At 35.9% G+C, this 68498-nt stretch overlaps 2 protein-coding genes across 8 annotated transcripts; both read right to left on the minus strand.

Annotated features, from left to right (window-relative positions):
• Positions 1–6571: 6571 nt before the first annotated feature.
• Positions 6572–33815, minus strand: LOC149081186 (RNA-binding protein lark-like). Of its 7 annotated transcripts, none has more exons than XM_089237978.1 (10): positions 33675–33815; positions 31416–31449; positions 29273–29392; positions 27343–27426; positions 24466–24530; positions 23662–24033; positions 19974–20006; positions 16291–16353; positions 12358–12466; positions 6572–6754 (listed from the first exon to the last, which is right to left on the minus strand). In XM_089237978.1, the coding sequence occupies exons 2-8, from the start codon at positions 31425–31427 to the stop codon at positions 16350–16352; spliced, it is 690 nt and encodes a 229-aa protein (XP_089094104.1). In that variant the 5' UTR covers positions 31428–31449; positions 33675–33815; the 3' UTR covers positions 6572–6754; positions 12358–12466; positions 16291–16349. The 7 variants fall into 7 exon arrangements, with proteins under 7 accessions (XP_089094104.1, XP_089094105.1, XP_089094106.1 ...); XM_089237979.1 differs by having other exon boundaries at positions 12354–12466; XM_089237980.1 differs by lacking the exon at positions 12358–12466.
• Positions 33816–49782: 15967 nt separating this feature from the next.
• YME1L (ATP-dependent zinc metalloprotease YME1L) lies at positions 49783–52232 on the minus strand. The gene has a single exon (XM_089237981.1). It carries the CDS (start codon positions 52035–52037, stop codon positions 49836–49838), a length of 2202 nt encoding a protein of 733 aa, XP_089094107.1. The 5' UTR covers positions 52038–52232; the 3' UTR covers positions 49783–49835.
• Between the last annotated feature and the right edge of the window lie 16266 nt (positions 52233–68498).

A 68498-nucleotide genomic window follows, 5' to 3' on the forward strand; every position in this document is an offset into this window, starting at 1 on the left:
GTCACCCCGAAATATCCTGTCCTTAACACTCTTTTATTTTGCAATGTAGCAGTTATAATGCGGATCAGGAAAATTTTAGAAATCACTTAAAGACATAACATGAATCGTCACCCTTTAGTACCAGATTTTTCATTGTGGAATGTCATCTTTGTTATGTCATTGTAATAAATAATTAATATATTTCTTTCATCTATATCAACATCAGGTGATAGTAGACGGAGATATGCTTCAAAATATAATAAAAGTTTTCATCAATCATTTAAATTCGTATTGAAAAAATAATAATTTAGGCGAGGTTGTCCACTCTGTTACGTCTGAAGTAAAGTTTTCGTAGTTAAGCAGTTTTGAAGTTTTAAGTTAAATTTAATAAGTTATCTGTTAATTTCGAACCCTTTAACACATGTGCTATTTCGAAAAAATCATGAAAAATCATCAAAACAAATTTGACCTGCTTTTTTTCCCAGCATTATTTCATTTCATTAAAGTCCTAAAACCCAAAAAATTAAAATATTGCAAAATTAAAAAGTGAAAAATATTTGTGAAATATTAAACTTCTAGTCATTGGCTGTTATTCGAGATCAGTTTCATTTTGAAAATTCAACTTTGAATTTCTCATTTCAAAAAAGTAATGTACGCTATTTTTTGCGGGGGGGGGGGGGAAGGCATGCCCCTTCCACTTGAAAAATATCCAGAATCGGTCCTGCACAAGGAATTATTATTATGGTCAGATATTTCTTGAACAAACCTCGTATAAAAAAAAGGTTTATTTTGATTATTTTTTTTTTTGTAAACTTTGTGCGTGTGCCAGTAAAAAATAATTCAGAATCATCGCTATGGTTCATTCGATTACTAGTCATTTTATGTGTTTTACATTTGCGTAATTTATTGCTTTAAATCTACACACAGACAATATTTTTATGAATTTTAATTGCACTTTTTCACGATGCTTTGAAAGTTGGTTTTCACATTCCTCAAGTATGTATACATTTGTCACTCAGGAAGTTTTGGGATTAAAATAAACAAAGTTATTTAAAGTGCAGCTTACTAAGCAATAGTAGATCAACTCCAATGAATCTTCCCCCTCCTCCAATACAGACATTTATCGATTAAAATAGAAGGATATATGCACTCCAGTCGTTCCTTTTACCAGTCCATAACCAAAGCAGCATCTCCTGGGTACAGGTACAAAAGTCCCTGTCTTTCAATCAATAACAAAATGTGAAGTGGTAAGGGGCCAACTTTGAATTGTACGGGTGGTTCAACATCGCCTGAACCTCACACTCCTGTAGAAATTTGATTGGTTTTAATGCAGAGGCGAGCTGTTCTCGTTGCTATGATAAAGGAGAATGTCTGTTGTCTTTGTATGCCTCTTGAGGTGTGTTTGCATCTGCATGCTGTGTTGTCCTTGAAGGTTTTACTGAAATTTCCTGTCTATGTGTACAAATGTCACAAAATATTTCATTGTGAGCCAAGCAACAAACTTCTCAAGGTGTGTGTACATTTGAGTGCTATGTGTTGAAGAAAATAGCTAGGGCCTTCCAACCCAAATCAAAGGAGCTGGTTTCCTTCCAATCCTTTTGGCCATGTATTGGTCGACAACAGTTAGACAGTCGCAGAATAATCAAGCTAGAATAATAAAGCAGCTACCAGATAACCCCCAAGGTGTTTATCTGGTAGCAGATATCCACGTAGGAACATTGGACCAGTATGTAGCCAGCGAGCGCCCGAGTGGCATGGTGGTAAGATGCTCGTCTACCACCGTGAAGGTTGCTGTCATGATCACAGGTTTGAACCCAAGGGAGGATATAGATAAGATATTTTCCCTAAAGCTGGCTAAGGTGACCATCGATAGACAGTGCCTTCACTTTCAACCCATATCATTAATGGCAGTAAAATGAAATATAGCGATATAGCCAGAGTTGGTGTAGTAATATGTAGCCAGTCTATATCACTGGTGCTTCGTTGCAGCATAGGGGAAGCAGATATTTGCCAATGACCATCGGACCAGGCTGAACAGGAGTGCGACTCTGGCTTCAGGTGGTCCCTTTACCATAGCAAAGTCATTTCGGGAGGTCGCAGCTGTGGGAGATGGCATCACTTGATTGCTTTCTGAGGTTTTTTTGCGAAAAGATTTCTGAAATTCTGTCATGCCACCCACAGAAACATTTGTTCATGATGAATATAGCAATGCAGACTGTAAAGATCAGGATGATTTCGACAAATTTATATCCAAAATTACAAAACATTTTAACACTTTTATGTGATGTACAAAAATGTGCAGACTCAAATAAATGACAGTACGATGCTATAATACGAGCCCAATAGAACAAAATTTGTTAATTTTGTGTTCCTGAAAAAGTTTGTTTTTGCATCCCAAAACTTTTAGAGCAACCTACGACGTACCAAGTTTGACTCTTTCTTACTGTAAGAATTTCCAATTCGACTCAGATCTCTCCACATCTAATGGAACAAAGGTTTTTATTTTCTTATGCATGTACAATTTGTATTTTTTTACTTTGTTTCAGATTTTTTTAAATGATCATTCCATTCTCGTTTAAGAAATACTTTAAATGTGAAAAACATTGTAATTACAGGCTTATTTCGCACAAATCAGGAAAATTTTACCTTTTAAATGTATTCTTATTTTATATGTCTTGTTTTTTTCATTATGTATGTATGAATGTGCATGGATGTAATTTCACTCGCATCGATTTATGATATTCTATCTATTTTTTACTCTGCAGTCGAACTGACTGAAATGTCGAAATTGATGCGTGATTGTATCTAAAGATGCATTGTTTAGTTTTTTTCTCTCAAATTTTGATTGCCCGAGAAGTTTTATCGTAATTATTTCCTTCTGATATTGGCTGTTGTTTTGTTTAAGAAAAATAAACAATTTCATTATCAATTTTTTTGTTTGTTCTATCTAATTACGCTGCTTGACGAAAAAAAAAAAGGGCACAATGTAAATTTAAGCATCCACATAGCAAAAAGAAAATGACTGGCTAAGCTAAGGTTACCAGACATCCTCCTTTTTGATGTCATTTCACGCATTCTTCTTACCTTTCAGAAAATTCACCTTTTTGTCCTTTTCAGGTTTCCAGTTTTTTTTCCTGGGGAAATTTTTTTTCACTGAAATCGTTTCACTCTATCGTGTCTCCATCAACGCAAGTTTTTGTGTTCCCCCCACATGTTTAAAAGCTTTTACTGATCGCCAAAATTCTCGGAATACACGAACCCAAGTTGCCACCTTTCATGGCAGATACCCCAAAGCAGAATGTTTTGCATTGTTCTGCAATGAGCCCTCTGCTAATTGGAAATTTGTTCTGCAGTAAAAGTTCCTATAATAGTGTATGTATGTGTTTTCTATTATTTTCAAAAAATTCTTTCAGATTGTTCTGCAATGATTGTCGCAGATTTCGATGTATTCTGCTTTGGGGGCAGATATTCTAAATCGCCCAGCTTGCCCCAGGATTTAAAAAGCAGCTCTGGGAGAAGAAAACTGAAACATCCATTTTACGAATACCATTGTTTGCTCACCAACAATAAGCTAACAACATCACCGAAGTGGGCAGCTTGATACCTCTTCCATTCAGAAATAAATAAAATGGAATACAAACAGTGCCGGTTCCAATGGCTATTTATAATTCGCTTCTAGCAAAAAAACCATTGCCCCCCTGAAAGAAAAAAAACCTACCTGAGGATATAGAGCTTAAACGTGTGGCCATATGAAAGCTTTCAGAAATGACAATTAATATAACAAAAAAGAAAACGTTCTTGGCTGAAGAAAACCTCTCCCCTTGTGTTAGTGGAAACAATTCATTATAAGTAAAAGGATTTGTAATAATAAATACAAATAATAATCCAAAGGAGATGGATTATTATTTGTTCTTTTTTAATGGGCCTTTCAGTTGGGAAAAATTATTGGGGGACAGGTTTTTTTCAGTCATCTGTGTTGTGAAAATGATGTGCAGGTGTGCGTCTCCCATTCTCAGTTTTCAAATTTGGTAACCCAAGCTAAACATTTTGGGAATTTACATTGTCTTGCACACAATGCAACCAATCATTTCTTTCAAGACTCTTCTGCAATATTTCTCTACATAATGTTATATGGCTCCTGTTGAAGTACTGAAGATATTCTGAAGGCAGCTACGCACATAACTGCAATCATGCGCAATATCAGTATGCTTCACAAGCGCCAGTTAATACTCTTCCTAACCAGGTCACAACCCACAGCTGTCTTAATGTAGAGATACAAGCTGGTGGTCGAAGAAGACCTGGGCATTTAATACACTTAAGCAATCACAGAAAATTCAACAAACATTTTGGCAAACGTGAATGAGCAAATCAGTGAACAATTGAGAAAGTAAGTGGGCGATAAAGTTAACCAGTCATCTGGCTACGACGGCATATGATGCCGTGCTGATTTTTGGTGATTATTTCAATTTTTGAATACTAATTAATTATTTTAATCATAATTTTTTTTCATCGTTGATGATTCAGAAACAGTTAAGAACATGTGAAGTCAGTTTCAATGTATTCATTAATATTTCAATCAGCAAAATATATTTTATCAACTTTTAAAAAATGAGAAATTAATTGGCCGGATGATTGGTTAAAGCAGTCCTTTGATATGCCTTTTCCACCAGTAGTTAATTCGGACCATAGCTGTGTTGCAGCCCGAGTCTCATCCCATCGGAAAAGGGAGGATTGACAATGAGATCTGGTGCTTTGTTTTTTTTAGTATCTAAATATACAGCCTCCAGAAAATCACTATTGCTGGGAGAGCAGTTTATAATGTTAAGACGACCTCTAGCATAAAAGACCCACAAAGAAAAAAAACACTTAAATTTAATCATAGACTTTTGCATAATATAGTGCCCAGGCTCCTTATAAAAATATGTACATCGACTGTATGAATTTAGATACGTGATGTGTGTGTACAATGAACATAAGATGGAGGGCATTCTTAAAGAGACTAATGGAAAATTTAAGCACTACAGTAGATGCTTGATAATCCAGCTTGTCCATCAATCCAACGTTTTCTTGCCAGTTCTTTTGTTCTTGCCGGACAACTTTTTTACAGCGTAAACATGCTCCACAAATACACAAAACAAGAAAGAGGAAGACTAATTTAAAAAAAATAACATATGCTGTGTGTGTGTGTGGGCATCCTCAAGGGACTACTATATTACTAAACCACACATGCACCTCGTTCATATTCCTCTGCGGCACTTCTCATGAATTGGTACATGTAGGAATGTGGGTATCTGTGTTGTGAACCTAACATGAAGTTTGTGTTTAATGTTTGTTATAGGGAAGATATATAGGCTCGCATTCACGCCTCAAAATTCGAAACCACAAACCAACTTCAGCTAACCAGGATGGTGGGGTACTTAAGGGCACATATACTCCTTATAAATATCTTATCTCTGCACCATGGGTGGAGATGCACCCCCCCCCCAGCGTCAAAGGTGGAGTCGACTGATCTAATGTATATATGAGCTGACATCATCGTGCCCCCCCCCAGACTTTCAAGTCAATCTCAGCCTATGCTCTGCACGCATCCTGCTTACAGAAAAACAATATTCTGTATTGTAACCCACTTATCACGTGTATACAATTCTGTCTTTGTTTCAATTTCATTCTCAGTCCCCATTTGTGATAAGGGGTCATTCAAGCATCGCGGGGGGGGGGGGGGGGGTTGAAGGTTGCTTACGTCTCATCAACCACCCCCTTTTGAAGATATGAAATATTCTAAGCTGCTGACGAAATTAATAGAGGTTCCACCAAACGCGTCCCCCCCCCGCCCCCCGTTAATATTCCTGAGGAGGAACTTCTAACATATAGGGAATGTGCTGGAGATTGCAATACACCAAAGTTTGCAATCTGACCACTGTTTATAACATTTTGAGCTACACCCACAGCCAGCCCTAGCATGATAGTGTCACTACTGTAGCTGCTTCTTTGCGAAGGGAAAAAGAAACCCTGTGAGATAATGCACCACTACATTTAGATGTGTGATGAAATCCTTATTAATGAATTCACTAAAGATAGAGCATCAGAATTTAGCCAAAGGTTAGAAAATGTGGCAAGAATGAGAAATTTTGGCTTTTGAATAAGATACTTCATATGAAAAATATATTCTGGTCACTTTTATGAGACTTTTTAAAAAAAACCAGTTATAAAATCTTATGTCATTTAAAGATATACCATCAGAATGTACCCCAAGGATATAAAATGTGGTAAAAATGAAGCATTTTGGCTAATAATGAACCAATATGATATTTAGGCCACTTTTATTTGATTTTTTGAAAAAAACCACTTGGTTTAAACCAAACAACCCTGGCTGTCAGTACTGGCATAATTACCCTTGACAACTCATATCGATACACTTGCATATGTTTAGATATATCACATTATATTGTATTGTGTTTTTGAATGAATTTGACTGAATAAAGTTTGTGACTGAAAAAAAAAGACATCTGCATTTGAAATGCAAGTGCCCACCTATAAATTTAACATTAAAACTGCAAGAAAAATACTACTAGACAGAATCGAGGAAAAACTATTACAATTTGAAACAGTGAGTCTTTTATTTTTCTTTCTACAAGTTGGTGTTGATTTACAGTCGACAGATATCTATAGAAATAATCATCCTTGGAAGAGACTCCACTCAACAACAGAATATTCCAAGGATCTACCATAAAGAGGTCACCTAGCTTTGATGTCAGAGCGAATACGCCTGCACATGCTATAGCAAAATAAAATGAAAATAAGACTATAAATTGATCACAACAAATCACAAGCTACAATTTTTAGGGTTATATTATGTACAGGGTGTCCCAGAAAGGACTCTGCAGCCAAAATGAGCAGGGTTGGGCAAAATACTTTCATGAAAAAAAATTGACTCAACGTTTATTATATGTAACTGAGACTTGAGAAATTACAACAATCAACTTTGTACTGTTACATTATGAAGTAATTTGGTAAAAAAAAAATACACTTACAAATTAATAGAGATACAGTCAATGCTCGTTATAATGGCCCATGTTATAGCGATCATTCCATTACAACCTGTAGGGAAAATCTGTTACGTTTCCCTACAGATGAGGAGTCATTATAACAATGTACAATTCTTTCGCATCAATTATTTTTTTTTAATGATACTAGAAAGATTAATGTGGGAAGTATCGGTTTGTTTTATGCTTGACAAAAACTTATTGCTAGGACGTTTTTTACTATAGTTTTTTCTAGCTATGGTGAAAACTTACACACCCTCAACATTACAGTCGAATCTTGTTTTAACGAATACAGTTACAGCAAAAATCTCATTTTAACGAACACTTTTCTAATCCCTTAAATAAGTTTACATAGGAACAATGCAAACAACCTGAAATTCCTTTATAATGAAATTTCGTTATAACGAAGTGATTTCTCTGGTCTCTTGGAGTTCGTTATAACGAAGTGATTTCTCTGGTCTCTTGGAGTTCGTTATAACGGGATTCGAGTGTATTGATGATTAAACCAAACTTTTGAGTTCAAAACTATGTCATTTGCATAATAAATGGAAAACTAAATGCATAACAATACCTTACATGCATAGATAGATGGGAAAACGAATATATTTTCATCTACCCGGGACAGGTTTTACCGTGGTTTTTCCACCTATGGCTGATTTATTATATCATTCATACCTGCCAACTTTGGATAAGATTTTGGGAGGTTTTCGTGCGCATCCAAATTCAGCACAAAAAAAAGTATGTATATAAAAAGGATTTTTTTTTTTCAAAAAACAATAAAGGGATTTTTCATTAAAAATAGTAAAATTGTAGTTATTTTCTGGCTTTGTAGAAACGTGACATCGTGCAAACCATCGCCAAATAGCACCAAGTCATCAATCATGGCCAACTAGTAGGTTAAATTACCTGTCATTACAACTCTTAAATCAAATCTTGCGAACGAAAAAAAAAAAAAACGGCATCCGGCCCCACTCAATGGGGGAAATATAGTCAAAGCAGACATAAATCATCTCGCTAATTTCAGGTGGAGAGACCGCATTAATATATGCTGGTTGTTTGACAAATTTTGTCCATCTCCTCCCCCCTTCCAAATAGGAAGTTTTTTTTTTGTAATTTAACGAGTCATAATTTACATTACATTTGCAATATAATTTGGGGCATAAAGAAAATCAACTGTCTTTTTTCTGGGTAACTTCCTTATGAATATTCCCTCCCCCAAATGTAAGGACTTTTTACAATCACTTGAAATTCGGGAGATATAAGAATTTTTCGGGTGACGAATAGAGCTTCGGGAGCTGTGTTCTATATAAAGTATCATTGTGTAGTGAGTTTTCATTGTGCAGTAATACCCCAGACTTACACTACCCTAAGTTATGCGGTTTCAGTTACATGATCTTCTGTGAAAAATGCAAATTTCTGAAACTTGAGCATTTGTAATGCTGAATTATTATTGCTGAGATAGTGGAGATCATTAAATAATAATCAAGTAAAAAATTGTTTTATTTGTCACTACCTATAATACCTGGCGCTGCCTGGGTTTTCTTCAATGAGGTTTTTTGGATCATGTGATATCTCCCGTTAGTTTCACCGTTGGAAATTTTTCTTTTCTGGCATTTTAATGATAACTTTTCATTTTTTAAATTCCTTGACAACGGAAAAGATTACGTGAATATCGATTGCAAAAGAAGTTTTTTGACTTCCTAAACATAGGCATGCATACAGATATTTTTCAGGAGAGAGTTAATTTTTTGTTTTTTACCAGAAGAAAACCTATTCTCTCTTCCTCCCAGTATGCCAGTCATGGTCCCCACATCTAGCAACAGGGCCCTCACCAGATTCTTCATGGGACTTTCAATATGAATTTCTTGTGAAAAACAAAAATTGATAAGATTCGTCTCGGGTCCCCAAGTCGGAGATTTGTCAGCTTCACCCTTGAAGCTCCATAATGCCAGTGTTCCTAACCGATTCATGAATTATAAATCGTGTATAAGACAAATTGTTATTTTTGATGAAATATGAATGAGAGGAAAAAAAACTTGAGAAAAAATTTACATATGATTTTGATGTCAAAACTTTTGACATATCGAACATAAACTTTTAAGAACAACAATATCCAGGCTTTGGTGATAACATAGTAAACTATTTTCGACACTAACAATAATGAATGTAAGTAGTTTTTCCGCTGTTGAACGAGAATAGCTCAAATAATGGTCACAAATTTGATCCAGCACCTTGCAAATCATTAATTTTAATTTGATCATTTTACCTTTTCGGGGGCTCATGAGTCAGCTGTTAGCCATTCTTGCCATAAAGTATAAAGGGGGGGGGGAAGAGATCTCGAATTCATCTTATTTTCCAGTCACCTCTGGAAAGGGTTTAGTTGAATAAGCAATGAAGCTAATATAAATTTTTTATTCGTTAATTAATAATATTTATAACTAGCTGTAATACCCGGCGTTGCCCAGGCTTTCTTCAATGAGGCTTTTTGGATCTCTCTCTCAGGTGATATCTGCCTCTTTCTTTGACGGACATACAAACCGTGTACAAGTTACCCAATAAGGCAACTTCCTGTGAGGCTCATGAAATAAACAAATCTTGATTTAAAGAAACGTAGAAATGAAAATATTTTTTCTCCCCTTTTTCAAGGGGTGCTCAGGTATTTCGATTCCCTCCTAAGTTATCCATATGCCTGTTTCTGCTTCAAAAAAATGCTTAATTAAAGCTGTGGAATTTCTGATATACTTTACACGAGCCCATAATTAATTTTAAAACATCCTAAACTATATGAATTTATGCAGTTGAATATCAAAAGACAATACGGAGACATTAATTTTGATGCTTGAGAAGATATAAATAAAAAGTAGAAATCGATGCTATTGCAAGAATATTCACCTTAAAAGTAGGTCCAGCTAATTACTTCACACTTAATTTTCTGGGCCTAATTTTCGTATCTCCAAGCAAACTCAATATTTCAAAAATTGAGAATTCAACACAGTTTTCAAAATTATGGATGTGACAGAAAACCCCACTAAATTTCCGCATTTCTACAGTAAAATCGACAATTTTAACACTTATTTCTATGAGGAATTTCTACCCTCAAAGCAATGCTGATGATTATGACGTCTATTCGAAAAGCTTCAATACTGGGAGTATTGAAAAAGTGACAAACTATTTAAAGGCATAAACTATTATACATATTGTACAATGACCGAGTTAAAGTGACAAACCATTGTAAAGGCATAAACACATCTGAAACGCATTGCTAGGGAACCACGATAACCAAAGTAAACGTTTCGAAAGTGGTTGTTGAGGATCAAAAACCATTGTTGCCGACAGTTTTTTGCCCATTTGGGGCATTTGCCTTGCTCTGACGAAAAAAATCTTAAAGTATCCTATCGTTGAAGTCGGGTCCCATTTGGTATATATGCAAAATTTGACGATCGATCTAAAATTGTAGATTTGTATAGAGAACATACACACAGAAAATCAATTTTATATATAGATTAATAATTAATCTGTTGGATGGATTTGGAAAATTGAAAATCACTTCAGATCACAAAATGGATGCATTCCAACAATAGGGTTGGTACCTTTGGTTTTTTAGCCTTTGGAAAAACCAAATATAGGCCTAGTATAATTATTGTATAACTATAAAAAATATTTTAAGTTGTCCTTAAGCAAACAAAAAAACATGTGGTGAATATTTTCATCTTTTTTCTTAACTACTCACTGTTGTTGAATGATTCCCTCAATATTTTGTAGTTTGAATTTTCAAAATAAAATTGATAAATATTTTATTTTTAATCAATAAATCAGTTATCTTCTATCGCTCATAATCTAGTTACTACTACACCCGCTGAATCTTTAACCAAAAAGAAAAATTCTTTTCAGGGAATTTTCTACTTTTCACAGCCAGTTTGCATAAAGCGGAGACACACTGCAGAGATGGGGCATTCCTCCTTTACAATTGGTTCAATCGCCGGAATCGGAAAAACCAAAAAATTTATCAAATTGGTCGTTCAAAACCTGAAAACTAAAAAAAAATTCTGGTTTTCAACAACTCGATTTCACACGTTGCCGATTTCGCAGAATTAAGTTTGCCAATAAATAGATATTTTTGATAGAGGTGGCGACACCTGGTAAGATTTTTTCAGCAAGTTACAGATTTTGTCTATAATTAGATTTTGCACTCTTCCAATCTTTTAGCACTTACAGCTAGCCATTAAATTCAGATATTCTCATAGCTGCCAACTTTGGAGAATGAGAATTCTGGAGGTTTTCGTGCAGATTCAAATTCTGTGCAAAAATAATGTAAAAGGGATCTTTTATAACATATTAAGGATTCATCATTAGTAAAAGAGAAATTTTAGATATATTTTCCTATTGCAAAAATTGTGACACTGTACAACCAATAGGTGAAATTAACCCTCAATCAAATCTCACGAACAAAAACATATCCATTGGACCCAAAAACGAGACACATGAATAAAGCAGATACACATGATCGTGCCAATTTTGGATTTCGAAAGGCTGGATTGACGCTTGCTGATTGGCTAATTTTGTGTTTTTCCCCCAAAGTGGGGTTTTTTTTTGCGATTTGACAAAATGGCGACAATTTACAAAATGCTTATAAAGTAGCTGGTTTTTGGTTAAATTCTTGGGAATTGTTTTCCCAAATGAAGGGATCTTTTACAATCACTTGATGAAATTCGGGAGATAGTTTTTCAGGAGTCTGGGAGATAGAGTAGAAATTTGGGAGCCTTCTAAAAAATCCGGAAGACTTGGCAGCTATACATTCGGAAAAACGGTGTCTTCTAGAAACTCCACAAATTTGGGGGTTTTGCCACACTTGACTTTCTTTTAATAACCCATTATCTACCATAACTCTAAAACAGTAAGAGATAAAACACCATATTGTCACCACTTGTCTTATGTTCCACTATGGCTTATCCATCACCCCCCCCCCCCCATCTGTTTGGCAGATTAGGTGAAATTCATCCTGCATGCGTTGTCCCAAACATATTTATATTGTCAGAGTTATGTCTGTTTTGTGCTGTGTGCCACCTCTGTCAGACCAGACACGACCCAGGCTCTGCCCCATCCAGGATGTAAGCCTTTTACCCATATGGAGCTGTATGCCACCTGACTACCATATTTTAAAGTGTATGAAGATAGTTTATTTTCACCTCAAAATATTTGAAACTTTACTGTAGAGCACCCACAAGACTGCACCAGTGTTAGAGATTACTCTGAATAAAAAATATATAAATCACTGAATACTATTTCATTCATTTTTACAGTGAATTATGGTATCAGCATATGAAAACTTACATACCAACGGCATGCATGCTGATACCATCTTTGCTCTGATCAGACGAGGCTGTGCTGCAACTGAAACATTCTGCCGATCAACATCTTTATGCACATCTCAGAAGCGTGTTTCTCTGCAAGACAAATTCAAAGAATAGACACTAACCTACATTTCTAGTAAAACAAAAATTTTATGTTTACTCTCCTGGTGTTCCTAAGAAATGTCACACACACAAATGAGTAAATATCACTGGGGCTGAGCATAAAATAATGTTGCTTTTGAGAGCCCGAAACAAAACATTTAGTGGATATTAATAGTGCGCTTTTGATTTCTAAAAGAAAAAAAAAGCGGTGCCTTAAATTGCCAACAATTAGAATTTTGGCTCAGTTTATAGAATATTTGTACACTAATTTGTATATTCACACTCTATAAAGTACCCCAGTAACATTTTTAATGAATACTGCCAGGGATATGCTATAGAGATTACTATATCTTTGCTCAAATTGTGAAATTTGAGCAAAGATGTCTTGATCCAACCACATTATCACAGGTTGTTTCCGCCTTGAGCCGTGGCAAATAATTGTCAAAGATGTCATGTTAGTCAACAAATATATACCGAAATTTTGGAAGGCCCAATATATATTTTACCTTAGGCAAATGCCCAACTTGCCCGTGGAGAAATCAGACTGAGTCTGATGTAACTGAGTCACTATGTAAATAGATTTTCCAAAAAGTAATACAGCAATTTTGGCAATCAGACATAACCCTGGTCTGATATATGCGAGTCTACTGTAATTTTATCTTTAAAATATATTCTGAAAGCACAAAATTTGTGATTGCTCATCACCACAGAAATAGGGAATTCATTTTCAGTTTTTATTCACATTTTGTGAGGAAGAAACCTTTCTTGTCCGTATGACTTACTATGAGTAACACTTTCCTGAACAAAAGAAATATAATTCCAAATCTCTTTTACACTTGAAAATATTTTTTACCTAAACATTTATATGCATTGCACACCAATTGATGCGATCACAACCAGACTCCAGGTTTCTGATACTAACCAATCAATAACTATACCCGGAAAAGTCTTAGTGAGATGACCATATATCCTGTTTGGTTAAACAAGAGGCATGGAAATAGTATACCATTTTTCTTTCTAACATAACTGGTTGCAAAATGATGTTCTTTTTTCAATTGCTCCCGATCTCTCCCCCCCCCCCCCCAGCTAGAAGTCTTTTTATTCAGCCAGAACAGTGAGGAGTTTGAATGGAACTGTCTAATACAGTGTTTCTCAACAGCCAGGCCCTAACACTAGTCACACCGGGCCACCACTCACGGTTTCATTTTCCCATTAATTTCTTGTTAGTTGTGAGCATCACTGAGCATTTCACTTACACAAAGGAGATTTACCGGACTGCGAGCTTCCAAAATTTGAGTACCACTGGTCTAATGTGTAGTACAAATTACAAAAAAATTTGAATGGGAAAAAATGAATCTGGATTAACCTTAGCTTCACAATATTCAAAAAAGAAAAACTTTCAGACGAAAAAAAAAAAATTGATAACATTAACCAGTCCTGATAACTAAGGAAAACTTTCTACATGTTATTGGTACATTCCATACTTAGAGATAAGAGTACCCAAATAATAACAGTATACATGATTCTAATACGCAGCATGTTCCCATGCCAAATACTTCTCATTTTATTTGACAATTTTTAATTTCCCAGACTTCCAAGGTCGATGCACAAATTTTCTGGAAGAGATTTTCGGAAATATTTGTCCCTCCTAATTGAAATATGACAATATAAGTTTGCACTTGGTATTACTGCATGTAAAAAATCCACAACACAGCATTTAGATGGAAATTCCATGAGATAAGTTTTCAATTCTTGGTTTTCATCAGTGCGTGTTTTTCAACCTTTTCACCTCAAGACCAGTGAAAATTAGAAAAATTTCACTGACCAGCAGAAATAGGGCAAATATTATTCAGACCTGCTGATGGTTAAGGCAAATAAAAAAAACCAATGCTAAAGTTAAGTCACAGCTACATGAATTGGATGAAACGTTTCACTAAACTGGGCAGTTGAAGAACACTGCCCACTTTTACATCTTGAAAAAACTCCCGACTGTCTCTCAAAGCTTTTTAAAACTTTGAAAAGTGGTGAAAATTCAGTTAAAATGTGTGAAATTAATTTTCAATAAACTCAACAATATGCTACTGGATAATTTTTCCCCCGACATGAAACCAAGAGGGCAGGACAAAACTAGAGGCAACATTTAGGCGAGAACAAAAAAAGTCATAAAATCAAATTTTATAGTGCTGGGGAAGAAAATGTTTTGCCTCCCCCAACGAAAATCCTTGTTACCGCCCTGAAGGAAGAGGGCACAAATTTTTTACTAGTAAAATATTTTTAATTATGGTGAGGGGAAGAAACCAATTTCCTATTCCCATTATTACTTCACATGATCATAAGGAAGGGTAGGGGACATTTCCAATCTGGTTGGAGGAACATGAATATTGTACAATCAAACTCATACAATACAGCTATTTTTGGGAATTTAGTAGACCTATAAATATCATTTTTTCACTGACAAATTGTTTCAGTTCACCTCTTATCCAACAACAGCATCCATCTGAAACAGGTTTAACTTGCCATGTAAAAAAAGAATTTTTCAATAATTCCCGAGTGTAAAAAAAATCAGGAATTCACTGTGTATAGGGAAAAATCAGGTAAAAAAAAAAACCCAGATTATACTGCACAGTGTTGATTTCCTCACAAAAATACAGTAAACCCATCTTAATAGTCACCCCATCAAATATAATTCCAGATTATATTTACATTATATTTATAAACTGAAGAGCCAAAAAAACTGGTACAGGCATGCGTATGCAAATAAAGGAATAGGGAACCAATCAGAGTATGGCGCTGCGGTCGGCAACGCCTATATAACACAAGTTTCTGGCATAGTTGTTAGATCGGTTACTGCTGCTACAATGGCAGGTTATCAAGATTTAAGTGAGCTTGAACGTGGTGTTATAGTCGGCGCACAAGAGATGGGACATAGCATCTCCGTGGTAGTGATGAAATTTGACGAGTGTACCACGAATATCGGGAATCCGGTAAAAAATTAAATCTACGACATCGCTGCGGCCAGAAAAAGATCATGCAAGAACGGGACCAACGACAACTGACGAGAATCATTAAACGTGACAGACGTGCAACCCTTCCACAAATTGCTGCAGATTTCAATGCTGGGCCATCAACAAGTGTCAGCGTGCGAACCATTCAACGAAACATCATCGATATGGGCTTTTGGAGCCGAAGGCCCACTCGTGTACCCTTGATGACTACACGACACAAAGCTTTACGCCTCGCCTGGGCCCGACAACACCAACATTGGACTGTTGAAGAATGGAAACATGTTGCCTGGTCTGACGAGTCTCGGTTCCAATTGCTTCGAGCTGATGGACGTGTACGGGTATGGAGACAACCTCATGAATCCATGGACCCTACATGTCAACAGGGGACTGTTCAAGCTGGTGGAGGATCTGTGATGGTATGGGGTGTGTGCAGTTGCCATGATATGGGACCCCTGATACGACTCTGACAGGTACGTAAGCATCCTGTCTGATCACCTGCACCCATTCATGTCCATTGTGCATTCCGACGGACTTCTGCGTGCTCGGGGGGGGGGGGGGGCTACACGATATTAGACAGGTGGACGAGTTTTTTTGGCTCTTCAGTGTATTAAGTATACATTCCTAACCCCCTGCTTAACAGTTATCCTCTCTTTTACAATTTTTTTTGTTTTCCCAACGTCCGCAAAAGAGGGGTTTCACTGCATAGCATTGTGGGTAAAAAAAATTATTTAATTCATGAATGTTATTATAAACTCTCATTTGCTTCATATAGTAATTCAATTGATTTGAAAAAAAAACTACAAAACTTACCATCTGATTATATTTTCAAATTCAGTTTGGTCCTGCCATTGTTTTATACTGGTAAGACGTTAGCTGCAATTAATAGAAGGCTGGTTGCAATGACAATACTGTATAATGATAACTATACTTATACCAGTGTTCTCCTCAGAAATTGTTTTGTAACTAATACAGTGTTATCCAGAAAAATCATTTTAAAGAGTAATTTTAACTCCTCTCCAAAATTTCAAAGGGTGGTTTTGTAAAAAAAGGTTTTTTTTAAATGAAAAACAAAAACTATTTAAAAAAAAAAAAAAAAGAGAGACCTATAATTTACAGTTGTATTCTCACTTCTCAATGAAATTTAAGGTAAAATTGAATTTGATGCATAAGTCACACATTTGCTATGTATTAGAGAACAGTGCCCATGTGGTAAGGAAACTTTTGGGATGCAAGCTGCGTACAAAGCAGAGCTCGACAAATGAAAACATTTGGTTGCCAGCATAATTTCTTAGGAGAGCGAAGCATTTATTTTATCTAAAAATGCTTCTCAACATTGTGTGAAATTTTGTCTTATCCTTGGACTGTGATCACACGTAGAGAACTTTGGTGACTAACAAGCCCTGGTGAAAATACATACAAATCGTAATTTATCTATTTAATGAAGAAATCCCAGTGGCCCATCGGATAAAATGTTCTGAGGAGAACACTGCTTATACACACGGAGGTCAGTAAAGCTCCAAGGAAAATTTAGGATTTACTTAATTATAAAATGTGTTTTTCAGAAACTGCATCATAAATCCCCATTAGTTAAACAAAATATAGTTTAGAAAACGTTTCGTTGCAAATAAATGCTTTTGTAACTCTATAAATCTAACATACAGTGAAACTTCGATCTAACAATACTCTACGGATCATCGAGTATTGTTGTAGCAGTGAGGTATTACTGTATAATGTAATACACCTGAAAAAAAATTCCTTGATGATACAGCCAGACTCGCTCATAACGAACACTGATATGACTTTTCACATATAACAGCTATTCCATAGGCTACAAATTTCACCTCGCTTATCTATATTATATTCATTGCAAGAAAGTATGCCTATAACGCAGGGGTTCTTGATCAAAACACAAATTTACGTATCATAGGGGCTTTCGAGATGGGTCATACAAATCCAGTCATGTAATAAATACACGGATTGATTTAAACAGTCCTACGGGCAACAAAACTGATTGTGTTGATTTCTGGTCGTGGCTGAAGAACCAGTTATATGGTTTTCAAACATCAATCTCTTGGCATGATTCCCCCATATCTTGCGGAAGAGCCTGTTATAATGAATTTGTAAAATAGGGGGAAAAAAAGTCAGAATTACCTCGGAGGGGGGGGGAGAAAGCAGGCATGGAACTGTCATTCAACCCTTGTGGGAGCCAATAAGTGCCCATAATCATAGCTAAATATTCACAATTTTTTTTAAAATTTGTTACTCATGATTATAAAGAACAAAGAGAAAGATTTTGGATGATGAACTCAAAATTTTCAAGGAGAATATAAAGAAAAAGAATGAAATGATTTGGAAGCAGCTCTTTCCAAACGGAAGTAAAACAGAAAAAAATGGTTTCATTGACTCAGCAGTTGATGAAAGAGACATTAAATTTTTACATGCTTATTAGGTGAAAATGCTTTCAACAGGAAAAAAAAGGAAAACAAACCACTAATATTCTAACTAATACCACACAGATTCTAATTAAATTTTAAACCCTGTGATTTTCTTCTGTGTATTGTGCATGCACAAATCATGTTTCATTTTACTAAAGCACGCCAGTTTTAAGGCGGATATAATAGCGTATTATATAATGAAGTGTTTCACTGTTTTTTTCCAGACTTCGTTATGAGAGAGTCCATTTGCATCAACCAACACCAGTGAGATAATCTCAATTAAAGAGATCGCATAGTCCACATTGCTTCATGTTCATTAGATACAACTGAATTTATGCTTTGCACAAATCACAAAAATGTACTGAAAATTAAAGTGTGTGGTGATCGAGAAGCAAAAACTATTCACGCGGCACATGCACTAACCGTATAAAAAACTTTTACAAAACGCAGCGAACTCATAGTATCTTGCATTTCTAATTAATATTGAAATCGACAACTTAAAATATATTCAATTAAAATTGATTTTTTAAATAAAATCGGAAACGCATTTTACTGAGACACGTTTTATTGTTTACGTCAAAACACGGTGATGAGAAACAGACAAAACTTATTTATTGTGATGAGAAAACAGACAAATGCTTATCATGAGTTAACGTCAGTGAAAAGATAAAACTTAGCTAGAATTACGAGTTCTCCTATTTACTTCTCGACTGCACGGCATCCACAATTACGTACATATTAAAACGGAATAATTACACAGAGGCACATACTATACTGTGACAGAATACATGACGGTTTTAAATGTAATGTTCTAAAAGACGAATCGAATAAGTCACTGTCTTTTTTCCTAAACAGCGATCTTTACGTTCAAAAAAGCAAACTTTCAGCGGATGAATGAGTGAACGGTAAACACTCCTGGGAGCGCGATTCGGCATAACGATGTATTCAGTAATATGCGGGTCGGCGTGTAGCGGTCAGCGGCATCGAATGGGCACTGCTGTAGGAAATAAAAAAAAGACGTGTGAGTAAGCGTGCCTATCATTTCCCCCGACTCGCAACAACTAACACTGGGGTTTTTTCTCATGGCATAAAATACACACTTCATGCAAGTACGTTCACTGTATAACAGCAATATTCTTCCCTTCGTCTATTATACATATATTAAAATCTTAACACACACACAAAAAAATACTGAAAGCATAACAATGCACAGAAAGAAAAAAAACCATTTAGAGGAAATATAATAATGACTGGGTGCCAGGAAAGCATCCAGACTGATGATCAATACCACAATCATATAGAAGTATTTGAAAACGATACACAGATCATTCGTATTATTTATTGAATGCGTAAATATACTCAAACGGAAAACAACCAAATTCCAAAGAATTATTTCAGCAAAAATACGTTAATTTCACAAGAAATTTCATATATTATGTGGTCCTAATCTAATTGAAAGAAATGAAATTATGACCCCCCCCCCCTCTTTAGTTACTCAAGGATGGATGTTGGTCAATAACTAAACACCACTTGTATCCTTTCCATTGCTCCTAAATGTAAAAAATATTTCAATTTTGGAGACTTTATACCAGGACCTAAGCTATACATCATCCATATTTGCTGCCAAAACTTCATCAGTGAAATAGTTTAGAGCGAAGAATCAAATTTAGAGTCATTTGTTGTGGGAAAAAATCTTGTGAGAATGGCATGAATGAGAGACAAATTTGACAGTTAAAAACCCAAGAATGGGCTAAGAATGTAATAAGACAATTGAAAACAGACTAAAACTAAAACACGACCGCAATAGATAAATTAAAAGTTGATTCAAAACATTCAAGGACTTGGATGGGAAGACTAATTGAAAATATTTAGGTTACCTCACATAAAATTTGACAATCACAAAACATTACAAGCTCATGCCTTTATAATCCAAGCAACTGAGTTATTGTCCTCAGCCATGTAAACTGTTATAAAAACTTTATAGGAAGATTAATAGCGTTATCACGAGACTGTGCTGAGGAATATTACAGAAATAAATATACAAAAATCGTAACTTACCTCTCCATGTAACTATCCCCATACCAGTAAGCCCTTGAAAAAATACATTCAGACATGAACATGTGCTCAAATAATTTAAAAATCATATTGAAGAACAATACTGGTTTGATACACATCAATTTTTTATAGAAATGTAGAAAAGCCTTGAAAAAAAAGTTAAAATTCAGCTGTAAGAGCTCCTAATTCCCCATACAGATTTTTGGCAACAAATCTGGATGATGTGCAGTTTGCATTCCAACAAAAAGCCTCTGAAACTGGAATCTTTGTTCATAAGTAATAAAGGAAAAGATGAAAAATCTAGAAAATAGATTCACTCATCTTTTTTATCGCCCAAACACCCATTTCCATCATTTTTATATCAGCACTTGTGTTATGAACCAATTATTTTTTGTACTCTCATCATTAGAGAGAAAAAAACAATCACTACAATAACAGACATTTTTTCCACCACCTTCCAACTCATTTGTCAGGAAAACATTACAAAATAAATCACTGTATCCGCATGCTTAAGGTAAAGGACACCATGTAACAAAAGGGAAATTTAAAAGCCATTTCAAGATTTTTTTAAATGACTTTCTATGGAACTAGCTTGTTTTGTTTTACAAAATGAATATTTCAAATATTTGCATGTCAGAACTGCTGTGGTCCTCTACCAATTTGCTGCAGCTTCAACCTATTTATTGAAATAGGACTGTCCTATGTAATGAAGTACTGCAAATTAATAACATCATGTCAACACTGATGAAAATGGACTATACTTCTGGCATATAGCTATTATCACTTGGTCATTTTTGTTGTACCACAATCGTTTTGATGCACCCGAGGAATAATTTGATCCATTAAAATTTTTAGCTGATTTTCAATGCCTATTTTTCCCCCCGCATCTCCAGTCCCGAGGTTAGTCCATTATCTACTAAATGTATATAGGTTTTCACTGTTACTCTGGCATCATCCATCTTTCACGTCTTTGAATAAAAGTTATACATCTTAGCAAAAAAACCATTTCACAAGGATCTTGTGTTTAATATTTGCATTGTAATATCAATTATTGTCACTGTTCGTGCAAAACTTTATTTATTTAAATATCACAAAACATCTTCACATGCATTTCGGTATTCTGTAAAAATATATTGGTCAGAAACCAGGGTTGGTAAAAAAAGTTTTTTGGTTTAATTGGTTGAAACCGGTTATTCATTTTAATAACATTTACATTAAGAACAATAAAATTTCTGAAAAATCAACCAAACTTCTAATGATTAATTAAAATAAAATGTTTATTAATGTGATTAACACAATTCCCATATTAATCTATAAACTTTCTTACATTTTAATAAAAACTAACTTTCGCAATTTAATTATTTTATAGCTTAACTGAAAAAATTATTTTGTGTTTGAGAAATAATCCTATTATCAACCATATAATAAAGATGATTTCTCCAGTTACTTTCAATACTATTAATTAAAGCATTTTAAAGGGGGTTTTTTCGCCAAAGAAAATTCCATTGCTTCATGCAATGCAAATTTTCAAGCCATTCTGACCAGCAGTTCTTATTCATGTTTTGGAATCAGAATTACAATCACCCCGTATATAGCTGATTATTATTCATAAATCACTTACACCATTTGGTACATCCTAACCAAATGGTGACCCAGTCCATATTCCAAGGAATTTCAAACCGAAAATTTTTTTGGACAAGGATCAGACTACTTAACGAACTGGCCAATTTCGGGCATTTACTACTGTACAGAAGAACCTTGATTAACTAGGGGTAATGTTGAAAATATGTAAAAATAATTATAATTCAATATTAAGCCTGGTGGCAATATACAGTACAAGATGTGCTGCTTCCTATGGAAAGAAAATGAAAATGCCTGAGGTAATATAACTACTTGTATACTGGTCTGTCCCCTTAAGAAGCAGCTGGTCTGATTTTGGATTATAAGACCGCCTGCCTTTAGCATGCCAGTGAAGTCACTACTATTGTTGGTTCTTTGTGAAGGGGAAAAAACCTGTGAGGTAATACGCCACCACGTGTGATGGCGTATCATCATTCATGAATTCACCCAAGATGGAGCATCAGAATGTAGCTTGAAATTAGACAATGCAGTAAGAGAACAAATTTCAATACTCAAGTATCTTCAGTAACTAAGATACTTAATATGAAAGAAAATTCAGGCCACTTTTATGATTTTTTGAAAAACTACTTTATATCATCTTACACCATTTAAAGATATACTATCAGAATGCATCCCAAGGATAGAAAATGCGGTAAGAATTATTAATCATTTTGGCTAATAACAAACCAATATGATATTTTTCAGGAGAAAAATTATACTTAGGCCACATTTGTGATTTCTTTGAAAAAAGACACTGGTTTTTAAAAGAAAACTGCTTAGTTAAAACCAAACAACCCTGTCAGAAACATGATACTTTTACATAACACGGAAACACGAAGTGGTTTTTTCACTGACATTAAAAAGAATTGAAAATTTTGAAGCATGACATTTTGCACGAATAAAAGCGCAGTGTTTTTATACAGTGCAAATGAGTCATAAAATACATTTATCCTTACTTAATTCTGCATGTCAGAGGTAAAGGGCACTATGCTGATTTTTTTTGATACTGGAGTAACACTATGAATCTTTTATGGGCTAAATTAAAATTTGAATTGATTTTTTAATTTTTTTTGTTACTTCCTGTCCTGATTATTTAGTTTAGAGATAAGTAATAAAATACATGAATTTTTTTTTTTCTTCCTGTATGTTTTCTGGACTTGCCCATGTCCATAGAAACATTAAAAAAAAATATATATATATATATATATATAATTCTTCCTTAAAAATAAGTGATTTAAAAAATTAAACTTATGGCATAAGTGCCAAAATTAATGAAATTTTTGTTTTATAAATTAAGTTCGGAATCTCATGCATTCAGGAAAAAAATCAAGTGCTTTCATGTAAAAAAAATATTTTTTGCAATTAATAAAACCAATGTTCCTAATTGGGAACATTGGCCATTAAAAGGTTAATTTGCTGGACTTATGTTACACTACATAGAGGTATAGGACAATAAATCTTTTTTTATTTCAATAACAGATATTCACTTTAACAAGCAAGCTGTATAGAAAGAAACAAAAAAAATTTCTAAACTGCCATCCTTTAAAATTTCCCTTTTGTGACATGGTTACTTTGCCTCCAACATACAGAATATGTATTAATATGTTATACAAATTAATACAGAACTTGAAATAGCTTTAAAATTAAATGAAAACACCGAAATCTATTTTGAGATACCATTGAATAACATAGAATGAGAATTTTGCCAGGATCTGAATTCCATATAAAAACAAATAAAAGATTGATAATCTTTTGATAAAGATTGATAAAAAGTGATTTTTTTATCTCTGAAAGTAAACTTTTTTTAGGGATTTTTTTCCCTTATTTGGAAAAATATGAAATTGTACTGGTCATTGCCAATTAGCACAAAGTTGTGAATCATCCCAATAGCAGGATGAATTTACCTGTCATTACTGCACTAAAATCAAATCCAGGGTTCCCAGCAAAATTGGCTTGTTAATTTTTCCCAACAAAAACTAAAAGATTTCAATATAAAAAAAAACAAATGCTCTAAGAGACATGAATATTTTAAACAAATATAGCAAAAACTGATTTTAAAATTTTTTTATACCGTGACATAGAGGCTTGAGGCGGTGATCGCCTGGAGTACAAATAATCTGCCCTATCAGAAGCCATAGGACGACGTTCATACAAATCATCCCTGGTGGTCAAAGTTGGGATTGGCCTGCCATAGGGGTCACTGGTACCAGGTGGAGGAGGCAACGAACGACGCATGTATTCCTCCCTGACTGGAACCATCACAGGACTTCGTCTGTCATAAGGAGACGGGTAAGGACGTGCTCTGTCTCGAGCAAATGAATACGACCGGTCATAATATCCATTACCAGAAAATGGTGTTGGATAACCATTTGGATAGCCTCTGTAAGAAGGTCCAGGGCCACGTCCACCCATTTCATATCCATTCCTTGGTCCACCACCTCGCCTGGAAAAATTTGTAAAATATACATAATTTTGGATATTTGACATGCTACAACAAATCAGCAACTTAACTCATAGATTTCAAGGCATTCATTAACATACAAATTACACTTGATGGCCACACAGAAAACATCACATTAATCTAAAGAGTGATAACTATCCATAATCGCACAAAAATTATGGGACAATCTCTGTTCCTCGCGAATTACTATAGTACTGTGAAGCCCCAGATCCATACACGAAAAACTGGTTTAGTGACTAACAGCGCAAGCTATTTCATTAGTTGATTTTACATAGCCATCCCTAAAAAAGTTTAAGGCAGCTCAGATCATGTAGCAGAGCCAGTGTGAACCTGGCTTTAGCCATTCCTTTATTGCTTTATTTGTCAGGGTTTCTCATTAATACAAATCATGTCTTTTGAAGACATTTTGCTCACCTCATCATATTGGTTTTGGCACGACCCGGAGCACCTGGTTCAGGATGGAGCTTGCTCTTTGATGGCTAAAAGGCGAAAACCATATGAATAAATTATTCATAATCATACTGGAAATTTAAATTTTATAGCAAAAAACATGACATGCATAATTAACATGTTTGAGACAGTAAGAACTTGATGATTCATTTAACTGACACCAACCCCAGACAGGGTTCCTAGCAAAATCTGCTTGATCATTTCCCTGACCAAAAATCATTTCCCATTGTCATGCGCATATATAATTCTAAATCATCCCATATCACTCTAAATTATAGTTGTCCCGCCCCCCTCCCTGTACTCATGGGGGTTAAATTCTGGAAGTGGGGAAAATACAAGAAATCTGTGAATAAATCAGAACCATTTTTTTTTGTTTTGTCTCGTTTACTGAACACCATGAGAACAGCAAAATGACGGAAAAGTATAAGGGAATGTAAAAGAGGATGCAGTGATTGATTGTTAGTGATGTTTTCCGAAAGAACATTGTAATTTCTGTTAGCCGTTTCTTCTTCATATCATGTTGGAGTATGTTGACAAGACTTTCTCTACCAATTTTTCCACACGTGAAGAACATACCATGTAGAGGGATCTATATCATGAAAATAATCTATTGCTGATTTGAACTTGTGAAGCCCTCCCGTTACTCCCAATGTACTTGTCTTTTACTTCTTTTTGATCTTTGTCTGGTACCGCTTGTTTCATGAGCAATCAGCTGCATTAATTCCTCCTCGGTCAACGCCTCTGAATTGCTATTAATTAGCTGTTCGACTTCTCTTCTATATCATTGAACCCTCCACCCACATGTTTTGCTAACGTAACAATGTTGCTTTAAACATGTTGGGGTAAATCGAAAAGCTATCCATATTTAAAATAAGACAACCATAATCACATTATGGGCATTGTCCTAGAGCGCAAATTGTGGCCAGAGGTCAATCCAACCCGAGTTGACTGTTTCTCTCTTAAGAGCTGCCATGGCTCTAGTGATGACAGTAATGCAAGGCTCCCACTCAAAAAATGAGAAAAAATAGGAAAATGCAGGACTAAAAAGTAGGATGGGGGAGGGTAACCCCCTTAGACAACATAATCATAGCATAATGGAAAAAATCCCCCAAAAAAAAAGTTTTTAAATAATTAAAAAAAAAATTAATTTTGAATTAATTTTTTTTTAATAGCACTATTTCAGTATCCTATATGATTAACTCAAGCCAAAGCAAAAGGACAAATGACTTGGTTACAAAACCAATTTTTGGCCAAAACAGTGTATTTAGCAACACCACAGGCAATTCTTTTTCTGTCTCTCTGCAGAGTCTGTCAACTCTTTTCGACAATGCACAGCAAATTTTGAAGACTTATGTTTTTTAACAATGATGCTCTTTCGAAACCACTTTCAAAAGCACAGTGCAAAATGTGTAAATTACAAGATCCGATGTAAATAAGGCAAGGTGAACCAGACAGTTTTACTGTCCATCCTTTTTTAAAGGGATTGGTTCACATTTTACTATTCAATGCCAGTGTAATCATTTTAGACAAATGAAGCACTTCTATTTCTAGCTCTTTGCTGAGCATTATAAATATTGTTTATGCCTCTTCATGCCTTAAAAACACAGAAGACAACTGAATGCTATTGGGTAACATCAGAATCACCAAACCTAGAATAGGCCTATGTATCCAACTGCTTTGTAACGCAAACTGTTGTTTCATCAATTTACACCATAATTTTGAATGATGAATGTTACTGTCCAAGACCATGAAGTAATAAATACAGAATTATTTTTTCTATCCAGACAGAAGTTTTTAATGACTGCTACACTTGTTGAACCCTTGACTTTTGACAAATATTTCATATTTTCCCTGACCATTTTCCGATTCCCTAATTCTCCCTGAATTTCCATGTTGCCGGGAACCTGCCAGAGAATCGATAGTCTTATTTTCAGAGAAATCGAACCATAATTATAAATGTGCTTCACAGAGCAAGAAAAAATATTGTAGGAGGATTGCTATATATATATAGAAGCAGCATTATAAGGCATCAAATTCATGGTGTATTTGAATCAATTGCTTTTATATCAGCATTGTTAGTGCACTATCATATGATACTTCCAAGTATTCATTTAAAAAAAATTCTAATTGAATTATAAATATGACACCATTGAAAAAAAACCCACCAAGTTGAATAAAAAAATGAAGGCAATTCCATGCAAGATATAAAAAAATATTGTAAAGGAGGGATTTATCTTAACCCTTCAGGTTCCTGTGTTTCAAGAACAATTTTGAGATCGGATGATTCTTTCTTAATCACCCTGTATACAAAAATCAAGGACCATACAACTCGCTATCTTTCTATCTTGCATCAAGGACCCTAAATACATTTAAAAAAAGTATTTATAGGATATAAAAAAAACTGAATATCTTTGGAAGTTAATATCACTTAATTAAAATTGAAAAAAGCATTCAGAAAAGTGCTTTCGGGAAATCACATTAATTGGCCAAAAATCGGAATGTCCTGGAAAACTCAAAAGGCAGGCGCGCTTCAAAAAGTTCACGCACCACTGATCTAGGGAGTGGAAAGTACCAATGAAGTACCGGAAAAACCTCTGGACAGCAAAGGGTTAATGTTGGGTATCATAATGGGTATTGTTGTATCAAAAGGAGTTCAACATAAGAAAAAAAATGTTGCAAAGGAATTTATTATCAAGTATCACTGCAGCAAGGTTTGACTGTAGTCATATGATCACGAGCGTAATGTATATAATAAATCAAAAACCTAAAATACTTCATACTATGTGAAGATCTGAATAAACTTAGTTAGCAGGATAATGACTGAAAATTTCATATACTCACTTCCACACTGATGGAGGAGCCATTCAAATTGAAATTGTTCAGGTTTTTTATGGCCTCATCAGCTTCCTCTGGTGTACTCATATGCTAAGAAATAGACATAAGAAAAGTCAAAATACTAACACAAAATAAAACCCCATGAGAAAATTTCAGTCACTCATGTTGAGGGTTGACAAATTAGCAGTTTTTCCAGGAAAAAAAATCAACTGATTGAGTTTTTTTCAGGATTTTTTTTTTATTTCGCAGTATGAAGAAAGCAAGTTATATACACCAATATAAATATAATTGAGTAATTTATGACAATTATGTATTTATATCAGTGGCGGCTTGTTATAGAAAATTCTGGGAGGAGGCTGACAACGCTTTGCATTTTACTATGATAAGGGAAGGGCCCAGATTTACCCATGGTCAAGTATTGCATTTGTCTAAGGCCTCATGATTTTTGGGGCACTAAAATTTAAACAATATATGCTCACTGACCAACATCTTTGACCTGTTGCAAATGCTTTGCATCAAAAATACCCATGTCCTGTAAAGGTATTGGAAATATTAGAAAACTCCAATCCTATATAGAGACACCAATAGTTCCAGGTGTGGTTCAAATTATGCTCACTAGATGGCAGCACGAGTTATAGTATTTTGATCTACTTTCCAATATATTTTTAGCTTAAGTTCATTAATGTTTGGCAACTGTCAGTTTTTTGTTTATGCATGAACAGTAAAATCTGTTTTGCATTTTTTCCTTGGGATTTAATGGGAATTCATCTATATTCGTGAATTTATTTATAAAAATAAGTTGTGGGAAATGTTAACACATAGGGCTTTCACAGATAAAAAAACAATTGTCATCACCTAAAATTCTTAAGGAACCAAGACTTTAATGAGAAATGTGATCCAAAATAATTTTTCTTCCAAACAGTTCAGAATAGAGATGGAATGAATATTCTGCCACTATTTGGTATTTGGCCTATTCAGTCAAATATTCGGTTCGGCAGAATATCTGTAAATCTAAGCACAACATACTAATTTTACAAAATATTAATTGGGATTTCTTCCATAAATAAAAAATGTATATACTGATTATATTTTATTGAGTGGTGTATATCGATTTGTGAAAGAGGTTATGTCAGGGAGAATTTCTAGGATAAGGAAGCATGAAATTAAAAATATAATCCCCTTCAATAAAGTAGAAGTGTTGTTATAATAATAGTGTTGTTATACATCTAAATAATCTTTTCCTGGGGAACTGCAAAACTGCAGTATTTTAATACTAAAAAAAAAAAAACGTGAGCATGAATTACACAAGTTCACTAACTCAAGAATGTACCCAAACAAAATATGTAGAGTTACTGAAAGGAACAAAGAGCATCTAAAGGGGAAAAATAAGAAAATAAATTGTAAATTTTATGTCGGACTAGTTAAGAGAGAATATTGGTTAACATTCTTCTAATTAGATGTATAACTGGTAAAAAGCGTTGACAAGAATTGATTCTGTAAGTAATATTAAAATACAATATATGGTTAAATTTTATTGTCAGTATCATGACAATGAAAGCCTTTCAATTGTCATATTTTTATATTTATTTAAATAATAAATTGCATAATTACAATTCAATCATTTAAAGTTAGCAATGATTTTATTTTTAATTATAAAAATATCAGTTTTATTCATACTTGCGATGAATTTTAAGGAAATTGATATTTGGCCGTCGAATATTTGGTATTCTGCCAAATCACTATTCATCCCATCCCTAGTTCAGAGATTTGAGATAACCTCCCTATATAGACACCATCATAATTTTTTAATCAAGACAATCAGCAATTTACACAGATGAAATTTTTAGCACCGATACAATTTTTTTAGTCACCATGGCAACCAGGAAAGCAGACAACAATCTATATTAGATATTGATTACAAATCATAAATGCGTACCACAAATCCATATTTGTTTATAACATCACATTCTTTGACAGTGCCATACTTTTCAAACAAAGCTTGCAAGTCTTCATTCTTACAACCATCAGGAAGATGTCCAACAAATATCTTGGTTCTCTGAAATAGGAAAAACAGATAAGCTATTACCTACCGCACTGGAACAGACCACTCATTCAAAGAAATTTAAAAAAAAAAAATCCTACCATCATTAGTGATATCTCTAGTAAGAGTTAGATTAATTATAATATGCATAATCAAATGGAAGATTAAAGATGTTATATAACCGCATTTAGCCACATAATCAATGTTAGTATTTTTGAGAATATATAATTTGGTAATTTTGGATAAAATTACAGATGATTTGTATAATTTTCATGCTAGAATTCATGAGGGGAAAAAAAAATGATTTGAAGGCAAAAGGTAAAATGAAAAGAAAAAATATCAGAACTATCATGATATAGAAGAGAGGGATGAAGAAAAGTGCAAAACCAATGATATAAGAAGGGAAGTTGGATAGAAAATACAAAAGATTTAAAAAAAAAAAAAAAATTGATGATACAGTGAGTTTGCCAAACATGGATCCTGCGTGTGATGGCAGAGTGCGTAAGAAAATAGTGTTGTTATAAATCTAAATAAGCTTTTCCTGGGGAACTGCAAAACTGTAGTATTTCAATACTAAAAAAAAAAAAATGTTATACCCAAAGCCCTTTAATCGACCACGCCAATAGTGGTCACAATGATGGAGATGTAGACCATTTATTAAAAAATGGGTCTGGCGCTCTGTTTAACTGCTTCACGCTCAGTGATATCTCTACAAACGCAACATTTTGCCACCATTTGGTGAAATAGCCACTGATAGCATGAATGCTGGTTATCAAAACTATCCTGAAACTGTGACTTTCAAAATGTGACCCACAATATGCTCATGGTTGTCGAACTGAGTTCCTATGTCTTCATTAGTAGGAATTTCAGACCACATGTAAAACTGTTCAGGGTATCATGCATATAAGTTACCATCACAGCAATTTAACAAGATGGCCAGGACAATAAAATTACAAGTAAATGACCTCTAGAAGGTAAAACTGAGGGTGCTTGACCATTGGTGTACTAAAAATATTGAAAAAAAATATCACAACTAACGTTATGCATGTGATGCCATTTTGGGAAAAAAAACCATAGGGAATTGACCTTTTCTTAGACTTTTTCATAGGGAATTGAGAATTTTTTTAATTACAGTAAAAATTCAGGAAATTTGCAAATTTTTCAGGAGTTCAAGAGACAGTTGGAATTCAGTATATATATATATATTCAAGCCACTTTTATGAGGTTTTTGAAAAAAAACCACCTGTACCAGCTTATACCACCTATAGATATGCCATCAGAATGTACCTAACGTTGGAAAATGTAATAAGAATGACAAATTTTGGCTAATAATGAACTAGTATATTTTCAAAACGGAAAAAATCATATTGCAAACATATACATAGTGCAAGCAGATTTTTGCAATTCCAACAGTCAGCACACCATGTACGTGCAGGAGGTGTACCCAGTACATGGTACATACACTAAGAAAATTTTCAGAAGCATTGATTTTCACACTCTGACCCTCACCGACTGTCAGACAGCCATGGATTCAGGGTAATGTGTTGGGATGGACGAACTGTTTTGCATAGGTTCATTGAATTGTCACATATTTCATGGACAAGGCAGATTTCCCCCCATATTATTCAGCTTTTAGAATGGGCAATTGCACCCTTCCGGATCTGCACTCATTGTTAGAATCAGAAAACTTGCTAGCGCTTTCAAAACGACCCATACCACAAACTGGAATTGGCACAAATGAGCAGGGATTCAATGCAACTTGTAGCAAGTTAACAGTTTCAGTGCAGCCTTGCATCCCTGCTATAGATACTCTTCTGTTATTAGCATAGCATGAATTTTTGACACTAAATTGGTTCATTTTGGCAAGTTTTTCCCCTGCAAAAAAAATATTATGAACACTTAAGAAAACATTTAAAAATAAACAGGAGGCCTAAATTTGAAAAAAATTCACCATGACAGAGAGGTGCTAAGTGGTATAGTTATAATGGAAGAGTATCTCACTACAATATAAACATATACATTAATAAAATGAACTTACTGGAGTTGCCATATTTAAATTTTTTGCTGAGAATCTATTCCAAAGGGAGAAACAAAAAATTAAAAATTAATAAAACTCATTTGAATCAATAATCAAGGACAATTACAAAACATAACAGATTGTACCAACAAAACTCAATTGTTTTCCTTGGGCTACATTAATAAAAAAAAGTTTTCTTTGTTTCTTGAAGTTCGTTTCTTCTCTCGTCCTCTTTTTACAACCATAAAATTTCTGGAATAGCTATAGTATAATCTCCCCCCCCCCCCTTTTGGAACAAATGCAGTATGGTCCGCCACGACTTTGGTGACTTCTTCCTTGCAATAAGTCGCCAAGACCATCATAATGCTTCTCTGGGTTGCCGTATTTTTTAACACCTTTCTGGTGTGATTCAAAAATTCTAAGCAGCCGTTGTTCCATTTCCAGCGCATCTCTATTTCTTTGATTATTATTCCTCCCTGCTGTAGCTTACGTCATTACGGATTTATTATACAGTTTTATTATTTCATTGTATTTATTAGTTATTCATCCATTGCCATGCCTTCCGTTTTATTATTTAAAATGAACCTACAGAATTTTTCATGTCCGGATCCATTTATTAAAAAAAAGGGTCCCGATTTTAGTTTTACTGCATAGAATATTTATTTATTCAACATGCCCGGATCCGTTTATTAACCCTCTGACTGCTCAATTTTTGGACCGAAATTGCTTCAAAAATTGTCTAATTTTTTTCACTCAAAAAGTGAAGTTTGAGCGGTAATACCACGTGCCTTCAAATGCCGCAATTTAGTGGACAACTAACGATATCTGTTGGCTAAAACATAAATGAAACGTCTAATACTGTATATAATTTATTTCAGTGGTTAAGCGGGGAAAAAACGGGATGCGCTCCTCAATAAAGGAAGAAAAACACATGCCCGCGGAAATCGCGGGATGAGCAGATTTTGCTACATTTGAGTTGCCCGTGGAAATCGCGGGATGAGCAGCCAGAGGGTTAAAAAAAAGATCCGGGTCAGGTTTTAGTTTTAATACATAGAATATTTATGCCCGGAATTCCTTATGGCCCGCTCTTTTTATTATTAAAAAAATAGGCCAGCTGTAGTTTTTTTACTGATATTTTTTTCGATTTTTATGCTTGGTGGATTCTATTATGGTTTGCACGCTGATGTTTTTTTTCCGGCATCCGTAGTGTCTGACGGCCTTGGCGACTCTTCGTCCGGCCATCAGGACGATTATATAATAATTTAATGTGATACTTTGCTATATATTGTTGAGGTTATGAACGAAAATCTAAAGTCTATCACATATATTTTTTGAATTAGTGTTTTATAGACAAAGTGTAGGATGAAATTTCAAAAAATTCACACGCACTTAAACATATTTTGGTGTAACTTATGAACATATCATGCAATCCTTTAAATTTTGGTTCATAACCTGCAACATTACTAGCTAAAAATACACTGTGAAAATCACAAGGCATTTCTTTAATAACATTTTTTGCAATCGTGTTAACGAATATCACAAGAATTTTGTCTAAAATTTGACAAAAACGTATTTTTCAAAGAAAATATAAGACAGACCAAAATTTGTCACAGTTCACTCAGAATAATTTTAAAGAAAAGTGACAAGAAAGGTAGTCGGATACCTTAAACAATTTAGCTGCAAAAGTTAGCTTTGCAATTAAATTGCTTAATACATTAGATCAATTTTCCACCAAAAAACAGGTTTCAACTAAAAATTCTTTTTACCAACCCTGCCCGTAGCGTAACAATGAGCGCGCTTCTACGAATTGCAAGAAAGCTTCGACTCCCGATTGTGACCAGCAGACTTCTCCATAGTTAACAGCATCTAAAATCATTACCCTTGTTCGATTGTGAATTATGTCACACCTAATAAAGCTCAAATTCTTCCGAATTTCCACCAAAAAATATTCAATCATATGCATATCGTCGCAGCTTTAACGTAGACTCCAATGACCGCAATCACAGACGGTACATTGTGACAACCGGTCAATCAACGACGCAATTGTATTAACGAGCAACATACGCAACTGTGACAACCTCGAAGTAACGGTTTATATTTCGCATACGCTAATGCAACGTTAGTGAAATGTGTTAATAATCAAGAAACAACGTGGGTGAGGTTTAGGAGAACGTGGAACGATAGGGAGACGATGACAATGAGGAGAAATTATATTCCATAAAACGCGGCAGTTATATTCAGCGACGAATAACGGGCAATACATTCAAATTCCGCACTTACTTCGAATCGGATGTCAACCAGCAAACGTCAAACGAAACTCGCAATTCTGCCGGTCAAGACGAACAACAAACAATGGGCGACAATAATAAGGTTAGGGAGACGGCGAAAATGGCTCAACAACAAAATCAGAAGACACGATCAGGGCCTTTGTAACGACTTGGTACTGATGACTTCACTACGGATTCAGGATTAAAATTAAATTTTTACTTACGCCACGTTTTGTCAAGTTGACCGATTAGCACACCAGCTTTCGGCTACGTAGAGACGGTTGTTTCTTAGCTGTTCTAATCCGGAAATACCTAAGGGGCCGTTCAAGTATTACGTCGTCATCGATGGGGGTGGAAGAGGGAGGTTTCCGATTTGCTGACTTTCGATGACCGGGGGGTGGGGGGGGGGTTGGATAATGCTTACGTCATCAATCACCCTTTATGAAAATATGAGTTGGATTCAGAGGGGCAGAGCTGATGACGAAATTTTGCTGACAAGGGGGGGGGGTCAAAAATGGCTAAAAAATTGCTTACGTAAAACTTGAACGGCCCCTAAACGGTTCGGTTCAAAAGACTGACAGTCAAGCCGGGTTTTCCTTGTAGGATTTTTGCGCCGCATGAACCGAACTGGATCATTTCGCGCCGGCAAAGACGTGTTGCATAATCACGCTACGCGTTTGTGTTTTCCTAGCGTGGCGCATCAGATCAAGGTGGCTATATTAGAGTATATGGCATAGCATCAGCTACTCTGTCGTTTTCATGCTCCGGTTTGAACATCCTCTAAGGGTTTGAAGGGAAGGGAAAGAAAACACAAAAGAGTGAACACAAAAGAGTATCGGCAAAACGCGCGGCGCACGATGCATTTGACTGCTCCAGAAGCAGTCGGCCAATAACGCCGACGTAATGCGCTGTCGTGAGGCGTATTGCGCTCTGAAGGAAAACAGTCATGCTGCTTTTCTTATTGGTGAGTGGACGGCCTGTCGCGCTGGGCAAATCAAGTTGCGCATGGCACAAGAAACCTGCTCCTAAGAAAGCCCAGTTTAACGCCTGGCTTCCTAGCGTGACGCATCATCTGTTCTGTCGTCTGCATCCACGTACTTTTGCCGTTTTGCACAATAAAAGAGGGGGATAGAAAGGGATTGAACGAAAGCGCAACAAGGGGAACAACAGAATGACTGACCCCCCCCCCCACCCAGAAATAGTCGGCCAATCACACCCGACGCATGAGCAGTGATGGGGGGGGGGGGATTCCTCCCAGCGTCAAAGGTGGAGTTGACTGATCTATTTATATATCCGTATATATGAATTGACATCATCATAATCGTGCCCCTCCCTAGGGTATCTTTGCCTTTGGTTCGACGTAAACCCCTGGCGTGAAGCCCGGTGCTCCCCGTAGGAAAAACAGTCGTACCGCTTTTCCTATTGGTGAGTGGACGTCATGTCGCGGAACACCTGCTCCTATGAAAAATAACTTTTCTGTGCAGCGTGAATTGGCCCAAATCGGGCTCTGACCCTATGCTTCCTACTTCGTTCCGACCTATAAGTTTACTTTCGAATACGAGCAAAATCTTTGAAAGAATCATAGCATCTCGGCTTGAGAATTTCCTGACCAATAGCATCATTCGGCCCGAACAGCATGGCTTTGGACACGAACACTCTTGCGTCACGCAACTCGTGCGTGTGACTGATTTCATAACTACTGCTTCTAACAATTATGAATTTGTTGCGGCCGCTTTCCTTGACATCAGCAAAGCTTTTGATCGGTGTGATCACCCGACCCTTCTCAATAAAATGATGGATTATGGCTTTCCCCCACATTACATACTTTTTTTCTACCATTACCTTACGGGAAGATCATTTCAGGTAAGAATTGGTGAGAAGACATCTTCAATGAAAAATATAACAGCTTCAGTCCCCCAGGGCAGTGTCCTTGGTCCCCAGCTTTTTCGGATTTATATTAACTCCTTTCCTGTCCCTCAGGTGGGTATTCTCGCCCTTTTTGCGGACGACGCCGTGGTGCTCTGCAACGCCAGAAAAGCTACACAGGCTGTTAACAACCTGCAAGAAACAGCTGACGAAATTTTGGATTGGTGTGAAGTGAACGACCTTGTTCTTAATCAGGAGAAATGCCAATTTGCCTGGTTCGCAAGTCGGACAAAAATCCCACCTTACAGGCGGCTTTCCATTGGTGAACACCCTCTAAGACCTGTTTATAACTTTAGTTCCAACTTTAAGTTCCAACATATCAGAGACATAGTGAACTATAGTGTGGCAGCAGTTCCCAGGACTTCGGCTAGAAGAAAGATGTTTCGTAGACCGAAGAAGATTTTCCACCTTAGGTGGGAAAATCTGAGATAGTTGAACTTTTGTATATATCTATATAATTGCATTTTATCCGTATCTTACTCACACATTCATTCATATTATACTCGCATTTACCCGCATATATTCGCATTTATATGAAAATTTAAAAAAAAAAACACCTTTTTCTCCCCCGGCGGAGACAGATATTTTGAGCTGGTGTGATTATAAAATTTGATGATTGGACCACTTTGGAACTCGCAATTTTTTGCATGTATAATCCAATTACCATTCTTTTTCAGCCAATCCCATTTGCGGCTTCTGTTTGATCCGTTGGTGTGTGGCGGCATAGTTTTTGGACTTTCCTTACCTGGCAAAAATTTATCTAGCCAATTTTGTCCATCTTTCTTTTTACACATACACGCACTCACACTCCTATAACACACATATTTTTTCCTCTTCTTCATAGGCCTTCCTGGGCCCACCTGGATTTCCCACTATCAGCCCTTTGGAGCTGGGTATGGGGGTAAAAATCTGATGCTGGTCTGGCCAGCGCAACACCCCGTTCACTCACCAATAGAAAAATCGTTACGACTGTTTCCCTACAGAGCTCTTTTCACTTTTGGTGTGCTTTTTCTCCTCTTCCTTTCGATCTCCCTTTATTTAATATGCAAAATGTCAAAAATAAGTGGGCGTACTGACGAAAAAACAGATGATATACCACGCTAGGGTGGGCGTTACGTGTAACTTTATCACGATATATCGTGATAAAGTTACACGTTTCTGCCGACGCTGAATGGTCCTATTTGGTTCACGTGGCGATGAAGAACGTGCTCCTAGGAGCAGGTTATTTGTACAGCGTGAAAACGCTGATTGATTAAAAAACCTGAATTTCAGGTTTTTAACCTGAACCAGTTTTCACGACGCAGAAATTCTACTCCTAGGAAAACTCTGGCTTGAAGCCCACGGGGTCTATTACGCTCACGTCGTTATACAACGAGGTCGTTAGTGACGTCACGCCCTTAACGCAAATTCTCAACGAGCCCCATAACGCAAATCTCAGCGACCATCGTTAAAAACTTGATTTTTCTCAGCAACCCGCGTTATGTCGTTATCTATTTTACGAAAAACTCCCTCGTCCGAGAGTTGCGTTAGCTCCGAAAGGGATGGACCAATCGGATAATTTTCTCCGCTGCTGATAATCATCATTACTATCAACGAGTGCTGCAGCACGTACGTTATTATTATCTTATTATTATTTATTTGTGCGCGTTTGTGTGTGTTGATTGTCCCTAATTTTCTAAGCTACATTTTTTTTAAAATTCATCCGGATTCTTTTTATTTTCATCAAATATTTGAGAAAAAGGTAGGCTATGCACGCACATAATACTGGCGCGGGGAAATTTTCGAAATTATTACGTTTAAAAAATGATTTTCTATTGAAGTTCAATGACGCTATATGAATTTGCAAAACGACTATCAAAAATATCATCATCATCTATTACCATGTTTTTAACACATTTATCTACCGTCTTGATATTAAGTCAAAATCAAGAACAAGTAACCTTTTATTTACATCATTAATTAGACAATTGGTTTCACACATGAAAATGAAGTGCCATCAAAATTTACGCTGTTTTTTTTGTTTTTTTTTGTTGACATCTATTTTATACTCCGATCAGAAAATGCACTCAAGGATTAGAAAAAATTTATTTGTTGATTAATAAAATTTACTTTGATTTTTTTATAGTGTACTTAGTGTGCAGAGTATAGTATGTGTGCGTAATGGTGTTTACTGCATTACACTTCTGTGTAATGCACAGAAAGTAGCAATATTTAATTAAACGAATTAAGAAGGGGAAAATCTGGAGACGTTTAAATATATATTGACGTCGATTTTGAACGAGATGTAAAAAAAATATTGAGCGCAATTTCAAAATGTCTTGAAAACATCGCGATAAAGAGATTTACCAGTTAAATAATATTCTTATATTGAGATGAGTTTAAGATTGGAATAAAGGCATTTCCATGCAAGATTTAAAAAAATAATAATAACGTTGTGTAGAGTGATTTATCTTTGTATCGAGTATAATCATTTATAACGATTTACCACAATGAATAATTTTTTCCAATCAGTATGTGTACAGATAACATTTTAAACGATAATGCTGTCTCTAAATCATGTTACTAAATTAAGTAATGTAATTCAGAGAATTATTATTCATTATAATGAAGAACTTGATAAATTAATAACGAGTGAATAATTTCCGATTCTAACTAATTTGTCTCCGTTGCTCTCACCTTCATCGAAAAATGTACGCGCGGTCCTAGGAAAACAACCCCACCTTCCGACGTACGCTGAACCGAACCATGACCAGTATCGTCTTTAGAGCATTGGGGGGGGGGGGCATTGGGGGCTAAACAGATTTTTCTGAGGCCCCTCACTGCAAAGAAATACCTGCCTACCAATCTAAATGCTTACTTTCGAAAATTTGAACCAAATCTTCCAAGCTACAAGAGGCCCCTCTCATCATTTCAGGCTCGGATAGGCCCATGCCTTAAAATGGCACTGACGATGACCCTTCTCCTATGCTCCATCTCTGCGTACACCTCTATTCCTTTGCCCCAGAAACGGTTTTAGGGCAGTGTGGTCTGCGCATATTGACAGTGAGCCTGTATGGTTATTTCTCTGATTATAATCAACCTAATATGAAACACTAGTCCCGAAACATCGAGGTTCCAGATAATCCCAGGTGCCAAGATTTTATAATTCTTCAAAACCATTCTTTAGCAAAGAGAAAATTTTGTTTGATTTTGTATCATTTTCCCCATGATCGTGACAACTTTTATTCAGAACGGCGTCTGGATCCCTAGACTGGGATCTTCAGGCCCGCATTGTCCACAAGTCCCTCTATAGTAAATTTGCACATTTATATCGGCCCCTAGGCTTGGAGCCTCTGTCAGCCAACTTTACGCTAGGGCTTTATAATAATTGCTGTTTCATGACGTCCCGTAGTCGGTACCAGTTGACATTATTGTTCGTGACATCATTGCTCAAACAGAACCGAGTGCACCCACTTTGCTACTTTGTTAATTACTATAGTTAGCACGGAAGAGTAGATCAACTTTGCCCAAGAATATTAAGAAGTCACATCTTTTTGATTATTGTCATAAGTATCTGTATATTTACTGGCCGCCTTCGTTCACAACCATTTAAATATTTTAAAATAAGAAATTTAGCATTTGTTTACTTTTATTGGGTTGATTGTAAGCTAACTTGAGACAGACAATTTCAGCTATCTTTTGAACGTTCTATAATTTTTAATTATCTTTGCTTTCATTTCAATTAAGTGTCGCTTTTAGAAGCATTCGACTGTGTTATAATCAATACAATTGCAACATAAAAACGTGGGAAGCAAATATATGTAAAAAAATCCTAATATAGTGTTTGAAGCTATCATTATTTTAAATCAAAAGACATTATAACTCACCAACTATTTTTTGTATTTAATCCATTTCTTAGCTTATAGATTGAAAAAATACCACACATTCATAGTAGTTACATTATAATAAGAAAGCTCTCACTTATAGCAGTAAAATAGGCAACTAAAATATAAAAAACCGTAAATTTAGCACGTTTTGTGTGCTGAAATCGTCTGGTAAAGGGGGGGGGGGTTGAACCAGGGTTATATAGTAAGGACTTTCTCATCTCTTTGCAAATGCGCTTGCTGCTTTCGCTCAGATGGGCGTGGTCTCGAAGCTATTGTGTGACGTCACTGCTCAAGCATTTGGTAGCAGACGACATCAGAGCAAAGCGATGTACTGTATTGGAAAATATTATTAATTTTAGTTGCTTATCATTTTACTGTTTTAAATGAGTGATCTATCGTTTATGGTTTTTTTATAACAAATGTGCTCTTGTGGTGTTTTAATAATTTGTTTTGTGACTTGTGAAAATGAGTGACAAACGAATATGAGGTGTTGTACGATTGCATTGAACAAGAACTGTACTCTGAGGACAAAGAAACTTGGGATTCAAGTTACTTGCTACACTCTTCCTAGAGACCCAGGGACTCGTGTATATATGGGTAGGTCCAAATTTAAGAGGCTTGATCACTTAAACTGCAAGTACGCCCATATTTGACTCATGGATAAATACTTTATCCTTTCGAGGATTAAATGTCCCGTGGGAGACATGTAGAAGAATGGTGCCGAAAAAGACAGCTTCTAAAGAGGTTTTAAATCTCTCCATGGTGAGCATGTAACGTTCAACCACCTGTTTATTAAAGAGCTGAAAGGACTTGTGAAGTAGTTCTCTCATGTATGCTCACAAGCTATACACATTCATTCAAGGATAAGGACTTTTATCAGATTCAAATGTTTGAATAGGGATAAAAAGAAAAAGTGCAATAGGAAAGAGTTGAAAAAAAAACAACAACTAAGAGATGGATTAAATTCTTAGAGGAGAAATATAGTTTGTATTATTATTTATATTATATCTTATATTTCTTTTCGGTGATTAAATCCAAGAAATAGTTGGTGAGTTATAATGTATTTCGATATTTGCATACAAAACAATAATAGTAATAACCAGGGCCAGAACTAGATGCTTGGTCACCTGGGGCAAGTGAGCATTTTGACGCCCCCAGTATGCTTCCCATGTTTTTATGTTGCAGTTGTAATGGTAATAACGATGTTAAAACTTGTAAAACCTACAGCTAATTCAAATGAATATAAAACTAGACAATTAAAAATTATTAGAAAGTTCATGAGATAATTGAAATTATTTGTCTCGAGTTGGTTTTCAATCAACTCAATATAAGTTAACGTACGTGATTCAACTGAAATGAACCCGAGAAAAATATTCTTAGTGGAAGTTCCCTCATAAACGAATGCAAAACTTCATATCCTAAATATTTAAATGGCTGAACGAAGCAAGTCAATAAGTGTACTAATGACAAAAATCGAAAATATAATTTTGGTAAGAATTCAATGAAAAGGGCAGTACAGCAATTGCAAACTATCGTAATTAACAGGGTAGCAAAGCAGGAGCACTCCCGGTTCTGCTTGAGCAATGACGTAACGAATGATGGCAGATGGCACAGACCAATGGTGGATCTAGGGAGGGGCGATCGCCCCCAAAGAGCCTTAAAGCAATAGGCAAGGGCGTAGCGAGGTGAGGGGACTTGGGGGTCTGGTCCTCCCCCGAAATGTGAGAAAATGACAGCAAAAAAGGGAAAAAGATGGCCAAATCCATTGTTCTGTCACTTTGGTCCCCCCCCCCGAACGAAATTTCTGGCTACGCCCCTGGGCAATGGGGTGATCGCCCCTCCCAAGAGCCTTCAAGCAAACATATATATAATTCCTAATTTAATTAATTCCCCCGATTACCTGATTTTTTTTTTCTTTTTTAATTCTTAATTTTTTCATTTATTATTTTTTCTCAAATATCCTTTCGCTAAAATTAATGCACTCCAAGAAGTGTGACCTTGAGCTTTCTTTTGGTGGAAGCTAAAAAAATAAAAGAATATACACACCTACATTTGCGTGCAAAATTTGAGAATTTGCACATTGTGTCAACTTTCACAAAAAGTAGTGAATCAAAGGTACTAATAATGCCACCAAAGAAGTATACAAACATTCAGTATCGTACACGTGCGTGTGGGCGGAGCTGTGATAAGGACAAGAGGCGTTTTTCGTGTGCTCGTACTTCTCGGCGACATTCGCTGTGTTTCTCGCAAGAGTTTGGTAAATTTTATAAGCTATCAGGTAAAATGAGTATCCACAAACGTAAGGATGAGGAATGAGATGGAGAATCGTTGGTAGATTGGAGGCAGGGCAATCAAAAGTGCAGGTGGCTACACAGCAGCAAAGAGTTTGATGCCGAGTCCTGCCCTCAAGTCAGAGCTCGATGCTACTCCCAGTGTCGTCTGCAATTTGTGAAAAAAGTTTCAGGACACTGGATCCATATCGAAAAGACCTAACCAATGAGGATCGTTATTTGGCACTTTCAGCGCAGCGCCACAGGACTACTACAGCATCACAGCTCTCACGTGGGCTGGATGTTGTCACTCAGTAGTGTATTTACAAGGGAGGTGGGATGTAAGCGAGCTATAGCCCAGGGCGGAAAATTCAGAGGGGCGGCTAATTTTGGAGTATAGAAAGAGGGGGAGAGAAAAAACATTTTGAATTCATGTTTCGTAAACGCGTGGAAGTGACTGGTGTCATTTCTATCGTAAATAATATATAATTATTAAACATATTGTTCATTTTTTGTTATTTCCATACAGACTGTCGTTGAAGTAAAAAAATATATGATTGTCTAACCTTCCTATTCACAGTATTATTCACCGCCTTCCCAAATAGTATGGTCACAAGCAGTGACGTATTAGCGCATGGGCCCACACGGGCGTAGCCCGGGGGCCTTGAGAATAGGGGGGGGGCTCAAAAAAATGAGTTGTTGAATTTTTCGAAAATTTCCCAGGGAGAGCCTCAGAAAAATTACTTGACCCGGGAGCCCATGATGCTCTTAAGACGACCCTGGTTCTAAGTCCCCATCCTCTTTAGAAGAAAAAAAATGAAAAGCCCTCCCTCGAGAAAATTCTGCATACGTAGCCGACTGATTTAATGTAATGTAATGTACATAGGAATATACGCACAGGGTTTTCACATAGGAATGCGATGAATTGACATCATCATCGTGTCCCACTCCAGAGTTTCTAGTCTACCTCTGCCAATGTTCATAGGGGGTTCAACTGAATTGTCGGTGAAATGTCTCCTGAATACGAAATCAAGTATCCACTTTCAATGGTTCAAGTGAGCTCCATGACACCCCCACACACATACACACAATGGTAGCATGGACCCGTGGCAAATATTATTGTTTTTTACGCTATAAATTCGCCACCAAAGTATTCAGTCTAGGGTGACCTGACTCCGGAATGGGGGGGGGGCGCCATTGGTGAGCATCGAGACGCTCTCACAGAAAGGAAAAATTTTATTCTTACATGAAATGTGCCTTCTGACTCCCCCCCCCCCCAGATGGGAAGGGGAGGACACATTCTAATTTTTACACCTACGCAGACCTGTTGTTTCTCTGCTCACAGAATTTCGCTATCTGTGCTGCACGACAAAATAACACGCTACCTTATACAATATAGAGGATTTTTAGATGCGGACCAGAGCGGTAAATGACCAAAAGATTGATCTTGAGAGTTTGTAAGCATAGGAGTGACCAGGTCAGTGAACGACCAAGAGATTGACCAGAAAAATGTTGAAGCGAGCGAGTAGCCCACCAGGTGCCCCTAGTAGTCCTTCAAGCAAATTATCGTAGACATAAATTATGCATATAAAAGATATTTAATGCCAGGAAGGAAAAGGGGAAAGGAGTCCCAAAAAATTTTTTCTCATTCCCAAACTAAACGATCCTAAACAGGGACGAAATTTGAAATTTTTCTGCTTATTAATTAAAAAATATATATATATTGTTGCGAATTATAGACGATAGATGGCGCAATCCTTTGCCGCAATCTTCCGTTGGCAACGAGAATTGATGCCGGTTTCGGTTTATCGGAGAGGGATGCTGTTGGTGAGAACATTCCAGAAAGTCCCACCCCTCCAGACAGTCCGTACGGTGGCGCCGCCGACTTATAAACTGTAAAATAGAATTTTGTAGAACATTCTTTTTCTCGAAGTTTCTGCCGGGGTTATAAATAGTCTGGCGCTCACAAGATGGCAGGCTCAAGGAGGCTCGAATAGAGACAGACTCTGTGAAAAGTCAGTCGTGTTTAAACGTTGAGTGAAAGTTGTTCGCTCTCTGATTACGTTGTAAATACGTGTAAATTGCTGTTCTGTAAATAAATCTGTGTTTGTTCATCGAATTTTGGTGGCATTCGTTTAGTCCGGGTCGCATATTTCGCTAATTGCCCGCTATTCCGCGATTACACGATTTTTTCGTAATTCTTTCCACACAGCCAATCACGTTGCTTCAGCCTCTACGATAATTTACGGAACTCTACGATATCTTCCTTTTCGAAGGTAGACATGTTCCGCAAGGCATTTCAAATGTGCAATCGCGCTATTTTCAATGTTATGAAAACGATTTTATTTTTTAAACCAACAAATTTATACATTGAAAGCAAACTTAAATACTCGAACAATTAAAGGAGGATAACAACTTCAAATTTCTGAAAATGTGATAGAAAATCCTTGCAAATTTTAGTAAAAAATTTCTCGAATTTATCAATGCATTTTTTGATAGCAAATCGACTAAAAATAAACAGAAAAATCATAGTATAAAAAAATATATACATACATATATTATGCACGTTAATTAGTCGTAAACAGCTATAAAATATTTAAAAATCGAAACTTAGGAAAAGAAAAAGACACTAAACGACAATTACGTTTCTTATAACATTATTGGTCTTAATTTCTTCTGCATGCTTTTGTTATAATATTTAACTGATGCACAATACTTGTATTTTAAGAATCCGCAAAATATATTGCAAAATGTATTGCATCAGCAAAGAGAATTAAAATGTTTAAATCATTTTCAGGAGTGGGAAAAAAATGGAAAACCTATCACGAGCTGGATTCGAACCTTGGCCTTCAGGTATACATTCCGATACACTGCCACCTACACCTATTCGGTTGAAGGAAAGGGCCCTAAAACTGTTTATCACTAAAAGCATTACTTTCTTTCTTTTAAATCAGGAAAAAAGAAATTTTCTTTTTTCGAAATGTATTACAAACACTATACCATTAACCACGCGGAATTTTAATCCTTCCCTTACACGAATTAAAATGAATAATTTCGTTTGGCATACAGCGTGTTAATATTTCAGAATACATTCCAGTAATTACATAACGAAACCACCTTGTGATCGAAAGTACAACAGATCGATCGTACGATATTAAGGTAGTGGGAATTATCGTAAACCAAGAAGAGACGTGTAATTGGTTGAAATCGTGTAATCGCGGAACATTTGCGAAATTAGCAGACGGAATAAGCCACACATATAGAAAGTGTTGGATAAGCACACATTCTGGCGCTCCCTTGTAATGTTGGAGAACGGGTTAGAGGGTGAAATTTGTGCCCCTCCCCCTCTGGTAGAGCACCCGTTGCACTAGAAATGCCTGCTAACTCCTAGTTGCGGCCCTGAAAAGGGGAGTGCCATCCCGGGTTCTGAAAGAGGCAATCGTGGACCAATGAGAGAGGGGGGGGGGGAAGTCATGTTAAAATAATGTTCAATTTAAACAAACATGCCGATATATTACGGCATTTGCGTATTTCTGTGGAAAGTAAAAGGTAATAATTTCACCGACGAGCTACGTTGAACACAACATGGGTTTTACTTTTACTATTATGCAGCCTAGTCATTTTTAACCCTTAATCGAGCGTAATATAAAAGTTGAAAGATTGGGTGCAATGCGCCTACTAGATGTATGTGTGAAAACCTTTCATTTAAATATGGAAATTAAAGAAAATAAATACGTATGGAAATGTTAATTATTTCTATTGAGTTATAATTATATATTTGTATGCAGCCAATAACGTAATGAAATATGCCGTATTTCCCTGTATTAGTCGGCATGCCAGGAAACAGCGAGGTCGATCAGCTTGCCGATAAATTCGAATCATAGATTCTAGGTAATTCTTAAATATCTGAACTTGGAGAACCGATTGAATTGGCTGATTTGTCTATCTTCTGAATTTTAGGATCCTCATTGCTTTACGAAACACGTTCGAATTGTTCTAGCTTTATGTTTGCTTTTGTACCACTAATCTTGACAGCGACAGCATATTTCTACTATCTCTGAGCATCCAGAGAAACATGCAAAATATCTGTACTTTATATCGACGGCCTAGTCCAAAAAAAAAAGAAAGACAACAATTCAGACAATTACATTTTTTAGTTATGCACGTTCTTAAAACGGTGAAAAACTATGTTTATACGTTCCCTACTGTAATTAAATCTAAGTTGATTCAATTCAATTCCATACAAAGTGCAAAATTCTCAAAGAATAGAATTTTGAACTGGGTTGTCGATATATTACGATATATTTACGATAATCAAATTGGTACAATAAGTCGATGATCAATTTTTATTATACTTATTGACTTCCTGTACAAAACATTGTGTGCTACAAGGGGAAATATTTTTATTCTAATACCATGTGGTCATTTCAAGTTTGAGCGGTCGCATGCATTTTCCGCAAGCACAGTGCGAACGCTACGGATAAGGGACTGCCATTGTGTCTGCGCAGTACCAAAGCCTCCTATATACATCTAGTAGGCTTTGGCAGTACATAATAACTGCTTCGATTTTGTCGGGATTTAGGATTACTTCTTTTTCTTCAAGATCATCTCCATTCAACGAGATTTGTGGTCGAGGAAGCTCAAAATCCATTTCCTCTTGTTGACCGTGATCCTTATTTTATTTTGTATTATTTTGCTTAATTATTATGAAAACGTCGCGAAAAGAAGCGTTTATACTTTCAGAGATCGGAAAATTAAATTGGTAAGGACAATATCTACCTACTTTGACTTGAAAACTTAGAAAAAAACAAGCATTTGTTGAATACAGAATTGATGAAAAAATTTTAGAATTTCAGAATTGGTGAAAAAAAGTACGTATTATACGTATGTATTATTTTTTTCCCCCCGACTAATTGTGAATCATACTTTTTATCAAGCAAAGGAAAGCAGGATTCTAGGAACATTTTAAAATAATTCTTCATGTGATCTCGATATTCTGCTCTTTTCATCTGCAAAGTTTTCATTTATTTTTATAACTGTACTTGATACTGTTAATAAAAACTTTTTAGTTTATAATGTGCATCAGAATTCCTTACTGTTTATGTAAATAAAACATATTATTCAGTGGTCCCCCTCAAAAAAACTTTTTACGGTATTTTTTGCGAGGGTAGCGGGAGCAAACAGCCAATTCATTAATCGTAACATTGATTGTTGCATGCCAATTTTTTAAATCAGTATGTTACTTTTCGAAAAAATATAATTTTTATAAATATAAATTTTAATCTGGTTTTAACTCTTAATTAACTCCAATTTTTAATCAATTTAAACCTTTAATTAATTTGAATTACAATTGATTTAAATTTTTAATTATTTTTCAAATATTAATTTTTATATTTTAAGTATGTTTAACATCTGCGGACACTGGGTTGGGCCTTATTGATAGACACCTTCATTCCAAAAAATCGCCCCCACAACACATCGCTCTGGATCCGCGTCTGGCTTCTGGGCAGGAGCAATGCCCCGGTCGGCAGTTTCAGGTGGGAAATAAAGAACACCGTTATAGAATTATCGAATTTTAAAGTTGTGGGGTGGCAAAAATAGTAGTTACGGCCCTGCCTGTCAGCTCCAAATTTGGGGGAGCCATGATCCTCTCCGCTCCTCAAGTGAATTCAAATAATGAACTAAATTTCATGCTATTGCGATTCCATATTATTGCCCCATCTAACACCTCACTCTGGATCCTTATCTGGCACAGATGCCAGCGCTTCATAATCATGATACAGCCCTTATTAAATAGCCCTGGGTTTGAGCAATGACTTCACACAGCAGCTCTGAGACCATGTCCGGAGTCGAAGCGGTAAGCACAACTTCATAAGGATGAAACAGCCCTTACTATATAGCCCTACCTTTATGCCCAATCCATGGGTCTTATCAGAATCTAGGAGCAGTTGTGTACGGTAGGGTTTGATGAACCAGAAAAAAAAATTAGGTGCCAGGCATTTTTATATCGATAAAATTTGCCCAAAACCGTGTATTTTTTACTTGTCTGGGACTCCTTTTATAACGCTAGCAGATACACTTGACATAATTTACGATAATTTTGTGCTGTCCTAAGATCAGGTGTGGACAAATCTCAGGTGCTAGGTCGCCAAGCGACTAAAAAATTAGGATTGACTCCTAAAATTTTCTACATGTCGTTACTAAATTGGAGTCAATACAACACAAAAATTTTTGAATTCATCAACATATGTATCAAAATGGAAGGGGACAGCTATGTCCTGGAAAAGTTTTAAAGAAATATTATTTTTAAACCTGTTTTTCTTTGAAAAAAAATTTTCTAGCTCCTGAAAAGTTTTTCTGCCGCCAAGATTTTTTGCAATTCGTCAAGCCTGTATAATATTTAAATTGATTACATTAATTAAATATTATTAATAAATTACATTAAATTAAATACATCAACCAAAATGAATCTAAATACTCAGGAAAAAGAGTTCCCCTCTGATACTCAAGGGGACGAATTTAGGAATTCAGCTATAGCAAAAATTGTGACTCTTCCTGACTAAACGACTTGAGTTACACGACTATGAATATGCAACGTAATATTCAATTAGAAATCTATAAATATCAATCACTAATTGATGAAAAATTTTACGTAAGCCATAAATATAATTGTTCAAAGTTGATTTCGCACTGTAACAAGTTATAACAAAAACTATTTTTGAAAAATTAAAGCGTGAATGAACAGAACAAAGCAACTGCATCACTGCAAGTAGTCAACTGAATGGGTCTGAAGAGTTTTCGAGCACTTTCGCACGATAACAGCTCTGTACATGTAAATTAGAGAGGGGGATGAATTTACGGCAGGGGAAGGATTTCGTGCACTTTCCCTAAATCCTTGGATTAAACTTGTTTTCAGAAATCAATTATTTGTTTGATTCACAGGGATGCCTGTAAATGATGGGGGGCAACTTTTTTTTTTTTTTCGAGAGGAACCCACTTTCACTCAAAAAGAACCCAGATTTTGCCAACAACTTAGGTCCCGTGACTCAGGTAAATTAGAGTGGAGTGCCATCTCTGACTCAGTATCATGAACCTCATTAAAACACAGTTGTGGAACATAATAAATGTAAAAAATATAAGTAACAGTATTTCTGTTCCTGTTAATGGTCCCAGCAGACAACAATTGAATTTCAAAAAAGCTTTTGAATTGTGGACATCAAAAAAAAAAAAATCTCGGCAAATACTTGAGAACTTAAATATTTTTTGTACTGTAATTCACATTTTATATCAAACAATTTTTATTTATACATGATTTGCATTTTGATTTATATTTTCATCAAGTTGTTTTGGAATCTGCATTTTATGACGCATCAATTTGGCTAAGGTTCTCTCTCATTTGGTTACAACTTTTTTCCATCTGATTAGCCAAATTGCTACAATTGATAAAAAGTCAGCGCGGACTCTGCCAGAAATCCATGAAGTACATCGCTGAACAATCAGTGCTACTGCAGATCAATCTCAGGAAGAATTTATAGTTTTTTTTGTTCACGGAAAACATTAGGCCTCTAAATGAATTTTTACCACAAAACATTTTCATTCAGCTGAGGGCTCATTGCAGAACAATGCAAAACGTTCTGCTTTGGAGGGCCAGCATGCCTGCCTTATTATTTTCTAATATGCTGTCTGATGCAAAAGGAATATAGCAAGTTATTTTGATTTGTCAAGCCCTAGCTCGTTCAAAATTATTACCATAGATGGTACTGTTACATAATTTCACTCAAGCAATTAATATAAGGCATCGTTATACACAGACAGCATCACTAGAACCGAATCATGAGCATATTGATCCTCCGATATAACGTACAGATAAATCTCTGGAACTTTCACTGACACATTACACTCAAACCTTGCATAAGTACCTCTTTATAATTGATTTTAATCAAGATGTCATTTGGCCTAAACAGTTTAAGCATGCAAATTCGTTTGCGTTCCTGCTGCAGAGATCATGCACCATGTGAAACATAAAATGTCAATAAAAAAACTACAGGACCAAATACCATTAGCTTGGAACTAAAATTTAATACACATTATGAAACTAAGGAAATCTAAGATCTAATTCCGCAGTGGACTTTCAGATTTCTTAAAAGCAATGTAAGATTCGTTTCCGCTTATAATTGCTTTGACATCTTCAGCGTCTAAAGTTTCATATTTCAACAGTGCTTCGGCTATAAGTTTATGCTCTTTGCCGTGAGTTCGCAGAATACTTTTCGCTCGATCGTAAGACTCGGACAGAATCCTTTTCACTTCCGAATCAATAGCTTCGGAAGTTGTGGAGGACAAATCACTGACGATAACAAGAGAGTTCTTTTCTTCGTTGAATGTTCTTATGCCAACTTTCTCGGACATGCCCCACTCCTTAACCATATGCATTGCGATATTCGTGGCCTGTTTCAAGTCACTGGACGCTCCCGACGTGATCTTATCAGAACCAAAAATCAGTTCTTCGGCGGCCCTGCCTCCCATCAAAGTATCCATCTGAGCAAGCATCTGAGATTTTGTGACATGGTAGTGTTCTTTCTCCGGTATATAGGCGGTGTGGCCAAGCGATGGACCCCTAGGAATTATGGTGACTTTGTGCAGCGGATGCGAATCTTTTGTGTAATGGGCGACTAAAGCATGACCACCTTCATGATAAGCGATGATGATGTTGGCATCTTCATCAGGTATGCGGGATCTGCGCTCGGGACCCATCAGGACTTTATCCCGGGCGCTTTCTAAATAAGCGAGGGTGACTGCTGCTGCATTGTCAATAGCAGCACGCAAAGCAGCCTGATTAACCATATTTTCAATGTCAGCGCCAGTGAAACCAGTCGTACCACGAGCAAGAACATCGATATTGACATCTTTTGCACATTTAACTTTCCCGAGGTAAAGCTGTAATATCTCTATGCGGCCCCTGAGATCTGGAACGGGTACTGTGATCTCCACATCGAACCGGCCGGGTCTCAACAATGCCTTATCAAGATCATCTCTCCGGTTCGTAGCTCCTAACACGATAACCCCTTCGTTCTGACGGAAACCATCCATTTCTGTCAAGAGCTGATTTATCGTCTGATTGGCATATGGGTGAAGGAGAGAATTGCTACGCTTTGCACCCACGGAATCGATCTCGTCAATGAAAATCACACAAGGCGCACGTGCTTTAGCTCTACTGAAAAGATCCCGCACCCTCCTAGCTCCTTGCCCGACAAGTATCTCATCAAACTCTGGTCCCGCAGCATGGAAAAACGGTACATCTGCTTCACCAGCAACAGCCCTTGCCAACAATGTTTTACCTGTCCCAGGTGGTCCAACGAGAAGAACACCTTTTGGTAGTTTTCCTCCAAGAGCCGAAAACTTTTCTGGATTTCTCAGAAATTCCACGATTTCTTGCAATTCTTGTTTCGCTTCATCAACGCCTTTCACGTCTTCGAAGGTGACATCGATTTCCTCTGGGAAAACTTCGTTCGCTGTCCCCATGAACACACGTCTGAAAGAACCGCTCATCACAGACGATAAAATGTATAGTATGAGTATTATCCCCAGGACGTCGCGGAAGATATTAAAAACGTTCAGTTTTGTGCTAGTCTTTTGCTTTGTATCCGCCGCAGTGTAACCTTCCGCAAAAGCGATCCTCAACCGCTGCTGCTCGTCCGTTGACAAGTTCTCATCTGATAACAAACTCTTCAGCTTATCAGAGTTTTCGGCATCGGTTTGTGACTTTGCCTTCTCTTTTTTCTTCCAGCCTCTCAAGGTGAACAGTTTCTCAGCGAAGCTTTGATGGGATGGCGTAGCACTTGCAGCTTCGACGTTCGACCTCAGACCGGTAACTTTTTTGAAACTCCTCGTCTTGAAATTTCTACGGTGATCCAATCTGAAATTTTCCAGCACGATAACGGCAGATGAGTCGAAGCTTCCAGCATCTGCGAACAGCAGCGATTTAGGGAAACCGTGTTTGTTCTCGAAGAAGGACCAAGATGACGCTTGGGAGATGGGGCGAAGGCTCTGTGATATTGCTGGGTCACAAATGTTGAAACTGTTGAGTGAACAACTGGAAGAAAACAGCTCCAGGGATTCCAGATTCCTCACAGTCTCCATCAAACTGGACTCACAGCACAACGTCAGGTCGGATTCTTGGCGAGATTTGTGGTTATCTCGCCGCCAACGAACCGAAACTTTGCTGGTGTAACCCGTGAGTATGGACACGGCATTCTTGAGGGGAGTGTAAAACTGAGTGGACAATATGCTTACCGGTGAGCTACAAAATTGAAACATTTCGCGATCTAATTATAATATTTACTAAAATACTGATTTTTCAGGATTTTTATGTTTTAAAAAATGCTTGATACTGTTTTAATTGGTCACTTACATGTTCTTTAAAGGATACGATGGTAAATGACTAATATTTACCTTGTGAAAATATTAACCTAATTGATGGAGAGAAAAAAAACATTTCCGTTGATCACAAAAGCTAGGTCAGTTGTAGTGTCTTTGATCTAGACGCCCACTTTCAATTTCAAGACTAGGTTTGTAGCGCCATCTTTATAAGATTGCGATAAACTATGAAGATATGGGGTTAGAATGCATGAAAATTCGGCTGACCGATCATTTAGTTTCATAAACGCATAGGCGTACCCAGAATTTTCTCCAGGGGGGGGGGGGGTTAGGGCGTATCCCAATGCAGGGGCGTAGCCAGAAATTTCGTTCGGGGGGGGGGACCAAAGTGACAGAACAATGGATTTGGCCATCTTTTTCCCTTTTTTCGGTCATTTTCTCACATTTCGGGGGGGGACCAGACCCCCAAGTCCCCCCCCCTGGCTACGCCCTTGTCCCAATGCATGAACGTAATGTTACACAACTAAGATCAGGGGCAAATATAAATAAAATATTTTCCAAACGAGCTTTAGGTGACCATCGGTGCTTTCATTTCCAACAAAACTCATTAATGGCAATAAAGCGACATGGCCAGTGTTGGTAAAGTAGTGGTCCTATCTTTCAACATTATAAGGGGTCACAAAAATGCGTGCTTGCCCCAGTTGACGAAGCGTCTGTTTGTGGTTCTGGCTAGGACTATAGCTCTACCAAAGGGTGGGGCTGACCGGGCTCAGGACGAGTCTTAACCATTTTTTCCGCATTATAAATTCACCATAGAGGAGCCCGTTTTAACCTGTTCTAGGGGGCCACTACTGCAGGATGTGGGGCCATGATCCACCACTAAACCACACACAGGATCGGTTCTGCAAATTGTACCGCCTGAGGCGAATAATATTTTGCTACCCTTGAGATACGAATTTAATACTCAAAATTATTTCGATGATCTGCGAGAGTGTCACAACGAATCTGGCGTAAAAATTCTGCCTCTGTAAACATGCCTCCCTATGCGGCTGCCTCGTCACCTCATGCCTGGCGCCAGCCCTCATCGCACATGCACCTCATCCATATTCTTTTACGGAACCTCTGACGAATGGGTAAATGTCAGAATGTGAATGTACGAACGCCATCGTCACCACACAGTGGTGAGATATCAGATTATGTTGGTTTTCTGTTGTTCTCAAGTTCGGGGCGTGAATCCGAGCTGACCGTTAAAAAGTCCCGCCACAGAAAGCAGCAGGCCCATAACGATACAATTATTCAACCAGTACACTTCAACCATAGTTTGAAAAATTGATGGCAGTACTATAGCAAGCATCACACAGAAACAAACTTCATGTTAGGTTCGCAACACACACGTACAGTTTGGGGCCGTTCGAGTATTGCGTCAGCAAATTTTTAGAGATTTTTGACCCCCTCTCCCTTGTCAGCGAAAGTCAGCAAAACTCTGACCCCCGTCTTGTCAGCGAATTTTCGTCAGCTCTGCCCCTTACCTCCTAACGCATATTGGTAGGATCAGAGACGTTAGTGGGGGGGGGGGGACATGTGGAGGTTCGTGCATCCCCAAGATGATCAAAAATTTATTTTTTTTATAACAAAAAATATTTTTAAAAAAATTAAAATTTCGAATGAAAATACCTTTATATGTTATTATAATGAAGTTAGATCTTAGACCTTGAAATAATAACTCAGCAAACCCCTTTCGTCAAATAACACTGCCAATTGCACGAGCAGTAGTGCGTATAAGTCATGATTGGAATAAAAACATAGGAGTTTGACGAAACCTTATGTGTGACTAGCACCATTTCATGGCTGCAATAAAGAAACTGATATGGATCGAGAAATCGTAGTGTTTTTGAGGCGGGCCTAGACAATACCGTCTAGAGCTCTAGAAGGTATTGGCTTAGACCATTCCCCCGCCCCCCATAAAATATTTTTTGATTGAAGTGAAAATATATCTCCACCGTGATGAAAGTACAATGAAAAAGTGATAATATATAGGCCTACCTCCACCTATTAATTGTAACAATATTTTACAAATTATTTAATTAATTATATGAATTTTAACATCCGAAGTCATTCTTACTTGTCCCTTATCAAAGAGGGATTGTATCAAGACTAGCAAGTATCAAGTATCTAGCATTAAATAATAGAATTATTTTTTATTACACGTGCAAAGTAACAATTTGGAGGGGAGAAAGAAAAAAAATGGACAAGAAAATTTCATTTTCTTTAAATTAGTCCAGGTAGGACTGGTCTAGGTATATGATGAAAGCAGGGGCGGCTCGAGCTTACCTGCCGCCCGGGTATGAAGCCTCATATGCCGCCCCTGGCAGGAGGCTCAGAGACCTTCATTCAATGAAGCGGACCTCGAGATAAATCTGATTTTTTTTCAGGAGAAAGCATCAAGAAGAAACATAAGAAATATAAAAATATAATATAATCTGATATTTTTCTCAAGCCTCTTAATAACTACTTTCAAATTTCTTTCGTTTTTAGCTGGATATGTACTAAATTTGAGGCCCTCAGAAAATTCTTAACTGCCATAAAGTCCACTATATTTCGACATATCACACTCACCCCCTACGACACAGCTCTTACACTGAATGTTTCTTTACAGAATTTTTTTTCACAATTTTTCCATATTTGGAATAATTGCGTTCCTTCCATGTGTAATCATGAATTTTAGCATTGTGATATTCAATGCTAAAACAACATTGATATTCAATGCTTTTATGTCGTCCGATATATCTTTGCAGAGGTTTCTAATGAAAGAAATTCCTTCACCAGTTCGTCTTTAAGACATCGTCGCATTCTTTAGCCAAAACAGCGATTTTTTCTTGCGCGTCGTCTTCAAAAAAATTAATCAGATCTAGGGAGACAAAGTTGCACGCTGTTTCTTAGAACTGCCTGAATCTTTCTGTTAAGACGCATCCTATATTTTTTGTACTCGACAGAAATACCGCACTTTCCCGCTAATTCGGAAGCAGTTGATTCTAGAGTCTGAAATTAACTTTCATATTTTGACGAATTTCGTTACTTAAGAATGCATTCTGCACTCATCGTAATGAGAATTGATGAATTCGGTGTTGAAGGTGTGATTGAGGTATAAATTCATGAACCCTAGCATCTCCAGCGGCGATGTTTTGACGCAATACATTAAGTAACTTTATGCTACTATTTGGGGAGGAAACCAGGGCTGAACGAATCTATTGTCCGACAATCTTGGGGCATGTAAAAATTTTAAATACCCGACACTATAAGTGAATTCAGACTCTTCGAACGGGGGCGGGGGACGTTACGAATAATCGAAGTAGCGTATATAGTGAACGGGAGCGAAGTTCTACCTCCACCCATGTCAATATTACAATTTTTTTCACTGAACAGGGAGGGGATGATCGTCTCTATGCTCCTCTTTCTCTGCCTATATGTGTATCCGGCGCTAGTACATAAAATATTGATTCGAGCATCTAAATTTTTGGAAATTTGTCGAGTCTTGGAGCAACCAGTTCTTGGTGTTACTTCAACTACCATTTTCAGATACCCGATGGCAATAATGTCTTGTGCCAGAGTACGATAATTAGTGATATATCTGCAACTGTTTTTCTAGTGCATACATATATAGATTTTGCAAAATCACTGCTCCTGTATACAGTATTAACATGATATCGCTTCGAAGATCTCAAAAGCATACAGTAGACTCTAATCCGGCGCATATAAGACTAGGGTTATGATGAAGTACTGAAATCACCGGATTACTGCAAGGTAGTTAAAAAAAATTTAAATGTGCTGCAAATTTCTGTGCACATAGATACGAACAAGGCGCGATTTCCGCATGGGCGGGGGGATTTGCCCCCGGGTATCATAATTTTGGGGGCCCGGAAGTTAAAACATATATTCATTGATTAATGAGACATCTTTGACCTAAGTTGCAAGAGTCCCATGATTTGTGCTTTCTCCATGGCTCCCCATATCAAAATCGGGCCCTGGAGAGGCTTCGGTGCTCATGAGCACCGAATTCTTCCCCCCCCCCCCTTGACTCATTGCTGGTTTCCAATAGGTCATCGCACCGCACCTTATCCTTCCAGTGCATGCCTGTGAAAAGCTATGGGAGCTCACAGTGTAACTACGAAAGAAACCTAACCCACCCCTCTCCCTCTTCTAAGCACGTATTGACCCTCAGTAAAATCAACATAGAACGATAGCACGAGAGTAAAAAATTCAGAACTTGTTTTTTTGTTGCAATTTTTGAAGACTTCGTTAGTCATTTTTAAGAAGATAGGCGCCAATGTTGGCAGAATTTTGATTGGGGGAGCATTCGCTCTCTCTGCTCCCCCTCTGGAATGGGTAGAAAATAGTTCCATTGGCCAAAAAAAATCAAACTGTATGCTCTGGAGGGGCACAAAGTACGAAATGAAAGGGTGAAATTTTTTTTTTTTTGTTAGGAATTGTTTGGATAAATTATGAGGGAGGGGCGTGACACCTACCAAGGGTAGGGCTGACAGGGCTCCAGCTTGAGGCCCGGGACAAAATCCTTATAACTTTCTTTTCACTCTATAAATCAACTGTAGGAGCACCATGGAAAATTTGACACGGGCCCCTCGAAAGATTTCAGCTTAGGTGCCCTGACACAGGATGCAGGAGCTATGGAAGGGGCAATAGGTAGGAGACGCAATAAGTCCCACTGACTTCCACAACAGGAGGAATGATTTCTCTTGTGACACTCATTGATTTGGTTGAATCCATGCCAAATTGCGTTTTTGCTTTGATTAGCAACAGAGATGGTTTTACAAAACATTGATTTTGATAAATTTATATGTAATTTGTTTGAATTTTATTTTACTTTTCCCTCAAAAATCGGTAGGTGTCATAATTTTAACCATACATTTTCTGTTGTTCCATAAAATAACGTGAAAATATTTTTTTAAATTTCCAATATTTGGTAGTTATTTTTTGCCGTCATAAAACAGCTTTAAATTTTTGATATTTTTTACTTTGCTCCTTGTGATTTCACTAAAATTTGAGTGTCTTACAATTATGTCTCGCACTGTACATCTGGGAAAAGATTCCAATGTGAATGAAATAATCGGGCTCGAGTGACAGTCTGATGATGATTGGAGCGAAAATTCCGCTCAACGTATCTGTGTTAGGCAGTGCCGTATTTTAACGCAATGGGCTCACCAAATCAAGAGAATCATGTAATCAAGAGAAAAGGGGGGCCTCACAAAAATGAGAGTTGAAATTTTCATAGAGTATGCATGTAAATTTGCCTGGTAGTGGCTCAAAACCACTAACAAGGCTACTCTTATCCACTTTTGCCCCTACTTGATGAAATCTTAAAATTTAAAAAAAAAAAAAATTGACATCAGTAGATGAAAAAAATGGATGGCATAAATTACTAACATAAAAAGAAAATGTGATTCAATTATTTCCCTTTATTCAATTACCTTTCCTGTCTCTTGTATATAATGGCACTGGAGTGAGAACTTAATAGCGATAATATTTTTTGATAGAAAGTATCTCAAGATGGTGGAAACAGCAATAAATGTTGGATTATTAAAATTACTACTATGAAAAAACCATTTTCATATCAAATTTTGAGCAAAATTCATTAATATTTGAAACACGATTAGAAAAAACTCTTATCAATGAAATGTTATTTTCACAGTAGATTTAGCTAGTGATGATGCAGGTTTGGTACCAAAATATGAAGGATTGTACGGCATGCTCATAAGTTATACACAAATCAGTGGATGTACGTGTGAATTTTTGAAATTTCATTCTACATAATATTGGGTATAAAACACTGTAATTAGGCAACTATATGTGATAGACCTCAGATTTTGATACAAAATTTGAACAATACATATTATTAAAATTTTATCATACAATCCAATGATTTTTTGAAATCACGTTTCAAACTCAAGTAAAATGTCAAAAAATAGCATTCTTCGTCAAACGTGTTTGAAGTTTTTATTCATGGATGACTTGTATGTAAAAACGCAACACTAAAGTGGACGCAATTGTGGTTCTAAGCTTCTGGTCTGTTTTGTTTGAATTGCAAGAAATAGGGATTTCATAAAAAATAAAAATTGATATTTTCTTCCAAAATGATATATAAAATATAGTCGAATACCTTAAATAAATCAATAGAAACAAAGAAAGAGCGATTCAGGCATATACATCACTTTATTTGCGAAACAAAAACTAAACAGAAGGAGGAAAAAAAAAAAGGCAATAAAGGGCATTTCTACACACACACATACACTTTTTTTTTCACACACAAACTCTTACAAACACTGGAATAATGCCTCTGTAAATGTACACAAACAATAAATTAAGCATCTACTCCCGAAATCTGGCATCATCGTTTCTGAAATTCCACATATATAAGGTCATGTAAACCTAGTTATATAAAAACTGTAAAATCACAAAATAAAAAATAAACCACTACACATAGGTTATCACATCAAAAATTTTGAAATTTCGTATACATTTAAAAAATGTGAATTTTTTTCAAATTACCCCCTCGAAGAAAAACAGCGGCTATTAACACTGAAAAAATTGTACTATAACCAGTTTATGTCACAGGCCATATCATTTTTTAACAATTATTTCATTATCCAAGAAACATTTATACTTTCAATATGACAAGATTTTTGTTTTTGTGGGAGAAAACTAATGTTTAAAACCAAAAATTAAAAATCTAAATTGCACATAGTGTTTGTTACGCTGGGTCATCATCACGAAGGAATTTTTATATATCTGTAACATGTTCCCGTCAATCATTCTCCACTGGTAATAGAGGAAGGGGGGAGGAGTTACACAGACAAAAATATTTGCGAGGCACAATCCGTCTTTAGAAATTCACTCCAATAAGGACTTGATATATATAAAATCTAATGCATACAGTTACATAGCATAAGACGACATCTCATTTGAAAGAAAAATCACCATATTCACCGAGAATTTTTTATTCATACTAACATTCAAATGCAAACTTTAATCGCATATGTAAGAGTTGTTTTTTTTTTTGATAATTTATTTTATAATTGTAATCATGTACAGTCAAACTCTGTTGTAATGACACTTCAATTATAACGTCAATAACTGACGGTCCGTGCTGATTTCCATAGATAATAATGCTAATTAACCTTGCTTATAACGTTAATGGAAATGCAACAAACTTGGAGATAATAAATTTTACTTCGTTTTCATTTCAATGTCATTTTCCTCAGAAATTCTAAGGATTAGAGCTGATCTCATTCAGGAAACTTTTGCTTGTTGTTGCATTTGTACCTAGCATTTAAAAAAAAGACTTTCTCATTGAAATAACCTGTATATATGAAACAGACATTGCTGATTATTTCTTACAAAAATATCTCATTTTTCAGCGAAGCTTACTTTAATTACTAATCTTTGTTAGAACTGGTGACGAAGGTAATTTGCATAATTTACGTTATAATGAATCTACACAAATTTATAATTTGTGTATATATCCATCTTAACATACTTCCCGTGTTTTTTTTCTTTAAATATATTTTAGTACACTCACCGTATCAATGTATTTCTCGTCCAAATCTATGATGCCCTGTATTGGTGATAGATTTTCCCTATTTTTCTTGATTGCAAATAAGCAAACTTAATCGTAATGAAATAACATTTTCATGCACAGTATCTTGATTTTGCATCTGATTATATTTTCCATCAAAGAAAGGTCTTAAAAACATTACAACTGCGGGTTACAAACGTTATGACATCTCGGTCATAACGACAAAATTGCTTGGAATCTTCAATGTCATTATAACTTGAGTTTGACTGTGTATTATATTTAAGAAATACTCAATATACAAGCACACATTTATCTTTCTTTTTTGATGTTTTCAAGTCTTTTGAATTTGGCTGAAGTTGGTTTTCTGCAGTTCCCAGCTTCGAGGCGTGAATGTGAGCCGATTAGCAATTAAAAAGTCTCGCCGCAGAGAGCAACAGGCCTACAATGGTATAACTATTCATTCATTATACTTCACTCACTACGAGCTGAGAAAAAAACTCATAGTTTAAAAAAGTGATTGCAGGTGGCAGCACTACACAGAAACTTTACAGAAGGTTCACTATAAGTACACACACATTCCAACATGTACCAATTTGTAAGAAGTTCCGCAGAGGAATAGTGACAAGGTGCATGTCTGGTTTAGTAGTAGTCTTTTTAACTGAAATTATGAACATACAAGACACTAAACTGAAAATTCTCACCTCGAAAAGGTTTAAGAAATTTAATGGGAAAATAAAACATCATTGCCACTTTTATCTTGTCTCTATAAAGTCTCTGTATTCAAACGTGAAAAATAAATAAATAAAAATATAACAAATATCTATACAAAAAAAAATTATATATATATATATCTCATAACATTACCATTGGCACTATCAAAATAAAATAAAAAGAGTTCAAACTTTTCAATCATGTGAACAGTTATTTGAAATGCTAGACATAATAGTGAAAATACTATGAAATGATACTCAATAGCAGCGGTTCTCAACCTTTTTTCACTTGCGGAGCCCCGTAGGCATATTTTTTATTTCTCCATCAAAGTTACTCTAATTTACTTTCATTATTCAAAAACATTTATAATCAGTTTTTTTTTTTCAAATTTACAGTTTTTTATATTTTCCTCGAGCGGCCGTGGAGCCCCTGGAGAGTTGACACGGAGTCCCGGTTGAGAACCGCTGCTCAATAGAATTTGTTATATAAGATTTATCATACAGGTAAATTATATAGGGTACATAGATAACACGGCGTATGATATTTCACTGGCGAACCGTTGATACTAGAGGCATACTTCCAGTTAAAAGAAGTATCCAAATAACGTTTAGTATTCAGATATGCCATTCATGTAGTTAGGGATTATATAGTTATTAAAATATAAATGTTAATTTTTTATGCGATCCCCCCCCCCTTCTCTAAATTCCAACTAGAAAGTTGTTGCCCTGTCTCTACTGATGCCAACAAAAAAAATCCAAGTTTCTAAGTGTGATATTAGTTATCGCCAGTTAAAATACCAAACACCTCATTATCTATGTACGCAGAATCAACCTTTGGAAGGGAGGGCATAAAAATTTTCTTCCAGAGAAATTTTGTGTTACCCCCCCCTTCGAAAAGCATCTAAATTAACAAATATAACATAAATACAGTATTTTGTATTTTAATTTTTTCACCAAAATATTAATTCCCCCCCCAATTAATTTTGTTGTCTTGGGAGGGGGCACGGCCCCATGTACCCCCCCCCCCACTTATGACTCTGCATGCTGTATATCAGAGTTGTATAAGCAAATGAAATGAGCTATTATAAAAATGATTTAGAGTCAAAGTTATCAAAATAATATCACCAGATTCAAAATCTTCAATAACTATTCTAGGCTGAATTACAAACACCTTCCTAAATTTTAAACATTACAGTTTAATTAGGTATGTTAGATTAGGTATATTTCCATGATTCAGTGAGTACTGACGTGTACCCCCCCCCCCCCGTCTCTCATTTCTCCATAAATAACGTAACATTGAGTCAAATATAAAATTCTCATAAATGCAATAAATGAAATTTGTTTACAATGATTAGGTTGCTAATTTGAGTCAATCTCCAAAAATAGTTATTGTAGTGACACGAGATTTCATCAATGAAATCTCAAAACATTTATTACACACTGAATGAAAGATTCAGCAATAAAAACTCATTAAATGCATTAATATCCATCGTATTTTTTGTCGCTACAAACAAGTTAAATCGCATGAACTGACAAGTTTCAAAGAAAAAAGGATAGCTCTTATGTCTATGCAATATTATGAAGGACAATATTCACTGGAGTTCATTATTAGTTTTTCAAAATTGATTGTGTGAATAAAAATTTAAATTCAATATAAATTATCGCCATCATGGAAAATCAAACAAATAAAGCAAAACCTTTCTTGTCAGCCTTTTATGGTGAAATTGAAAAATTCCCGACATATTTAACAATATCATATTTCGAACTGCGTGCATTGCTATCAGTCAGAATTTTGCAGAATACTCTTTACTGAACTACAACCTTGTGTGAACTATCTGTAATTCATTTCATGGGCAAATAAGCGTAACTGCATCTAGTGTATCAATGTGTGTGTGTGTACAAGTAACAGTAAACACACATATTGTGAGAAGGGGGAAAAAAACAGTATAACAACACAAATCCAATTTGTTTAAGGTAAAACATGGAGCGATTTAAATTTGTGTATCAAAATTTAACTCGTAGCTTTAATTTCAATACATTTGCTATTCGAATAAGTTTTTTAAATTTTGTTTTTTGCTTATTTGATTGTGTTTTGGCTTTCCAAAAACTAGCAACAGCTAATCACGACGACGAAAATAGATGCCATAGAGGAAGATGAAATATATATAATCTGTGTCACGTGTGAGCTATTTTGAAGCAGAAAAGAACCAGATTAGTCATGCATATTTGTGGATCAGATACAGTGGTACCTTGAATTACCAGATTAAATTGTTCCATAAAGTTACTCGTATCATGAATAATTCTGAGTCAAACTTACTCATATAAAATAATGAAGATACAATTAATTTGTCCAACATATCCCCCTTCTACAATAAAAATCAACTACCATATGCACAGGCGCAAGAAGCATGCACCTCCAAACATTCCTCTGGTATCCTATTCTAACAAATGGGCTCATTTTCTTAGTATATGTGTGCCCCTCCCCCAACATATTCATGAAAGGTCTTTCTGTCATGGGCTCACCTACTGATAAGCTTTGTGAGGGCAGAGTTCCTCTCTCACAATGCAATGTGCACCTTTGAATACTGTTGCATGGGAAGTCTCAGGCTATCCCAGCACCTCCCATGTTTTCTTTGTACCGTTCTCTCTGAGAATGAGAAAGAATGTTGTGTAAGTATATTTGCTTACAATACATGCTGTAGGCAACGACTTATTCAACTCCTCTGGGTGTTTTGTTCTCATATCTTCCATTTTCATTAATTGGACGAAAGTCTGTCAATTTTAAAGTATATTTTTCTCTGGCAAATTAGATTACTTGGAAGGAGATACTTGTAGAACATGGTACCACTATATTTGAAATATACATCATGTTTAACTTTTTTTTTGTCCTATTAGATGAGATATTTTACTGTATATTTAATGCAATATACATTATCGAAGGATTAAGGTATCTAATTTTCCTCTCCACAAACACAAAATCACAAATTGCACGAAAAGGTTAAAAAAGCGATTAGTGAAACAATATAAACTATACAAATGTACATTCCATTCATTTGAACCACAAAACACATAGCGAATAAACATTACAGAATTTAGATGGGTATCGAATACAACCTCCAGTTCTGCCCCGGTACATATACCAGACGAGAAAATAGTAATATTGAAGAGTCCTCTAACATGATTCATTACAAAGTTGCATAAAGCAACTTTTTACACAGTTAAAAATAATACTGAACTTGCAATATTCTGATCAGAAAGTCTCTCTCCATATGGTTTTCATTCCTTTCTCGGTCAGATTAGTTCTCCTGTGTTACTAGTTTCCACTTGATCATACGTAAAATTTTTCTATAAATCAAAACAAATATTACGAAACAATTCACTATTTGCTTTTAAAATCATGAATACGGGAAGGGGGGGGGGGAATTCCTGATTTCATTGACGAGAGTCAGAGGCAATCAGAACAATAAATTATCAGAAAATAATATATGCAATTCAGGTTCTCTTTTTTTTCTATCAAGCAATACCACAGATATTCATAAAATTTAATAAATAAGCTTTATATTGTTCTCCAGAAGGCATTTAATAAGGACCTAATTTATTTAAGCCTAACACCACTTTATTTTTGAATTTATTAATACTATTTCCAAATTGTATTACAGTGAAACCTTGATATAACGACACATATATATTTTGCTTGAAATATCCTTCAATATATTTTTGAACTCGCACATTTTAGTTTTTTGAAGGCCATCTTAATGATATTAGTATTTATTACAAACAGATCATCGAAAGTCTCAATGAAGTTTTTGGAATCACAACTTTTTACACTGAAGTTTATTATAATTTTTTTACAGGAGCAATACATCTGAATTTTATTTGTCAACTAATCAATTAAAACTTTTGCAACGAAGAAATATTTAAGAGCACATTGTTTGGTGGTACTAACAACACAATTTAGAAAAGATGCCAACAGCTGCATAAATTTGATGGCACATGAAAATATGTTGCCTCTGAATAGCATGATAATCCCTCTACAACAGTGATTCTAAGCTGCTGTTTGCCCCAGGGGTGCCAATTATCAGATTGGCTCTAGTTCTTGAGATGGAGTGAAAATCAAATTTCAATAGTAACACATTAGCAATGTACAAATCCCATTGTTGAGAGTATGCATTATCTCAAAAACTAGAGCCAATTCATAAAATAAATGCCAGATTCTGAATCAGCACCCCAAAATCACTGAAGTATCTTTGCCAATGATTTAGTATACTTCTTAATAATATACACTTCGAAACATGATTTGTATCCTGCTTATGCTTTATACCAGTTGTTCTCAACTGGGGCCATATGGCCCCAAGATATTCCAGGGGGCCATGGAGGAAAATATCGCAAAAGGGGAGCCACGGCTGGTGATAAGGGGGGCCATGAAATTTATTAAAAGTGATTAAAAAAATTAACTTCACACAAAATGCATAGAATTTTTTTTTTTTTTTTTGAAAATTTTCCCCTATTTAAGTAATATTAACATAAAGATTTGATTGATTTTTGATTGGTTGGCAGGATATTTCAACGCTGAGCACAAGGATCTGAGTAGTTGAAAGATGAAATTTAGCACTTGAAGTATCAAAAATTTTAAGAGTTTCATGAAAACAATGATTTTTTTGTGTGTGTGTTCATTCAATTTCTCATAAGTAGGTCTCTAATTTTTGACCTAAAGATGAGACATGTTGCTGATAAGTTATTAACTACATTTCTTCTTTAGGTCATAAAAATATCAGAGCCTTTGTCATAGGCTTGTGTTACCAATAATTATAAGGTTTCAAGATGAATGTATTTATATATACAATGTCACTTTATTGACAATAACATTTATTTGAAGACAACCAACCAAAAAACATTAAATGCAGATAAAATGGTTTTGCTGGTATCAGGAGAGACGGGGCAATGACTTTGTAATTGGGTTTTTGAGCATACAGTGTCCGTACAGAAAGTTAACATTATTGTAATAACTATACAACGCCTTGCAACATGAATGGTATATCTGAGTTCTATACTTTATTTGGATAATTTTTCCTTATTGAAAGGATTCCTGTAGGGTGAACGGTTTGCTAATAAAATATCATATACGTTTTGTTAACTATGCATCCTGTACATTACATATAGTAGTGTCTGTTATGTGAAATATTGTGTTGTGTTTAAGAAAACTCACACGTTGCTACGTTTGCCTGCGAGAGAGAGGCCACATTATGAACCAAAAAGCCACTTGGAGATAGCTTATCCAACGAGACATCAGATTTTCACGATGAATGTAAATCTCACCATATCGAAATTATAATCAATAAACCAATAAATTTTCTATAATTTAAAATCTGATTATTAATAATTTCTGATTAGTTTGAAATTAAAATTTGCCCAAGAAAAACTAATTTGTAAATAATTCAAACTTCATCCTGTTCAGTAACTTGATGACATTACGCCATCTTCAAGAGCAAAGTTTCCATTGATTGAAAATAATTTATTACATATTTACTATGTTGTATTGTTTATTTTGCTTTTTCATTATTTTCATAAAATTAAATTCAAACACATATTTATACTTCAAATAATATTTGAATAATTGTCTTTTAAAGGGGAAATGGGGGGAGAAGGAGGTATGAAATTAATTATGGTCACAAGGGAGGGCACAAGAATGAGAAATGGTAGAAAGGGCCCCCCCATGGGCCAAAAAATGGTTGAGAACCATTACTTTATACCATTGGAATTCAACTTTGGTTCTAGTTTTTGAGATAGTCAATTTGAGGAAACCAATGCCACATTTGGAATCAGAGCCCCAAAATCATCCTAAAATCACTGAAATATCTTCGAGAAAAAAAATCAGTGTTAAGCAGTGTTATCAGAATGTAATTATTATAAAAAAACAAAAACAAAAGAATTTTCAACAAATAGACAACACATTATTCAAGATGGTATGGAAAAGCAAATTTATTTTCTCTGCGGGTGCGAGATGGGAAAAAGGGTTAAGAAACATTGCTCTACGATATTTTTTGTTGGTGAGCCGAATATCTTCATATCAAGGTTTCACTGTACATTTCAAACTTAATACAATATACATGGAATCTGCATTGGATTTAGTTGGTTTTTTATGTTTGTAGTTCAGCTTTGGAAGTGAGCGAGAACTAAGATTTGATTCATTTTGCAGCATTTCGTTGACTATTTTTTAAGGTATAAATTTTGCACATCTATAATTACTGTAGCAAAATTGTTTCAAAGGGTAGGACAGCTATCATTTGAGCTAAACAAGGTCAAAACTATTGGCAGCATATATATATCAACAAAATAATTGATAACTAGCCAAATATTTGATGAGAGAATATTCATGAATGCTTTATAAACCCCTTCAGTGGCACATATCTTGAAATCTATCTGGAATTCCCAAAAGATTTAAATGAAAAACAAAAATCATTGAAGGGAGTTAGAATAGCAAAAGGAAAAAAAATTTAGCTCATTTGCGATTATATACATCTTTGAACATTGATGCATCAAAAACAATCGTATCTCACAGAATTCAACAAGTATATATATAGCATACATTTTGATCAACTCTTATATAACGATTCCAAAAAGAAATTCATTTCCACAGTGCAATTCACCCAATAAATAGAACTTAAAAAGAGCATATTCAACAAGCAAAATGAGTCAATTTTTTCAACCAACCAGTGGAAGACAAAGTTATAACGTCTTCTCTCAAACTCTTATGGCACTCTCATAGGGATGATTTGAAGAAGAAAAAAAACTCTAGAATTATTTTTTGCCAATACTCTTATCATTAGGTACAGTAGAACTTCCCTTAAACTGGCAAAAAGAGTCAGCCAGTTCAGAAAATAATCAGAGTGAAATCAGAGCATGTATAAAAACTACATAGGTATTACACGTCGAATCTTTTGGGCACTCTAAAGCATACAGATAATCTTCAGATAAGATAAATTTTTATCAATTTACAGGAACTTAACCCTTTCACCAGTATCAACAAATTATTTTGTGAAACCTAATGAATTTCAGTACTGACAAGATATTTCACTTTCTTAAAAGCCTATTCGTTCAGCACACAGCCTAGATGTTTTGTAAAGTCGATTTCTGATTCTTTTTTGCTACTATTATTTGATCACACATACATCTCTTAAACATTCCTCTGGAGAATTTCTAACAAATTGGTGATGTGCTAGAGCACACATTCTCTCTGAATGTAAGTATGCCCCCCCCCCCCACTAACTTATTTATGTGGTCAGAATTGCGCTTGTTTCTTGTTATACTGCTTCTGCCATCTACCTTCCACATTTTTAAGTGAAAATGGCAAGGGCCTGAATTTTCAAGTTATGTAAGAATTGTGTTTAAGGTCTCTGCAGAGAGCTTTTTGCATATGAGAGAATGGCTCGCATTTGCACCTCAAAGTTAGAGAATTACGGGAAAACCAACTTCAGCTGACTACCATTATGCTGCCAACAGGGTCTCGAACCTCAATCCCTGGGGGGGGGGGGCACTCTAGAAAGGATGCCAAATCTGAGTTGAAGGGGGTTGGAAAAAAAAACTGTCACCTAAATAAAATGTGGTTGGGGACACCAAAAATAGGTCCCACAAAGGCAGAGATTTTTATCTTGAGCTGCCCCTGCTCGATCCTACCAATGTGAATCCAGCACGATTCCCCTTTTGGCCACACAGCGGCTCCTTGGCCTGCTGAAGTTGAAAGCATACTTTATGAACAAAAGAGCAGCATTTTAAAAACGGATCACGTGAGTTTTACTGACCCATTTATAATGGGGGCACAATAGCCCAGGTTGGTAAGATACTAAACTTAGGTATTGAAGGATGTTTAGAGGTATAACGACTTTGATAGCCAATTTTCCCCTCGTCAGAAACTTGCAGAGGTACAACAGATACTGATCTGATGTAACAGACAAGACCCGGACTCTGTCTCTTGAGCACAACAGATACTGTGACAATATGTTTACATAAAAAAATTGCTACCGGAGGGAGTCCCACAAGAGAAGTTAGCGCACCAACCCCTCAGTGAGTATAAAAATTGCTGCCGTTCAAAATCTGCAATAAATT

The sequence above is a fragment of the Pholcus phalangioides genome, unplaced genomic scaffold (genome assembly GCF_987345545.1).
Source record: "Pholcus phalangioides strain wild (caught in Gottingen) unplaced genomic scaffold, Ppha-v1.0 ptg000010l_1, whole genome shotgun sequence".
NCBI lineage: Eukaryota > Metazoa > Arthropoda > Arachnida > Araneae > Pholcidae > Pholcus > Pholcus phalangioides.

Excerpts from the sequence above, each read along its gene's own strand:
- LOC149081186 (XM_089237974.1), bottom strand. Across the intron at positions 27,427-29,272 it reads TAAACAAATATGGATTTGTG|CATATGAGTACACCAGAGGA; the intron begins GTACGCATTTAT and ends TCTATTTCTTAG. Across the intron at positions 24,531-27,342 it reads GCTCCTCCATCAGTGTGGAA|CCATCAAAGAGCAAGCTCCA; the intron begins GTGAGTATATGA and ends TTCGCCTTTTAG.
- YME1L (XM_089237981.1), bottom strand. The coding sequence starts at position 52,037 with ATGTTTCAATTTTGTAGCTCACCGGTAAGCATATTGTCCACTCAGTTT.